Consider the following 72,089-nt stretch of genomic DNA (forward strand, 5'->3'; position numbering starts at 1 on the left):
AAAAAATCAAAACGGATCTTACAGCGATAAAAGCTCTCCAGTTTATTTTGTTTCTGTTTTGTCACTGTGTCAGATCAGTTGCAGGTTTAGTCATTCCTGATTTACGGAGTGATGTTATCGCATTGTTCAGTAGTGCCCAGACAAGCAATGTTAAGCCAGTAGAAGTATAATCTCCCCATGTGCATCCAGAGTTTATTTCCTCTCCAATTTGGCCCGTCACACTGTCACCTGATTTACTTAAATTTAATATTTCTAAAACAGCCATAAATTAGAACTCATTAACTATGAGAAGTAACGAGAATCTGTATAAGAGAAAATAGAACGAGCACCAAATGATGATTCCAAAAACTTTCTATCCTGTTTATTCCCACAAACTCAAATTTCCAAGGATTAAAAAAAGGTTTATCATTTAATAAAAATATATTGCATAATAAAAGAAAAGAACTTGCATTCCTATAGCGCCTTTCACCAGACGTCCCAAAGCGCTTTACAGCCAAATTAAACACTTTTGAAGTGTGGTCACTGTTGTAATGTAGGAAACATGGCAGCCAATTTGCGCACAGCAAGCTCCGACAAACAGCAATGTGACAATGACCAGAGCATCTGTTTTTGTGATGTTGGTTGAAGGATAAATATTGGGCAGGACACATGATTTTATTTTAATCATTCACCGGATGTGGACGTCGCTGGCAAGGCCGGCATTTATTGGCCATCCTGAATTGCCCTTGAGAAGGTGGTGGTGAGCCGCCTTCTTGAACCGCTGCAGTGACTACACTTCAAAAGTACTTCATTGGCTGTAAAGTGCTTTGGGACGTCCAGATGTTGTGAGAGGGGCTAAATAAACACAACTTCTTGCTTTCTCTTATACTAAAAATGGGGGGAGGGTTTGAAGTTCTGCAGAGTTCTCCCAAACCCGCCCCGTAACTCCGGCGGAAAGCCTGAAAGAAGCGGCATGGATTTGCGCCATTTCTCGGGCACTTCTGCCGATCTTCTGCCGAAGTTAAATCAGGAGATCAGAATAGTCCTCCCCCGCTCTCCTGCAGAAATTCCAGCTGGGGAATCTCCTGTTACCATGGAACACAATCCCAGGATTTTAAATACGTCACAGGAGGTCAATCTTCAGAATACTGACCTCATGTGCTGTGAAGTTTGATTGACAAAGGGTTGGCAGTTTGATTTTTACAGGAACCAATTCTTGTGCAGCCCATCTGCTGCTGAAACCATCACCCATACCTCTAGACGTGACTGCTCCAACGCTCTCCTGGCCAGCATCCCATTTTCCAACCTCCATAAACTTGAGTTCATCCAAAACTCTGCTGCCCGTATCCTAACTCGCACCAAGCCTCGTTCACCCATCACTCCTGTGCTCGCTGACCTACATTGGCCTCCGGTCCAGCAGTGCCTCAATTTTAAAATTCTCATTCTTGTCTTCAAATCTGTCCGTGGCCTCGCCCTTCCCTGTCTCTAAGTTCCTCCAGCCTCACAACCCTTTGAGATCTGCGCTCCTCCAATTCTGACCTGTTGAGCATCCCTGATTATAAATCGCTCCACCATTGGCGGCCGTGCTTGTCTAATCTACTGGAATTTTTTGAGGATGTAACTGGTAAAATAGATAAGGGAGAACCAGTGGATGTGGTGTATTTGGACTTTCAGAAGGCTTTCGATAAGGTCCCGCATAAGAGATTAGCATGTAAAGTTAAGGCACATGGTATTGGGGGCAAGGTACTGACTTGGATAGAGAACTGGTTGGCAGACAGAAAGCAAAGAGTTGGAATAAACGGGTCTTTTTCCGAGTGGCAGGCAGTGACTAGTGGGGTACCGCAGGGATCGGTCCTTGGACCCCAATTATTCACAATATATATTAATGATCTAGACAAGGGAACTAGATGTAATATCTCCAAATTTGCAGACGACACAAAGCTGGGTGGGCATGTGTGCTGTGAGGAGGATGCCGAGAAACTCCAGGATGATTTGGACAGGTTGGGTGATTGGGCAGATGCATGGCAGATGCAATATAATGTGGATAAATGCAAGGTTATCCACTTTGGTAGCAAAAACAGGAAGGCAGATTATTATCTGAATGGCAATAGATTGGGAGAAGGGGAAGTGCAACGAGACCTGGGTGTCCTTGTGCACCAGTCGCTGAAGGTAAGCATGCAGGTGCAGCAGGCGGTTAAGAAGGCAAATGGTATGTTGGCCTTCGTAGCGAGAGGGTTTGAGTACAGGAGCAAGGATGTCTTGCTGCAGTTGTACAGGGCCTTGGTGAGACCACACCTTGAGTATTGTGTGCAGTTTTGGTTGCCTTATCTGAGGAAGGATGTTCTTGCCATGGAGGGAGTGCAGCGAAGATTCACCAGGCTGATACCTGGGATGGCAGGAATGACGTATGAGGAGAGATTGGGCTTGTACTCGCTGGAGTTTAGAAGAATGAGAGGGGATCTCATTGAAACTTATAAAATTCTGACAGGACTGGACAGACTAGATGCAGGAAGAATGTTCCCGATGGTCGGGGAGTCCAGAACCAGGAGTCACAGTCTAAGGATAAGGGGTAAGCCATTTAGGACAGAGATGAGGAGGAATTTCTTCACCCAGTGAGTGGTGAACCTGTGGAATTCTCTACCACAGAAGGCAGTAGAGGCCAATTCATTAAATATATTGAAGAAGGAGTTGGATATATTTCTTAAGGCTAAAGGGATCAAGGGGTATGGGGAGAAAGCGGGGACAGGGTACTGAGTTTGGATGATCAGCCATGATCGCATTGAATGGTGGAGCAGGCTCGAGGGGCCGAATGGCCTACTCCTGCTCCTATCTTCTATGTTTCTATGTGCCTTCAGCTGCCTGGGCCTGAGCTCTGGAATTCCCTCCCTAAACCTCTCCGCCTCTTTCCTCCTTTGATGCTCCTTAAAACCTCTTTGACCAAGTTTTTGGTCACCTGCACTAATATCTCCTTATGTGGTTCGGTGTCAAATTTTGTTTGATAATCGCTCCTGTGAAGCACCTTGGGACGTTTTACGTTAAAGGCGCTTTAGAAATACAAGTTGTTGTTGTGACGAAAGGTCATTGACCTGAAACCTTGACTCTGTTTCTCTCTCCGCAGATGCTGCCTGACCTGCTGAGTGTTTTCAAGCATTATCGGTCTTTATTTCAGATTCCCAGAATCTGCAGTATTTTGCTTTTGTCTGTGTGTTGGGATTGTGTCCCCCAGTCTGATTGCAGATTACTGCACCAATTATATTTGGGGAAGAGGAGGGTGGGAGGGAGGGAATAGGGGGAGAATAAAAATCACATTTAAATAAGGATCTGTTGTAAATCTGTAGAAAAACAGGAGCTTCGGACTGCAATCCGAACGCCACTCATGTTCTGAGTACTCCCTCGCTCAGGGCTGGAATAAGCAGCTCATGTATTGACTTCCTTGCCTGCCAGAACAGAGACTCAGCCTGCCTTTCTCTAAAGGACAGATAAAGGGATGTTCCAGTCAGATGAATGTTAACGATAACGGTGAGCGGAGATAACAATGAGGCGGATGAGAATGGACAACCTGCTACCAGCAGCCTCAAGCCCAATGCCAGTGAGTGACATGGTACACTGACTGCCAATGACCAGCTCATAAAGCAGGTTTGTTTGCTCTCAGGCATCTGCGCACCTCTTGTGTGGTTTTTATTTTAATTTTTAAAAGTAAATATCCTTTATTATTTCACATGTTGTGCAACATCAGGGACTGGGACAGGAAGATTCCAACTGCAGCCTCTCCCTTTCAGCTCCAGGGTAGCGTGAATGAACTGGTGATGACCGTATCTCCTTGACCGACTGTGGGCCTGGCTCTCTAGTGTTCCTGACAAAGCATTGGGTTTATTTGCTTTCTCCACTATTGTCTCTCAAAAGGTAACCATTTTAAAGAGCTCCCCAAGTACTCGCCTTCTCTCCATTTTTTGTTTTTCTCCATTCAACGATTCAACGGGTGCATTGTAATATAAAGTGATCGCACCAACTCTCAGGATAATGATTGGCACCAATCACCTCACCAAACTAACAGGGTAAGTGTCGCTAGCTCGAGTCATTGGGTCTTTCTGCACCATCAGTCCAGTCACCACACTTTCCCATCTCCTTCTGCACATTTTAATTCAGGAGCTGTTCGTGGTACTTGTGTGTGTAGAGCAGGAGAGGGCTCTCTCTTCACAATGCTGGGGCTGCACGGGACAAGCTCGGTTAGAGTGGGACAGGCGCAGGCTGGGATTGGGCAGACCAGGCGCAGGCTGGGATTGGGCGGGACGAAGGTGGGCTGGGATTGGGCGGGATGATCGCGGGCTGGGATTGGACAGGACGGGAAGGCGTGGGCTGGGATTGGACGGACCAGGCGCGGGCTGGGATCGGGCGGGATGGGCATGGGCTGGAATTGGACGGGATGGGCTGGGGAATCAATGGGACAAGTGCGGACTGGGATTGGGCGCGACAATCGCGGGCTGGGATTGGGCGGGACGGGCGCGGGCTGGGATTGGGCGGGACGGGCGCGGGCTGGGATTGGGCAGGATGGGCCCGGGCTGGGATTGGGCGGGACGGGCCCGGGCTGGGATTGGGCGGGACGGGCCCGGGCTGGGATTGGGCGGGACGGGCCCGGGCTGGGATTGGGCGGGACGGGCCCGGGCTGGGATTGGGTGCGACAATCGCGGGCTGGGATTGGGCGGGACGGGCATGGGCTGGGATTGGGCGGGACGGGCCCGGGATTGGGCGAGATGGGCGCGGGCTGGAATTGGACAGGATGGGTTGGGGAATCAATGGGACAAGTGCGGACTGGGATTGGGCGCGACAATCGCGGGCTGGGATTGGGCGGGACGGGCGTGGGCTGGGATTGGGCGGGACGGGCCCGGGATTGGGCGAGACGGGCGCGGGCTGGAATTGGACGGGATGGGCTGGGGAATCAATGGGACAAGTGCGGACTGGGATTGGGTGCGACAATCGCGGGCTGGGATTGGGCGAGACGGGCGCGGGCTGGGATTGGGCGGGATGGGCCCGGGCTGGGATTGCGGGACGGGCCTGGGCTGGGATTGGGCGGGACGGGCCCGGGCTGCGATTGGGCGGGACGTGCGCAGGCTGGGGGAGTGCAGAAAAGGGGACAATGCCCTAATGCACACCCCCTAACATGTATCCAGAGTACTGAAGCAGAAATCGCATCTTATCCTGCTAGGAGTTTGCCAAATGAACAGCAACAGCTCCCGGCCTCAGCTCCCTCTAGTGAATATAAATATCATGACATGATCATCGTCATCAATAATAGTGGGATCTGCGATCTGTCAGTTCTTCTTTATGCCAGACCAGGTGTCTTGAACACTTGAATTAGTGCCAAATGTGATGGAATACTCTCCACTTGCCTGGCTGAGTGCAGCTCCAACAACACTCAAATCCTAAGATGTTTTATAAGTATATTAAGGGCAAGAGGATAACCAGGGAAAGGGTAGGGCCCATTAGGGACCAAAGTGGCAATCTGTGTGTAGAGCCAGAGGATGTAGGCGGGGTTTTAAATGAATTTTTTGCATCTGTGTTCACTATGGAGAAAGACGATGCAGACATAGAAATCGGGCAAGGGGACTGTGACATACTTGAACATATTAGCATCGAGAGGGAGGAGGTGCTAGCGGTTTTAGCGGGCCAAAAAGTGGATAAATCCCCAGGCCCGGATGAGATGTATCCCAGGCTGCTGTGGGAGGCAAGGGAGGAGATTGCAGGGGCTCTGACACTAATTTTCAGAACCTCTCTGGCCACAGGGGATGTACCAGAGGACTGGAGAACAGCTAACGTAGTACCATTATTCAAGAAGGGTAGCAGGGATAAACCAGGGAATTACAGGCCAGTGAGTCTAACATCTGTGGTGGGGAAATTATTGGAAAAAATTCTGAGGGACAAAATTAATCTCCACTTGGAGAGGCAAGGATTAACCGGGGATAGTCAGCATGGCTTTGTCAAGGGTAAATCATGTCTAACAAATCTGATCGAATTTTTCGAGGGGGTGACTAGTGGGGTGGATGAGGGAAATGCTGTGGATGTGGTTTACATGGGCTTCAGTAAAGCTTTTGACAAAGTCCCGCATAGGAGACTGGTCAAGAAGGTAAGAGCCCATGGGATCCAGGGTGCCTTGGCGCGTTGGATCCTAAACTGGCTGAGTGGCAGGAGGCAGAGGGTGATGGTCGAAGGTTGCTTTTGTGACTGGAAGCCTGTGTCCAGTGGGGTACCTCAGGGATCGGTGCTGGGTCCCTTATTGTTTGTGATCTACATAAATGATTTGGATGAGAATGTAAAAGGTATGATCAGTAAGTTCGCAGATGACACGAAAATTGGTGGGGTGGTAAATTGCGAGGAGGAAAGCCTCCGGCTACAGGACGATATAAACGGGTTGGTCAGATGGGCGGAAAAGTGGCAAATGGAATTTAACCCTGAAAAGTGCGAGGTGATGCATTTTGGACGGACAAATAAGGCAAGGGAATACACAATGAGTGGTAGGACCCTAGGAAGTACAGAGGGTCAGAGGGACCTTGGTGTACATGTACATAGATCCCTGAAGGCAGCGGAGCAGGTAGATAAGGTGGTTAAAAAGGCATATGGGATACTTGCCTTCATTAGCCGAGGCATAGAATATAAGAGCAGGGAGGTTATGATGGAGCTGTACAAAACGCTGGTGAGGCCACAGCTGGAGTACTGTGTGCAGTTCTGGTCGCCTCACTATAGGAAGGATGTGATTGCTTTGGAGAGGGTGCAGAGAAGATTCACCAGGATGTTACCTGGGATGGAGCGCCTCAGCTATGAAGAGAGGCTGGACAGGCTGGAGTTGTTTTCCTTGGAGCAGAGAAGGCTGAGGGGGGACCTGATTGAGGTGTACAAAATAATGAGGGGCATAGATAGGGTAGATAAAGAGGAACTTTTCCCCTTAGTGGGGGGGTCAATAACAAGGGGGCATAGATTCAGGGTAAGGGGCAGGAGATTTAGAGGGGATTTGAGGAGGAACTTTTTCACCCAGAGGGTGGTTGGAATGTGGAACTCAATGCCTGAAAGGGTGGTGGAGGCAGGAACCCTCACAACATTCAAGAAGCATTTGGATGAGCACTTGAAATGCCATTGCATACAAGGCTATGGACCAAATGCTGGAAAATGGGATTAGACTGGACAGGGATGGATGGGCGGCGCAGACACGATGGGCCGAAGGGCCTCTTTCTGTGCTGTAAAACTCTATGACTCTATGAACACTCAAGAAGCTCGACACCATCCAAGACAAAGCAGCCCGCTTGATTGGCACCCCATCCACCACCTTAAACATTCACTCCCTCCTCCACCGGCGCACCGTGGCTGCAGTGTGTACCAGCTACAAGATACACTGCAGCAACTCGCCAAGGCTTCTTCAACAGCATCTTGCCTTTAGCTCCTGGTGGATTTACAATCGCCCAACTCCACAGAGCAATTAAACATTTAAAAATTAATCAACACCCGGACCCTTGTGGATGAACAAGTCACGTTTCAAGACTTCAGTGATCAGAGCTCATAAACTCCATATGGCACACACCCATAGCCCATGGCCCTCTCTCAAAGCATTTGCACAACAATGTAGGAATGGCCGTTACTTACTGATGAAAGGAGTCAGCAGCTTGCAGGAAGCATCTACATGAGGTCGAGTGTGAGGGCCAGATGCAGTATAGATGCGCTGTGTAAATCCTGTGTATGGTTTACAGATGTATTTGTGAAGATGTGGAGTTGAAATCTGTTGGTCCATCCCGTTCTGCAGTCACTGTGCAACTGGTTTGAACCAGTTCTGTTTGGTTAAGTAGCTAAGCAAGACATGTGGATTACCTATATACCAACTAGACAGCATGTAACGACCCCAGAAGTTTAAAGCAACATCGCCAATCAACTGGGATTGCACTTTGTGATAAGCTTCTGTACAACACAAGGCAATCCTCCTCCGACCCCTTTAGGCAATCAAAACTAGTGCAGGAGATCTCATCAACATAACTTGTGTCAGCTGTGGCTCAGTAGGTAGCACTTTCCCCTCTGAGTCAGAAGGTTGTGGGTTCATAGTCCCACTCCAGAGACTCGAGCACAAAAATCTAGGTGCTGTTGGAGTGCTGCACTGTCGGAGGTGCCGTCTTTCGGATGAGACGTTAAACCGAGGCCGTGTCTACCCCCTCAGGTGGACATAAAATATCCCATGGCGCTATTTCGAAGAAGAGCAGGGGAGTTCTCCCTGGGGCCAATATTTATCCCTCAAACAACATCACTGAAACAGATTATCTGGCCATGATCACATTGCTGTTTGTGTGCTTGCTGTGTGCAAATTGCAGCCACGTTTCCCACATTATAATAGTGACTACACTTCAAAAAGTACTTCATTAGCTATAAAGCACTTATGGATGTCCTGAGGTCGTGAAAGGCGCTATAGAAATGCGAGTGTTGATTTTTCTTTCTAATTTATATTACAGGAGGATACCTACCCCTTGGACGAGGTGATCTCCGCCCCAGTCAGAAACAGGTCCAGCTCTCGCTTGAAGGGACTCAGCAAATCAACGTTCACCACACGAGTCAGCAGCCTGTACCACAGGTCCACCATTGTCTGAGAAAAGATCTGCCCAACATCCAACCTAGTTCTTCTCTTGCATAATGTAAGCTTGACCCCTGGTCCTCCCTAACCATTTTTGTTGAAATAATTGGTCCACACAAACACAATCTAGCTCCTTCATTATTTTATAATGGTGTGGAGATGCCGGAGTTGGACTGGGGTGGACAAATGTAAAAAGTCACACAACACCAGGTTATAGTCCAACAGCTTTATTTGAAATCACAAGCTTTCGGAGCACTGCTCCTTCTTCAGGTGAAGTGGAGAAATGCATAAAGACACAGCTTATATAGTCAGAGAATCATGTCAGATGTTTACAGGTAACCTTTCCAACTGCCATTTATCACACCTCGGCAGAGAGATAATCACAGCAGTCAAAGGTGTGAATGGTGTCCAAACAGGTCAGTCAGGGAAACATTACATCAAAGAACAATGAGGTGGGGTCACAAGGGGTCAAATATTGCAGACGCTGGGGTCTGTATGAAAAACAAAAAAAGACAAAAAACATTTTTTTTGGCTGGAAATCACAGCAGGTCCGGCCGCATCTGTGTAGAGAGAACAAGCCAATGTCGACTCGAGTCTGGATGACCCTGCATCAGGTGGGGTTACATGTAGCGTGACATGAACCCAAGATCTCAGTTGAGGCCGTCCTCATGGGTGCGGAACTTAGCTATCAGTTTCTGCTCGACGAGACCATGCAGACACTGCGACAACGGATGAACGGACACCGCGCAGCAATCACCAGGCAGGAGTGTTCCCTCCCAGTCGGGGAACACTTCAGCAGTCAAGGACATTCAGCCTCCGATCTTCGGGTAAGCATTCTCCAAGGTGGCCTTCGAGACACACGACAACGCAAAATCGTCGAGCAGAAACTGATAGCTAAGTTCCGCACCCATGCAGTTTAAAGCAACATCGCCAATCAACTGGGATTGCACTTTGTGATAAGCTTCTGTGCAAAGCACAGTACAACACAAGGCAACCCTCCTCCCACCCCTTTAGGCAATCAAAACTAGTCCAGGAGATCACATCAGCATAACCTGTGTCAGCCATTGCTCAGTAGGTAGCACTCGCGCCTCTCTTAGTCAGAAGAATATTGGCCCAGGATGCCAGGGATGACTCCCCTGTTCTTCCTTAAAACAGTGCCATGGGATCTTTTACATCCACCTGGGAGAACAGACGGGGCCTCTGTTTAACGTCTCATCCAAAAGATGGCACCTCCGACAGTGCAGCACTCCCACAGCACCTAGATTTTTGTGCTCAAGTCTCTGGAGTGGGACTGTGAAATCCCAACAAGGACAAAATGGTATGTTAAAAATAGTGAATTGTTCTGTGAATACACCCTGTTCGCTTCATCTATAGCTTCACAGCATTGGTCATGGACCTTTGGAGATCGATGCACTTAAACACCCAGATCACTTTCTTTCACCACTGGCTTTAATTCTTTTCCCTGCAGGGTGTATGTATATTTAGCATTTGACCTGTCCACATGCATAACACTATACTTTTCTGAGTTTAACATCATTTGCCAAACATGGGCCCAATCCCCCAGCACATCTCAATCTGCCCACGTGCATAACCTGCCTATGATGTCCCATTTAGTCTAATCCCACACTCCTGCTACCTCCAGATAGCCTTTAATGTTACATAGGAAGAAATACAGGAATAGAAGGAGGCCATTCAGCCCCTCGAGCCTGTTCCACTATTCTATTAGATCGTGGCTGATCTGTATCTTAACTCCATCTATCTGCCTTGGTTCCATATCCCTTAATAACCTGCGCTAACAAAAATCGATCAATCTCAGTTTTGAAATTTTCAATTGAGCCCCCAGCCTCAACAGCTGTTTGGGGGAGAGTTTTCCAGAATTTCCACTACCCTTTGTGTGAAGAAGTGCTTCCTGACATCACCCCTGAACGGCCTGGCTCTAATTTTAAGGTTCTGCCCCCTTGTTCTGGACTCCCCCCACCAGAGGAAATAGTTTCTCTCTGTTTACCCTGTCAAATCCTGTAATCATCTTAAGCAACCTAATACTCTTCTGAAAGAATTGATGGACGATAAATGAATAATGCAGACACAGTGAAAGGTAAGAAAATATTGTAAGATGGGTGGGGGTCGGGATGGGAGGGCGAATGACTCCATCAGATCAGACTAAGCCAAGAGACTGCATCGCCAACGCAGTTGTTTCCAAAACCCTCCATGGCCTCACCCCTCCCTATCTCTGTAACTTCCTCTAGCCCTACATCTCTGCGCTCCTCCAACTCTGGCCTCTTGTGCATTCCCGATTTTAATCGTTCCACCATTGGCGGCCGTGTCTTCAGCTGCCTGGGTCCCGAGCGCAGGATTTCCCTCCCTAAACCTCTCCGCCTCACTCTTCTCCTTTAAGACGCTCCTTAAAACCGACCTCTGTGACCATGTTTTTGGTCACCTGCCCTAATATCTGCTTAAGTGACTCGGTGTCAAATTTTGACTGATAAAGACTCCTGTGCAGCGCCTTGGTACATTTTACTGCATTAGAGGCGCTGTATAAATGCAAGTTGTTGTTGTTGCTGCCTGTTGACCTGGCTTGATCCCAGCATCTGTAGGCCACGTACGTGTAGAGAATTTGTAAACTAACTGGCTTGTTTATGTTTTCTAACACCATCTGCTGTGCAAGCATCTCTTGTGTAGGAAGACCTTTCTTTAATTACACGGAGTTTATCAGTTGCTCCACAGGTGATATTAGATTGGACAATTCCATGCATGCTCAGCTCATTATCTGTCCGCGATATAATCTCGTTTTTATTTTGGATGGTTCACTATCTTGTGATACTAGTGTTCCAAATGTGAAATGCTGGGCAGATTACCCTTATAAAGTTACAGCTTGCATCAACAGATGGCTCTCCCGTATAGTTTATCTTAGATCACAATGTACTCTATTGTATAAAGTAATGCTACTCTACTCCTCCAGCTCCCCGATTAAGTGGAGAAATGACAAGTCTGGTCGGAAGCTACCACAGGATGTCACGGAGGCCGTTTGGGTCGCACTTGACCCACAGAACGCTCATCAGCGAGGGAGGTGGGCAAAGCGGGACCTCGTGTGATTATAGAGTGAGTCCGAGTGCCCGATGTGTTCCGCATTCAAGCCCAGGTCTTCACTCAAGGCAGGTCTCAACTTAAGGACAGGTCTTAACTCAAACTTAAGAATTAAGCCCAAGGTCTTAATTCAAGGGCAGGTCTTAATTCAAGGGCAGGTCTGCAGGTCTTAATTCAAGGGCAGGTCTTAACTCAAGGACAGGTCTTCACTCAAGGACAGGTCTTAACTCAAACTTAAGAATTAAGCCCAAGGTCTTAACTCAAGGACAGGTCTTAATTCAAGGGCAGGTCTTAACTCAAGCTTAGGAATTAAGTCCAAGGTCTTACCTCAAGGGCAGGTCTTAACTCAAGCACAATTGTTAATTAAGCCCAGGTCTTCACTCAAGGGCAGGTCTTCACTCAAGGGCAGGTCTTCACTCAAGCTTAGGAATTAAGTCCAAGATCTTACCTCAAGGGCAGGTCTTAACTCAAGCACAATTGTTAATTAAGCCCAGGTCTTAACTTAATCCCAGTTCTTAACTTAAGGGCAGGTCTTAACTCAAGGACAGGTCCTGACTCAAGTCCCGCATGTGAAATTCTTGAGCTACTTCCTAGGGAAGAGCAGCTGAGGTGGTTTCCCATTGCCTTCCTCACGGTTTCTATCAGCAGAGGACCTTCTCCTAGGTGGGCTGCAGCCGAGGCTAAAGAGCATTTACAGTGACTCCTGCACCCATCAGACCCCCCACTGGTGTCAGCCCAGTGTTCAGAGCAGGTACTGTGGTCTCCGCTCACCAGGGCTGTCTGGAGCAGGGGCCTGAACCAAACCCAGTGTCCCTCCATCCAGACATGAGTCCCCCGCTGGATGACAATGCAGTATTTAGAGACTAGATTCTGGTCTCCTGGGTATTCCTATGCTAATTCAAGGGTATTGGAGATGAATTATGGACATAAGGCAGGAGTAGCTTCATTTTTTTTCCAGGAGGAGGTGGCAGCAGAACTGGGGGAAGCACCTCAGCTTCTAAACCAGTCATGGAAATTCAACCTCTTCAATTTACCCTCTTCAAACCTTTCTCAACCATGAAGCAAGAATTTGAGAATGCATCAGTCGATTGACTGTTAAAATGGGGCTGAGTCCTTCGGCATCAAAGAGAAGAAGTTGTAAATTGACGGGAATTTCCTCTGGGATTCTCCCGCTTATGAGGAAACAGGGTCGGAATGGCAATGGAGCGGGAGAAGTGGATGAGGAAATTCCAGTTGGATGACTAAAGAAAGAAAGAGAGATTTGCATTTATATAGCGCCTTTCATGACCACTGGACGTCTCAAGGTGCTTTACAGCCAAGTCATCCTCGGTTCCGAGGGATGCCTAAGAAGGAGGACAGCCAATTAAGTATTTTTGAAGTGTAGTCACTGTTGTAATGTGGGAAACGCGGCAGTCAATTTGAGCCAACAGCAAACTCCCACAAACAGCAATGTGATAATGACCAGATAATCTGTTTTTTAGTGACGTTGGTTGAGGGATAAATATTGGCCCCAGGACACCGGGGAGAACTCCCCTGCTCTTCTTCAAAATAGTGCCATGGGATCTTTTACGTCCACCCAAGAGAGGGCAGACGGATCCTTGGTTTAACGACTCATCCGAAAGACGGCACCTCCAACAGTGCAGCACTCCCTCAGCACTGCACTGGGAGTGTCAGCCTAGCTTTATGTGCTCAAGTCTCTGGAGTGGGACTTGAACCCACAACCTTCTGACTCCGAGGCAAGGGTGCTACCCACTGAGCCACAGCTGATGGGACCTCAGTTTAATCAGCACCTTCAAAGTGCTGTGTTCCCTCCGCACATCACTGGGAGTGTCAGCGTAGATATTGTGTTCTAGTCTCTGAAGTGGGACTTGAACCCTCGACCTCATAACTCAGAGTCGAGAGTGTTACCCAATGAGCCACGGCCGACACAGGGAGCAGAAGCCCACATCATACCACTAACGTAACATTTCCACGTTTGACTATTCCAACGCACTCCTGACCAGCCTACCACGTTCTACCCGTCGTAAACTTGAGGTCATCCAAAACTCGGCTGCCCATGTCCTAACTCGTACCAAGTCCCGTTCACCCATCACCCCTGTGCTCGCTGACCTACATTGGCTCCCAGTTAAGCAACGCCTCGATTTCAAAATTCTCATCCTTGTTTTCAAATCTCTCCATGGCCTCCTCGCCCCCCTCCCTATCTCCGTAACCTCCTCCAGCCCCACAACTCTCCGAGATATCTGTGCTCCTCCAATTCTTGAGAACCCCTGATTTTAATCGCTCCAGCATTGGCGGCCGTGCCTTCAGCTGCCAAGGCCCGAAGCTCTGGAATTCCCTCCCTAAACACCTCCGCCTCGTTTTCCTCCTTTAAAACCTACCTCTTTGACCAAGCTTTTGCTCATCTGCCCCAATATCTCCTTATATGGCTCGGTGTCAAATTTTGTTCCTAATGCTCCTGGTGAACCTGTGGGATTCTCTACCACAGAAGGCTGTGGAGGCCAAGTCACTGAATATATTTAAGAAGGAGATAGATTTCTAGATACAAGGGGTATGGGGAGAGAGCGGGAATATGGTATTGAGATAGAGGATCAGCCATGACCATATTGAATGGCGGAGCAGGCTCGAAGGGCCAGATGGCCGACTCCTGCTCCGATTTTTCTGTGAAGCACATTGGGACAGTTTATTACGTTAAAGGTGCTGTATAAATGCAAGTTGTTGTTGTTGTTGTCATCGGGCATCGACTTGAGCGCAAGTGCGAGTCGCGTAGACTATCTGCCAGAGTGTCTATCGTGTAAAGGCAGACCTTCACGCTTGACATTTTCTGATGAGCCCAAAACAAACGAGATTACATGTATCCCTGCATTGCATAAACAGAGCAGCGCATTAAGAGCGAGGGCAACGCGGCTTGATTGCATGCGGGAAGCTTACAGAGCTTACTGATAAGCCTGCCCCCTCTTCAAAAAAAAATATAGGCAGACTCCGCAAATAGGCCGCACAAAAAGCAGACAGTCGCAGGCCGAGAACCTGAAGTCTTGCTTCATCTCAGCTGCTAGAATTCTGGGGCCCCTCAAGTGATCCTTGTTTGCACATTGCTGCTCGCTATCAAGCATCTCAAATCTCTTTTAACGTTTAACAGACGGAGATATTCCAGAAATACAGAGCAACCCTTTGTTTCTCTCGAACCTGGTAATCTTATCTCAGCCAAGTAGCAACTGTATTTATTTCGGGGGGGGCTGTAGGTTAAAAAAAAATAAAAGATAAATCTTTCTCTGCTGACAAACAGAATCAGATTAAGGTGCAACATGAAGGGATCAGTTCACTTCTCGCTGTTCTGTGCTGGGCAAGTCCAGAACTTGCCTTTCTTTAGAATAGGATGCTTTGGAAAAAAAAAAGGAATCATGTCTTCATGGCCTTGTGAGTGAGACACTGCCTGGTGAACACGGAGGTGCACAGGCCAGGATAGTCCCAGGTCTGGTGACCTAGTTTGGGAGCGGCCCCTACTGGAAGGTGGCTGTGTGTGCGGATGTTGGAGGTGGAGTGATACCGCCACTCATTGCGTACAGTTTTGGTCTCCTTATTTAAGGAAGGATATACTTGCATTGGAGGCAGTTCAGAGACGATTCACTCGGTTGATTCCTGAGATGAGGGGGTTGATTTATGAAGAAAAGTTGAGCAGCTTGGGCCTATACTCATTGGAATTTAGAAGAATGAGAGGGGATCTTATTGAAACATATAAGATACTGAGGGGGCTCGACAAGGTAGATGCAAAGAGGATGTTTCCCCTCGTGGGGAAATCTAGAACTTGGAAGCATAGTTTCAGAATAAAGGTTCACCCTTTTAGAACTGAGACGAGGAGGAATTTCTTGTCTGAGGGTCATAAATCTGTGGAATTCTCTGCCCCAGAGCCGTGGAGGCTGGGTCATTAAATACATTTAAGTTGGAGATAGACAGACTTTTGCAAGATAAGGGAGTGAAGGGTTATGGGGAGCGGGCTGGGAAATGGCTATGATCTTATTAAATGGCGGAGCAGGCTCGAGGGGCCAAGTGGCCTATTCCTGCTCCTATTTCTTATGTTCTTATGTTCACCGTGGAGGCCCCCTCACCAAGAATGACCACTTGGGTGAAATACTGAAGAGCCTGCCCATGCCCGAGGAGCCATCTGCCAGGAGGACCCAGCCAGCCCCCTTAAAGGAAGAGAATGCCGAGACAGAAATCTTGACCTCTTCATCAAAGGTTTACAGGGTTTCTAGTGTTCGTCGGCAGCTGTCAACGCAGTGTAACCAACTTTTTCCCATATTTGAGCCCAGGTCAAAACATCCTCTCCCGCCACCACCGGCGCACCGTGGCTGCAGTGTGCACTATCCACAGGATGTGGTGGAGCAACTCGCCAAGGCTTCGCCGACAGCACCTCCCAAACCCACGACCTCCACCACCTAGAAGGACAAGGGCAGCAGGCGCATGGGAACACCACCACATCCAAGTTCCCCTCCAAGTCACACACCATCCTGACTTGGAAATATATCGGCCATTCCTTCATCGTTGCTGGGTCAAAATCCTGGAACTCCCTCCCTAACAGCACTGTGGGAGCACCTTCACCACACGGGACTGCAGCGGTTCAAGGTGGCGGCTCACCACCACCTTCACAAGGGCAACTAAATTCTCACCTTGCTTGTGATGCCCATGTCCCAAGAATGAATTAAAAAAGTCAGCCAGTAATTCCAGGTCAGGTTAAGCACAGGTCAGATATTGAAAACAGCCCTGCATTGCTCAGCAGTGTAATCTCAGACAGTGCTCCTTCCACTGCACCAGTGTGAGATAACATTTGTCTCAGTTTGAAATGGATCCTGACCCAGCTTTTTTTGATTCATTCACCATAGGTGGGCATCATTAGCAAGACTGGCATTTATTGCCCATCCCTAATCGCCCTTGAGGAGGTGGTGGTGGTGAGCTGCCTTCTTGAACCGCTGCAGTCCATACGGTGAAGGTGCTCCCGCAGCGCTGTTAAGTCAAAATCCTGTACCTTCACCACAACCTAATGACGATGAAGGAACGGCCAATATACTTCCAAGTCAGGTTGCTGAGAGGCTTGGAGGCGAACTTGGAGGTGGTGGTGCTCCCATGCGCCTGCTGCCCTTGTAGGTAATAGGGATCGCGGGTTTGGGAGATGCTGTCGGAGCTCTTAAATCCATTATATTCTGGCATGAGGCACTCCCATCTCAGTGCCACCTCTCATAAATAGTCACAAGACATTGAAAATAAATCAAAACATAATTTTCTACCCATTACAATTCATGTGGAAGTATGACCACACATACCAAGTGCGATGCCCAGTCTGTTCAGTGAGCCAATCTGAGCCAGCACAGCAATAGCAAATAGAGTTGGCCTCAGTGCCTTCGGATGAGGGAAGTGGAAAATCAGCCAGGGTTCCCTCACCTCGCCACTATGGGGCGACCTACTGAAGCAGCCACATTTCAAACTTCCAAACCCACAACCTCTACCACCTAGAAGGGCAAGGGCAGCAGGCGCATGGGAACACCACCATTGGATCTGGGTGGGATATTAAAGGGTACGGGGAGTGTGCGGGAGAGTTGGATTAGACTGGGTAGGATATTAAAGGGTATGGGGAGTGAGTAGGAGAGTGGGATTAGACTGGGTGGGATATTAAAGGGTATGGGGAATGAGCAGGAGAGTGGGATTAGACTGGGTGGGATATTAAAGCGTATGGGGAGTGAGCAGGAGAGTGGGATTTGACTGGTGGGATATTAAAGGGTATGGGGAGTGAGCAGGAGAGTGGCATTAGACTGGGTGGGATATTAAAGGGTATGGGGAGTGAGCAGGATTAGACTGGGTGGGATATTAAAGCGTATGGGGAGTGAGCAGGAGAGTGGGATTAGACCGGGTGGGATATTAAAGGGTCTGGGGAGCGAGCAGGAGAGTGGGGTTAGACTGGGTGGGATATTAAAGGGTATGGGGAGCGAGCAGGAGAGTGGGATTAGACTGGGTGGGATATTAAAGGGTACGGGGAGCGAGCAGGGGTCTCTGGAATGGGCTATGGGATATTAAAGGGTATGGGGAGCGAGCAGGGGTCTCTGGAGTGGGCTATGAACCAATGATCTTCTAACTTAAGAGGCATGAAAGCTACTAGCTGAGCCAAGACTGACACTAGCGAGAGGGAGAATGGACACAAAAATGGAAAGGTGCAAAATTTCATTAGAAAAATGAAGACAGGCTGAAACGGTGATTAATAAAATTTCAAGATAGAATACAAAGGACAGAGAGAAAAAGTGGTTCACCACTGGGTAAAGTCAACCTGCAGGGAGACTTATTTCACCAGTGGACCAGTCTCCTCTGTAGCATTGAGTTAGTGTCACGTCATTCTAGGCGGGTAACAACATGATGCATTTAAATAGCGCCTTTAAATGTAGTCAAACGTCCCACGGTGCTTCCCAGGAGTGTTATCAAACAAAATTTGACACCGAGCCACATGGAGATATTGGGGCAGGTGACCAAAAGCTTGGTCAAAGAGGTAGGTTTTAAACAGCGTCGTAAAGGAAGAGAGGCAGCGAGGCGGAGAGGTTTAGGGCGGGAATTCCAGAGCTCAGGGCCTCGGCAGCTGAAGGCACGGCCAATGGTGAAGTGATTAAAATCAGGGATGCTCAAGAGGCCAGAATTGGAGGAGCGCAGAGATCTCGGAGGGCTGAAGGAGATTACAGAGATAAGGAGGGGGCGAGGCCATGGAGGGATTTGAAAACAAGGATGAGAATTTTAAAATGGTAAATGGAGCTGAGGTATGGATCAGCCATGATCTAACTGAATGGCAGAGCAGGCTCGGGAGGGCTGAATAGGCTCCTCCTGCTCCCATATCTATTCCTGTACCCATTGCATCCTCTACAAGGAAACCCCAGAACAACACAAAGATCTCCAGCGTGTATGTGTGTGCGTTTTTTAAAATTTAAGGACAGCAGTGGATTCTGCTCTTCTTCCACAGTGAATTCCAACCAGTCCCTTGGCTCGAACAGCAAACTGGACTATGAATCAAATCAAACAGTGGGGTGGAAAATCAATCTGAATTATTTAGACAAATAGTTATCCAGTTAAGTGAGTCACAGAATATTAAAATACTCAGGACTTTCTCCTCAAAAGCATTGGGATATTTTAAGTTATTTCTTTATTATTCTGCTCTACCAACCCTGTACGACGTCTAATTGGCCAGTTGCTGCACAGTTTCAGAGTTTCACAGTATTTACAGCACAGAAACAGGCCATTCGGCCCAACTGCTCTACACAAGCTAACATTATATGTGTCAGCTGTGGCTCAGTGGGCAGCACTCTCACCTGAGTCAGAAGGTTGTGGGTTCATAGTCCCACTCCAGAGACTTGAACACAAAATCTCGGCTGACGCGGGAGTGCTGCACTGTTGGAGGTGCTGTCTTTCGGATGAGACGCTAAACCGAGGCCCCGTCTGCTCGCTCAGGTGGATGTAAAAAGATCCCATGGCCACTATTTCCAAGAGGAAAAGTTCTCCCCGGTGTCCTGGTCAATATTTATCCCTCGATCAACTTCACTTATCTGGTCATTATCACATTGCTGTTTGTGGGACCTTGCTGTGCGCAAATTGGCTGCTGCGTTTCCCACATTACAACAGTGACTGCACTTCATTGTCTGTCAAGTGCTGTGGGACATCTTGCAATTGTGAAAGGCACTATAGAAATCAAAGTCTTTTTTTCTCCCACCCGCTCTTCATTTAAGTCGATCGACAATCTATTAATTTCACTCTCATGTGATTATCTAGCTTCCCCTTAAATGCATCAATTAAGATGTTTTGATTAAATGAGAGGCCGTAGACTTGGAGCCTGGCTGTGTAGGGTAACAGGCGGCTCGCGCATGAATTGAAGGCTCGGAGTTCCTGTCCGGCATAGGTGGCATGGCAAGGAACCGTCTTTGAGTGCTAGGTGAAACGGGAGATTTAATTACCAGATAATGGCTCGTCCCCCAAAGCAGGATCGCAAGGAGGAGCTGGAACTCACAGCGGATATAGGACTGGATAGGACGGCTGCAGAACTACCTCCCAGAGCTCAGTAAAGGGAACTGTTCACCCACCCTGCAGCGGAATTGGCAGAATCTTGTGCACAGAGATCGTATCAGGAGATGGTATCGGTCAGCTGGAACATGGTAAACTTCTGGGCAGGTAATAAGACAAATTTATACAGTGCTTTACCACACTAATATGCCATTCACACAATATATTACTTTTTGAAGTGTAGCAAGTATTGTTGCAAAGAAGGGAACCTTCTATTCGTGAATGTTGCAGCACCAAAATAGTGGAGTTTAATTTTTATTCTCTGCCCCAAGTACCGCACACATTTGGTTCTGAACCAGAGATGTGGCACGCATTCCGCCAAGGCAATGGCGAGGGGCAAAGGGGAAGCAGTGATCCTGGGTTAGAGAGAGGAACAGTATCTCTCCCACTTCCTATCCACGGCCCCTGATACAACTTGCATTTCTATAAAGTCTTTCACAAACCCAATGTCCCAAAGCGCTTGGCAGCCTTTTGAAGAGCAGTAACTGTTGTAATGTAGGAAACGCAGCAACCAATTTGTGCACAGCAAGCTCCTGCAAACAGCAATGAGCAGATAATCTGTAGCTTTTTTTGTAAAGTGATGTTGATTGAGAGATAATATTGGCCCAGGACACAGTGGAGAACTCTCCTACGAAATAGTTCCACCCCAGGGGGCCTTGGTTTAACGTCTCACCCGAAAGACGGCACCTCCACCAGTGCAGCACTCCCTCAGCACCGCACCAGGAGTGTCAGCCTAGATTTGTGTGCTCAAGTCTCTGGAGTGGGACTTGAACCTGCAATCCAGGTCAGCTGTAGCTCAATGGGTAGTGGTAGAAGGTTGTGGGTTCAAGTCCCACTCCAGGGACTTGAGCACATAAATCTAGACTAACACTCCGGTGCAGTGCTGAGGGAGCGCTGCACTGTCAGAGGTGCCGTCTTTCGGATGAGATGTTAAACCGAGGCCCCGTCTGCCCTCTCAGGCGGATGCAAAAGATCCCACGGCACTATTTCGAATGAAGAGCAGGGGAGTTCTCCCCGGTGTCCTGGCCAATATTTATTCCTCAATCAACATCATAAGAACAGATTACCTGGTCATTACCACATTGCTGTTTGTGGGAGCTTGCTGTGCGCAAACTAGCTGCCGCGTATCCCACATTACAACAGTGACTTCACTTCAAAAAGTACTTCATTTCTAAAGCGCCTCGAGACGTCCAGTGGTTGTGAAAGGCTCTATATAAATGCAAGTCTTTCTTTTCCTTCCGACTCGAGTGTGTCCACTGAGCCACGGTTGGTTACTACACTTCAAAAGTACTTCATTGCCTGTGATGTGCAGAGGTGGTGAAAGGCGCCACATAAATGCAAGTTTCCCCCCCCCACCCTTACCCAATAAAAATCTGTATCAGTGTTAAAAGTTGGAATTGACCCAGCATAAAGGAAGAGCAGAGTGGAAACCCAAAGGCACCACCTTCTGGACACTGCCTCAAACAACACATCGACCCTGTGCATTGCAGCACAGTCCCTCCACTGAATGGCACGCCGATCTGTAGCCTTCCCCTGCTGGTCCTGCAACAACTCACACCTGAACACAACTTCCTCCGCTTCTCAATTCTATCCCTCTGGAATAAGAAATAAACCCCAGTTTGCTTTCTCCAGTTCAGACGCAGGGTCACAGACCCGAAACGTTAACGCGGTTTCTCTCTCCACTGATGCTGCCCTGGCTTGCAGAGTGTTTCCTGCATTTTCTGTTGTTATTTCAGATTTCCAGCATCGGCAGTATTTTGCTAATGCTTTCTTTTTGAGGAGAGATTGGGTCGACTAGGCCTGTATTCACTAGAGAGTTTAGAAGAATGAGGGGGGTCTCATTGAAACGTATAAAATTCTTGACAGGGCTAGACAGACTGGATGTTTGCCCAGGCTGGGTGGGGTCTAGAACGGGGGGGGGGGGGGGGGGGTGTCACAGTCTCAGGCTACAGGGTAGGACATTTAGGACCGAGATGAGGAGAAATTTCTTCACTCAGAGGGTGGTGAACTTGTGGAATTCTCTACCACAGAAGGCTGTGGAGGAATAGTCACTGAATATATTTAAGTAGCAGCTAGATCGGTGGCATAGTGGTTAGCACTGTTGCCTCACAGCGCCAGGGACCCGGGTTCGAATCCGGCCTCGGGTGACTGTCTGTGTGGAGTTTGCACATTCTCCCCGTGTTTGCGTGGGTTTCCTCCGGGTGCTCCGGTTTCCTCCCACAGTCCAAAGATGTGCGGGTTAGGTTGATTGGCTATGATAAAAAATTGACCCTTAGTGCTAGGGGGATTAAATACGTGGGGTTACAGGGATAGGGTGGGATATGTGTTGGTGTAGGGATTACGGGGATCGGGTGGGATATGTGTCGGTGCAGGCTCGATGGGCCGAAGTGGCCTCTATCTGCAGTGTAGGGTTTCTGTGAATCTGTGAATCTTCTGTGAATCTCTAGACACAAAAGGCGAAGGGGTATGGGGAGAGAGCGGGAATATGGTCTGGAGATAGAGGATCAGCCATGATCATATTGAATGGCGGAGCAAGCTCGAAGGGCCGACTCCTGCTCCTATTTTTCTAAGATTTTTGCCCTGTTCTTGTGTGTCACACGGAGCGGGGGGGGGGGGGGGGGGTGGGGGGGGTTCATTCATTGTCTTCAGTCTCAAGCTAGCTTACTTGCAAAGCTCATGGAGACACGCCAATACTTTCCTGCAAATACAGTCACAAGTGACAGCAAGGGACTGGCTTTGGAGACCTGCAGAAGCTCGCTGGGAGAGACCTCAGTCCTTAAAATCAGGTCCCTCCCCACCGACACCTTTGAAATACTTTCGGAAGCAACTCTTCCAAATTGGTTTGAAATAAACTCAAGTGGCAAAAGCTTTCAAACACCATATTGCAGTGTTAACACACTCGGCGTAAGAGGCCAGTTTAAAATTAACTTTTTAATTTAGCATTTTAAAAAAATACATGTTATTTGGTTTCAAAGAATCTTTGGAATTTGACGGACACACACCGATCGCCACGCCTCAATATAAAGCAATTCTCCAGTAAGACACTGATTTTTTTTTTTACAAAACAGTGGAAAACTATTATTTTCTTAATAAAAGCACAAGTACAGTGCATGGAAGAATGCAGCAGCAGCGAGACGTGGCAGTCTGATCGATGTCCAGCGAGTACCCGGCCGGAATCTCAACGCGCTTTGCGGCGTCAGGTAGCGAGCAGGTTCCTCAGAAGCTGACCAGCTGCTTCTGGTCAACCGGAGTCCGGCGATAACTTCACCCCCCCACCCCGCGAATTACAGGCCCTTTGCCCCACCTCCCTCCTCCTCCTCCTCCCCCCACCCGGCCTGACATTCTAGGCTTGAAGAGTTGCGCAAAATCAGGCCCAGCAAAATCCTATTCCTTTTCTCACATACAAAAAAAAAGTTGCCATGCGTTGCTGGTTGGGTTCATCTGATGGGTGCAGGGCGAGTGCCAGGGCTTGCACCCAATGCGCCAGCTGCACCAGGAACCCGATGCCAGAAGCCCTGGTGGCCACTCTCAGCAAACACGTCAACCGCACATTTGGAAGTTTCCGCAGGTTTGGTGGGGCGCGGGTGGCACAGGATACACCCCTCAGGGCCACTGCAAAAAGAACACGAAAGTCACCATCTCTCTTCCTCCCTGACCCCTCAACGAGTGAAAGACCAGGGTGAGGGTGAAGGGGTGGGAAAGGCGAGATGGGGGCTGGAATTCTCACGGTGGCCTTTGGCGCCGATTAAAATTCACTGAAAACTTTGGAAACGAACACCTCTGTATTGCACGAGAGCATCAGGAGAAAAACATAAATCAGTTTTTAGAAAGAAAAATACTGTCAAGACTTTTAACCTCCCGATTTAAAAATTGACATTTTTTGGACATCTCTCAGAACGAGGGGGCCTGCTGCCCAAAGAGACTAAAAAGACAGACAGATCAGGAGAGCGAGAGCACACGCAAGCAAGGGACTGAGTAAGAAAGCGAGATAAAAGAGCCAGAGACACACAATTTGGCTGAACATGCATTTAACATTCAGCGTTGTTTTAGTTCCATCGGCCTCACAAATGGGGGAAATTCCAAAAAAAACACCGAAACCTTTTCAAACTGTGCGCATTTCAGGATCCAGTGACATTCACATCTTCAAAAATCAATAAAAAGTTTAAAAAACATTCAAGCCCCTACGCTTCCTCCTATGCACGTACCTTGTAGTGATGGCAGATTTTTTTTAAGCATGCAGAGAAATTCCCTTCAGTCCTTCTCAATACATGCAGCCTAAAAACCCCAAATCTGGTAAAATCTCTCACTCTGGAGTAGTTAAAATATATCTCTAAAATATTATAAATAGTTTTTCTTGTTGCAAATTACCTGCCCTTTTACCCTCCCCCTCTTCCAATCGACATGGAGTAGGGTTCCACAGATACCCTCCAACATCAAGTATCAGCAGCAGCAGGCTATTTGGCCATGGGCACCACCAAGCCCATTCCTGTCCTCGCCTGATGTCCGCCCCTCCCCTCCACACACACACACTCTCCAGTATGGGTTACTGGACAGGGTTCAGGAGCCAAGACCCCTTTGTTATTTCGTTCTCCCACCTCCCCACCGCGCTCTTCAGTTAATGCCCACGGAAGATCTTTCCCACCCCCCGATTGGCGCCATGGAACATGAGCCAACTCCTGCACAGATTGCAAGCAACGGTCTCTCTCTCTCTCTCTCTGCTGGGCTCAGCCAAGCGTTGCCTTCACCTGACCAGCCACCTCATGGGCTGGGGTGGCGGGGTTTGTAAGACGATTGCAAACTAAATTTCAACTTGTATTGAAAGGCCTTTCTCCAGAGGACAGCACATCCCTCAAATGAGAGAGAGTGTGTGTGTGTGTGTGTGTGTGTGTGTGTGTGTGTGTGTGTGTGTGTGTGTGTGTGTGTGGGGACTAGGACAGATCAGTTTACCTGTGCCCACTTCATTCGAACACCCCTCCCCCACCCCCACCCCTCCAAAAACTCAAGTGTTCCAACCTTATTGGGGGTTTTAAATAAGGCCCCGGCAATTCAGATTCTGAAGCCAGCTCCAACTTCCCTGGTTCGAGAGAGGATTTATTAAAACGGATATTCCGATTAATCATCGAGCACTGCAACACAGATGGGGGTCAGCGGGAGTCGGCCGTTGTCCACGTTACCCCAACATTCGGGCATGGGCCGAGTTTGGAGTCCGGATTGGGCCTAAAATCAGCACCTCTTCCACGTCTATAGATTATTCGTAACTTGACTTGCGTATTAAAATTGCCCTCTAAAATATAAGGGGGGGGGGGGGGCTCTCGTACAAGCTTTCGGGGGGGTTCCCCCACAGCAACCATCAAAATTAACTGTGGCTTGCACACCGAGTATTATGGTAACTTGCACACCAAGTATTACGGTAACTTCCTAGTTCACCTCTGAAAACTGCAGGAGTGTCTCGTTCAAATGCTATACCGCATTTAGACTAAAGGGGGCGACCCTCAGGACGAGGGCACCAGGTTCCGTTGCTGCCTCTTTGTCATGAAGTACTTGAAGAACTCATAGACCGACCATGAAATGGCAGTGGAGGGCATCTGGTAAATGACCCGGGCCTGCACGCCCTTGAAGTAGGCTGGGAGGCCGCCGATTTTGTAGACGGTCCTGAAGGCGTTGGCCAGCCCGGAGAGGTGCCCGTTGCTGGTCTTCAGCGTGCCCACCGCCAGGCTCTCCTGCGTGTTCAGCAGCGTCTTGCACACGTCCAGCGGGGTGGTGGCCGCGGCGGCCACGGCTCCCGCCAGGGCCCCCGAGACCACGTGCGACGAGGGGTTGTACTGCCGCAGGGGGTTGAGCTGCTCCTGCATGACCTCGTAGGTTATGAAGTGGATGGCCTGGAAGGGCACGTTCATGGACAGCTGCGTGGTGTAGCTGCGGTAGAAGGCACTGCTCCCTTCCACTTGCCGTACGACCCGTATACAGTCCAGGACGCCCTTGTACGGAGACTTGAACATCTGCATCCGTTGCTTGATGGCTGTGCGTGTGGGAAAGGGCGAGAGAAACACAAGGCGGGGGTGAGATACGACCACCGTTCAATGCTCATCAACCAATGCCCAAAGAAAAACTAGAAGACCTGTCCCCCTCGCCACAGGCACGGGACACCTTGACCACCCCACCCCAATGGTCTTTGCTTAGGTGGGAGTTTAGACAGCCTGCAAGGTCCCCCCCACCCCCAATTCAGAGGTGGGATGAAGGGAGGACCTTCGCAGGCAGGTTCCTCAACCTGTCGGGGTCCGAGAGTCAGCCCAACGTCAATGGCTGAGCACGTCCCACCCAGCAGGTATCACTCCAGGAGCAGGAAGCGTTGCAGGAGTTGGGCCTTCTCTCCCCCCCGGCACACCACAACCCCCTCCCCATCCAGGCCTTCCCCAAGGCCTAATTGGTCACGCTGCCCCTCGGGCCGAGATTAGTTTGCAGTACCTGGACTGCAGACGTCCATGGTTCAGTGCTTTTACCCAGTCAGTCACCAGAGGGAGCTCATGCTTTCGCTTGACCCCTCACCCCACTAAAGAAAGTACATCCTCACTGCACTGATCAATGAATTCACCTGGCCCGTATTCTCTGAGGACCAAGACCTTGAGAATTGGTGCTAATTAGTAGACCCCCCCCCCGTGTGACATGGAACGCTAACTGACCTTTAACCCCACCACCCCCCCGCCCAGGTGTCATTACCTTCAGCTGGTGTCATCACAGCGTCATGCAGCAGTGTCGCCATACTTCCCGCCACACCTGTGGAACAAAGGGCATCATCAGCAAGTATGGACCGCACGTTGCAAAAAAACCTCTCGGGAGCTCTGGCCACAACCCACTCGCTGCCTTGGTGGCTTCCCCACCAATCCCCCCTCCCCAACACAGTTAACGGAGGGCAGGCAGGCCACTAATTCACCATTCTAACTCTGTCCACAAGACGACAGTCTGATCTCATCCGTGATCCACCCGACACCTGAATGACCCCTGACAACGTGGCCTAGGTCTGTCCTCTCAGCAGCCGAGGACATCCAGCTCGTTCAGGTCAATTCACCAACCCCCCCCCAGGCTGCCTATAAAGCCCTCCAAGAACGAGGGCCCCAATCCATTTTTTTTTTTCTAAACAAGCTTCCTATTATCAGTAGAGAAGCCATGAAAAGCTTTCACGTCACAGCCGGACCCCACCCTGAGCTGTCCCATTAGTCGTGCTACCTTCTACATTGGGACGGAGTCATAATTTGTTCCACACACCCCACCACCCCCCTCAGGGGCACCTTCTTGGATGGTGTCTCGCCATTTAGGCAGGCACTGCGGCCAGAATATAGGAGCTACTGAAAATAAATGTTACTTCATTTGGTCTTTCTCCACCTGCCTCCACCTCTCTTTGCTCCAATGCTCGGGGTACGATGGTCTTAGCTGGACCAGTCAGCAGATTCCAGTGCTCTCTATTGGTTAGCTGGGTGCTACAGATGGTTCAACTCCAGCGATACCCTAGTCCACACCTGGGAGTCCCTCAGCCTGGGCTCTGCCAACCAAAGATTGCGTAGAATGGGCCTATATTCTATGGAGTTGAAAAGAATGAGAGGTGATCTCATTGAAACGTATAAATTTCTTAAGAGGGCTTGGCAGGGTAGATGCTGAGAGGCTGTTTCCCCTGGCTGGAGAGTCTAGAACCAAGGGGCATAGTCTCAGAATAAGGGGACAGCCATTTGGAACAGAGATGAGGAGAAATTTCTTTACTGAGGGTTGTGAATCTTTGGAATTCTCTGCCCGAAAGGGCTGTGGATGCTCAGTCAATGAATATATTCAAGACAGAGATCGATAGATTCTTGGGCACTCATGGAATCAAGGGTTATGGGGATCGGGCAGGAAAGTGGAGTTGATGTAGACGTTCAGCCATGATCTTATTGAATAGCGGGGCAGGCTCAAGGAGCGGTATGGCCCACCCCTGCTCCTATTTATGTTCTAACCCGTGCCAAAGCTCTATGGATTTAGTTAGGTGCACGCTCGACCCCTGTCGGCCAAACAAAAACACAACCGAGATGGTTGGTTTGGAGACGCTGTAAAAGCACGATGCCCGTGACGGGTACTTTGTTAACCAAGAAGGTCCTCAGAGAAGGTCAACGGCCACCAGAGACTGCTGCAGTGCCATGGTGAGCCAAGTGTCGTGTATCCGGTCTCCTCGGAGGCCGACCATGGCTCCCAAGTGCGGTCCCACCACTTCGCCCGGGGAGGGCGCGGAAAGGATTTGGGAGCAACAGCGCAATTGCTCACCCCCCTCGCGTCACACGAGAGCCGCTGGTCTGTTCAGTCCCTGCAGTTGGGGGAAATCAATGCCAGGCAGGCAGGGTGCACAATTACCACCCAACTGTGTCCGCCCGTGGCTCAGTGGGTAGCACCTTCACTTCTAAGTCAAAAGGTGTGGTTTCGAGTAGCCACTCCAGACACAAGAGACCAAGAAACACTGGAAAAACTCAGCAGGCCAGGCAGCATCGGTGAAGAGAGAAACAGAGTTAATGTTTCAGGTCGATGTCGTCAAAATGAAAAGGTCATCGACCTGAAACGTTAACTGTTTCTCTCTCCACGGATGCTGCCTGGCCTGTTGAGTTTTTCCAGCGTTTCCGGTTGTTATTTTGAATTTCCAGCATCCGCAGTATTTTGCTATCTCAAGATCTAGGCTGACACTCCCAGTGCAGTACTGAGGGAGTGCTGCACTGTGTCATCTTTCGGATGAGACGTTTAAACCGAGGCCCCATCTGCACTCTCAGGTGGATGTAAAAGATCCCACGGCATAAGAGGAGCAGGGGAGTTATCCCCAGTGTCCTGGCCAAAAGTTCTCCCTCAAGCAACATCACAAAAACAGATATGGTCATTACCACATTGCTGTTTGTGGGACCTTGCTGTGCACACATTGGCTGCCGCATTTCTTACATTACAACAGTGACTGCACTCCAAAAGTACATCATTGGCTATAAAGCGCTTTGCGACTTCCTTGAGGTCGTAATAGGCACTATAGAAATGCAAGTATTTTATTTATTTCTTTAACATGGACTGCTGCAGTCTACAAAGCTTTCATCCAGGAAGCAGGTCCATCAAGGCAAAGCACATGGAATCATCAAAGGATGGATTGACCATTAGCTTGGTACGATGGAACCTGAAGATCTCAAGAGAACAAGGGACCACCCCACCCCCCCAATTCTGCAAATAAGTCGTGGAAACCACTGCCTAAGTTTCAAGTCCATGAACAACTTTTCCACAGCCATTCAAAATGAACATAACGAGCGTCTCTGTTTTCAAATTTTCTGCTTGAGAGTCAGGACCACCTCCTGGGATAATTCTTAGAATCACAGAATGATACAGCACAGAAGGCAGCCATTCGGCCCTTCATGCCGACGTTCAGCCATGATCTTATTGAATGACGGAATAGGCTCGAGAAAGAGCTCTCCAATTTGACCCACTTCTCCCCCCCTGCTCTTACCCCATAGCCCTGCAAATTTTCCCTTTAAGTATTTGTCCAATTCCCCTCTTGAAAGTTACTGTTGAATCCGCTTCCACCGCCCTTTCAGGCAAGTGTCTCTGGAGGTCCCAATATCTGAGCACTTCACCGTAGCTTCTCCTGTTCCAAGCAGAAGCCCATCAAGCTTAAAACAGATCCCTCGACATGCCCAGAAAAGCAGCAGAGAAGGTGCATGCCCAACAAGTATTTATATAGCGCCTTTAACATAGGGAAAGGTCCCAAGGCACTTTACAGGAGTGTTATAAGACAAAACATTGACACCGAGCCACATAAGGAAGATATTAGGGCAGATGACCAAAAGCTTGGTCAAAGTGGTAGGTTTGGAGGTGCGTCTTAAAAGAAGGAAAGAGGGGTAGAGAGGGCGTCCCAAAGCTTAGGGCCCAGGCAGCTGAAGGCACGGCCACCGATAGTGGAGTGATTATAATCACGGAATCGAAATATTTATAGGTGGACTGGAACAAGTTATTGTGTTGCTTGAACTTGTAAGATTGGGGAGGGGGAAAATTCAACGTCATTCACTGAGTACCAAGTCAGAAACCACTTCCAGACAGTCTGTTGGCCATCACTTCACCTGCGCTGAGGAACCACTCCGCCCACTGACGTCACATCCTCCCTGCTGGTGCGGAGCTCAGGTCTCTGTGGAATCGTGCCAGAACAGCCCAGGATGGCGCCGGCTTCACATCTTCCCTGAAAGGTGCTGTAGCTCAGTCTGGGCAGGTCAGATCATCTGTCCCAACCTCAAGTGTGCTCAAACAGAACAGAACGGAACTGGTGAAGTCCAACCAACAATCTATTCAAAAGATCCAATTATAGACACGATGGCTCTCAGTACATATTCTTGTTCTCCTGAAGGCCCAATTCTCCACGTCTGTAAGGCACCATCAGCCCTGTAGTCCCCGACACAATGGGTGTTCTTCCACATGGCAGGCGAGCAGCAGGGGGAGCTGTCATAACTGAGCCTGACCTGGTCTGGACCCGATATCCACACAGACACACTTTGCAGGAGTCAGGGGACAGTGGGCAGCACTTCTCGCCTGAGTCAGAAGGTTGTGGGTTCAAGTCCCACTCCAGAGAGTTGAGCACCAAAACCTAGGCTGACACTCCCTGTGCAGTACTGAGGGACTGCTGCACTGTCGGAGGTGCCGTCTTTCAGAGGAGATATTAAAACCTGCTCTCAGGTGGACGTAAAAGATCCCACTGCACTATTTCGAAGAGGAGCAGGGGAGTTCTCCCCAGTGTCCTAGCCAATACTTATCCCTCAATCAGCTCGTCATTATCACTTCACTGTTTGTGGGAGCTTGCTGTGCGCAAACTGGCTGCTGCGTTACCTACATTACAACAGTGACTACACTTTAAAAAGTACTTCGTTGGCTGTAAAGCGCTTTGGGACGTCCGGAGGTTGTGAAAGATGCTATAAAAAAATCCAAGTCTTTCTTTCAGTGATCAGGAGCGGCAACCCTGGCCGATCACTGGGGCTCCAGAGGAGCTCAGCTGACAGCACAGAGCAAGGAGCTTCCTGCCCTGTACAGTCCAGAACCACACTGGGTGACACACACACACACACACACCAAGGAGGGCAGTGCCAGATGACGACGGCAGCTTCATAACTGACAGCCCGAACCCAGTCTAACAGATTGGTGCAATGATCAGCGACCTTGTTGAAAAAATTAACAAGGAGCTCTGCTTAATTGCATATTATTTACAACACCGAAACAGGCCATTCGGCCCAACTGGTCCGTGCCGGTGTTTATGCTCCACACGAGCCTCCTCCCACCCCTCTTCATTGCACCCTCTCGGCATATTCTTCGATTCCTTTCTCCCCCACATACCTATCTAGCTTCTCCTTCAATACGATTCACCGCCCTGTGGTAGCGAGTTCCACATTCTCCCGCCAAAGAAGTTTCTTATATAATAAATCTAATAAGGAATTTTAGAAGAGATTGGCGTGCAAAGTTAAAGCACATGGGATTGGGGGCAAGGTACTGACTTGGATAGAGAACTGGTTGGCAGGCAGGAAGCAAAGAGTTGGAATAAACGGGTCTTTTTCCGAGTGGCAGGCAGTGACTAGTGGGGTACCGCAAGGACCGGTGCTAGGACCCCAGCTAATCACAATATATATTAATGATCTAGACGAGGGAACTAGATGTAATATCTCCAAATTTGCAGATGACACAAAGCTGGGTGGGCGTGTGCGCTGTGAGGAGGATGCAGAGAAACTCCAGTATGATTTGGACAGGTTGGGTGATCATACTGCATTTGCCATGCATCTGCCCAATGTGGATAAATGCAAGATTATCCACTTCAGTGGCAAAAACAGGAAGACAGATTATCTGAACAGCAATAGATTGGGAAAAGGGGAAGTGCAACGAGACCTGGGTGTCCTTGTGCACCAGTCGCTGAAGGTAAGCATGCAGGTGCAGCAGGCGGTTAAGGCGGCAAATAGTATGTTGGCCTTCATAGAGAGAGGATTCGAGTACAGGAGCAAGGATGTCTTGCTGCAGTTGTACAGGGCCTTGGTGAGACCACACCTTGAGTATTGTGTGCAGTTTTGGTCACCTTATCTGAGGAAGGATGTTCTTGCCATGGAGGGAGTGCAGCGAAGATTCACCAGACTGATACCTGGGATGGCAGGAATGATGTATGAGAGGAGATTGGGTCGATTGGGCTTATATTCACTAGAGTTTAGAAGAATGAGAGGGGATCTCATTGAAACTTATAAAATTCTAACAGGACTAGCCAGACTAGATGTTCCCGATGGCCGGGGATTCCAGAACCAGGGGTCACAGTCTAAGGATAAGCCATTTAGGACTGAGATGAGGAGGAATTTCTTCACCCAGAGTGGTGAGCCTGTGGAATTCTCTACCACACAAGGCAGTTGAGGCCAATTCATTAAATATATTCAAGAAGGAGTTAGATATATTTCTTAAGGCTAAAGGGATCAAGGGATATGGGGAGAAGGCAGGGACAGGGTACTGAATTTGGATGATCAGCCATGATCTCATTAAATGGCGGAGCAGGCTCGAGGGGCCGAATGGCTGACTCCTGCTCCTATCTTCTATGTTTCTATTAACGACTCATTTATGACCTCCAGTTTTGGACTCCGCCACAAGTTAGAAAATCTTCTCTACATCTACTCCATCAAACTCTTAATTTTAAAAAACCTCTATTATAATCTATTATTACAAAGTTACAAAGCATTTCCAGCACAGAAACAGGCCAATTGGCCAAACAGGTCCTGCCGGTGTTCATGCTCCACATGAGCCTCTTCCCACCCCTCTTCATCTAAGCCCATCAACAGATCCTTCTAAAATTATATTGTGAAAGGGAAAGGCTTCCACCAGAAACATCTTTACTGAACTGCCCGGTTAAGGAAATTAAAACCCTAACAGGGAACATAATCAACATACACTGGGGATAAAACAGAACATCTTGGTTTAAGAGTAGCACCAAGGACGTGGGAGGAGATGCTGAGCCAGAGTGAGGGAGATCGAATTCCAGTTGCAAGGATAACCTGGGGAACAGGGGTGGGGCAGGGGGGAAAGAGGGGAAGGGAAAGGGGGTTTGGGGAAAGTCTCCTCGAACCTGGATTCCAGTGGGATCCTAGTGTCTCTTGTTGCAGGAGACCCAAGTGGAGTGCGTTTGGACCGTCCTGGAGGACACTGACATGCTGCACAACACACGTTTGGTACGAACTGGCACCGTCACTTTGACCAGCCTAAAGATGATTGGCGTGGGAGATGAAAATAAGGACATATTGATGCAATAAGACATTCTACTGTAGGTGGGCTTGAAGCACATTGTTGGGATAGAGTATTATTGTTCTGCTTTGCATCAACAACTTGCATTTAGATAGCGCCTTTAACGTAGTAAAACGTCCCAACCGGCTTCACACGGGCATAAATCAAACAAATTTGACACCAAGCCACATAAAGGGGCAGGTTTTAAGAAGTCCCTGAACCTTGGTACACTGGGTGCCCGAAAAGCAATTCACACATAGAACCAATATCCCTAACCTTGAGCACCTTCTTCTTACACCCCCTCCAAAGCCTAAAGTCCAGCAATTACTGCATTGGTTTAACACCCGAGCGTCCTCGGCTATTTTCATTGGCCTGTGAATTAACACCTCCGTTAAAACGACAGACGGAGACAATGTCAAAACCGTGTGAAGCGTGTTTGGTCACTGGCATCAGCAACAATCAACCCTCGGCGGATCGAATCGAAGAACGTGACCGGGAAGCGTCTGCACAAACTGGGGCGCTACCACGGAGCCGAGCTTGGAGCTGGCACTCTCGCTTCAGAGTCAGGTCGTGGGTTCAAGTCCCAGCCCCGAGACTCGAGCACAGAATTTACCCCGGCACTCCCAGTGCAGTACTGAGGGAGCGCTGTCTTTCAGTTAAGACCGCCTTGCCCCCTCAGGTGGATGTAAAAGATTCCACGGCGCTATTTCAAAAGAAAAGCAGAGGCACTCTCCCCACCCCCCCTTCCCCGCCCACACTAGTGTCCTGGCCAATATTTATCCTTCAACCAACATCACTTAAAAAGAGATCAGGAGATGATTAAGTTTTTATTATTCAATCTCGGGATGTGGGTGTCGCTAGCAAGGTCGGCATTTATTGCCTTGACAACAGAGTGGCTTGCTTGGCCACTTCAGAGGTCAGTTCAGAGTCACCCAGGTTGATGGGGAAATGCGAGTCACATACAAGCCCAGACTGGGCAAGGACAGCAGGTTTCCTTCCCTAAAGAAAAACATTCGAGAACCAGTTGGGTTTTTTTTTATAAAAACGGCAATCCGACAGCTTCATGGTCACTTACTGACGCCAGCTTCTTCAAAACCAAATTTCAAAATTCTCAAACCCGGGATTTGAACTTGCATCCTCTGGATTACTTTCCCAGTAACCTAACCCGTACATGACCTCATCTCCTCGCTGTTCACGGAAGCTTGCTACTGCATTACAACAGTGACTACAACACAGAAGTACTTCATTGGCTGTAAAGCGGTTTGGGATGTCCCGAGATCGTGACAGACGCTATATAAATGCACGCGCTCTCTTTCTCGACCAATAGGACAATTGTAACGTTAAAGTGTAATTCAGCGTCGGAGCCACAACACGGAGCAAAGCCAAAAACAGAACAAGCACATTCACTCGATCAATGTTACGGCTTATTAACTCTATCCTCGCCTACCTGACCAGCCTCCCTTCATCTTCCTGCTCATCACTAAAGCTGACTCCTCTTTCCCCAAAACGCCACTGCACAGGAACCGGCTTAAACAAAATAAAAATCAGGGATAAGACCCACATGGTCGTCACGAAGCGCACCAAACGGCACAAGCCTTGGCTGGTAAAATGGGTGGGACCATGCTGAAGGATCGACACAAACATTGCCACGTGACTTCAGCAAACCTACTGGCTTCCTCCTGTGGGTTTCCTGCGAGGGTTGAACCTTGGCACATCGCGGTGTAGCAACAAGGAGCTTACCAAGTGCCAACATGCTGGGAGTTCCCTTTTCCCATCGGCAGGGTGCTCAGGAGGCTGCATCGCGTAGGTGTGGAGTCCTCGAAGTGGACGCCCCCTCCTCCCATGCCCAGTTCAATGGGTGGTTGCCCCTTTCATTTGCCGTGAATATTAAACTGCGAGGAGAAAGTTTATAATGGCAATCGGCGTCCACATTCAACCCTTGACTCCTTCCAGTAACAGCAAGGGGCGCGCACCCCACAGTCACTTGGAACGAGGTCAGAACTGACCAAACAGACCCCCCGTTGGACTCTGCACCCTTTAGATGCTAGCCAGGAGCAGCCACCTAGATCCAGTCCGTGGAGGCCATCTCTGGGCCTTCCAAGACCTGGCCGCTGGGTACGTTCTCAAATGCAGCACCTTCAAGAAATCCAGGCTTTTGTTTAAGAATCAGCGGGGGAAGAGGACAGTAGCCTGAACATAAGAGCAATGCCATTAAAAAAAGAGATAAACACAAACCTAAAAGCTAAGAGCTGATCAGGTCACTTTAAACTTTTGCCGAACTCAATGAAACCATTCAGTAACAGCACACACATTTTGATCCAACAGACAAGCATGCAACAGACAACTACTTTGGAAAAGCTTACAGTGTGGCTGGCTGATATAAGTGCAAGAGGCGAGCCAGGGTTGGAGCGGAATGTTAGAGAACAGAATTCACCGGACTTAATTGTCAAATACCGTTTGCTAAGTGACTATTGCCACCGTGATTGATGGCATCACTTAAAGTCCTTTTCATTTTCTCATAGCAGGCAAAATACAAGGCGTGAGCGGGCCCCGCACCAACCACCATCGCATTCAGGCCTCGCAAAGGCCTCCAGAAGCCTTCTGTGTGCATAATCTTCTGAAGAGCGTCAAATACATTCTTGTACTGTGCCTTGGGATCAGGCTGCAAATTCTGCATGCGTGTCTGTGTAGGGAACAAAAAACGACATGAGAATGTAACTCGCGGGATAATTCCCTCAAAAAAGACGACTTGCATTTCTATATAGTGCCTTTCACAACCTCGGGACGTCCCAAAGCGCTTTACAGCCAATTAAATACTTTTCAAAGTGGAGTCACTGTTGTATTGTAGGAAACGCGACAGCCAACTTTGTGCACAGCAAGCTCCCACAAACAATTACCAGTTCCGACAAAGGGTCGTCGACCTGAAACGTTAACTCTTTCTCTCTCCTCAGATGCTGCCTGACCTGCTGAGTATCTCCAGCAGGTTCGGCCTTTATTACAATGACCAGGTGATCTGTCTTAGTGATGTTGGTTCGAAGGATAAGCATCGGCCAGAGTGCCATGGATCTTTAGCGGCCACACCCCCTGCCCTAAAAATGGATGAGTCAATTGTCTTATCGAGGGCCCCAACCATTAACTGCACAGTAGCCCCTGCCGATTTGTTAAACTCAATTCCGAGAACACCAGTCACCCACTGTAGATAATACCGAGCCTCGGTGGGTCCACAGATGTCTTTATCACAGACCTTCCGAAGATAAGCACACAGCCATCAGCTCCTCTGCAAACAAAACGGCCCGCCCTTATCGGACAAGCTTCAGGGACTAGCTGGCAACTGGTCAAGTGTGTTCAACATATTCCTCACTGATAATCGGACATGTCAGCATCTGTACGTCTGCACAAACACGATGGAGAAAGGGCATCAATACGCTGCTTGGGCCAGCAGCAAATATTCGTCCTGCTCCCCCAATGCAACAAGTGCTCAAGCACTACATTGCCCGGCCCAACCGAGGACAGAACAAGTCATTTTATTTAGAATATTACATGGAATATACAGCACAGAAACAGGGCATTCGGTCCAACCAGTCCACACTGGCATTTATGCTCCACTCGAGCCCCCTCCCAACTTTCTCATCTAACTATCAGCATAACCTTCTATTCCCTTATGCACTTACCTTGTTTCCCCTTAAATGCATCTATACTATTCGCCTCAACCACTCCCTGTGGTAGCGAGTTCCACATTCTCACCACTCTCTGGGTAAAGAAGTTTCTCCTGAATTCCCTATTGGATTTCTTTGTGACTATCTTATATTGATGGCCTCTAGTTATGCTCTTCCCCACAAGTGAAAACGCTCTGTGTCGGTGTCCACTCTATCAAAACCTTTCATAAATTTAAAGAGCTCTATTAGGTCACCCTTCAGCCTTTAAAAGAGACGGTTTGCATACTGTTAATGGGCTGAATGCATTTCAGATGGCAGGGCAGGCAATAGAAGCAAATTATGTTAATGCATTTAAAAGCAAAGCAGGTGTATTTCTTTTTAAAAAGAATATTTTTGGATACAGTATATGAGCAATTTGAAACATGACATGTGGAAGTCTCGGAACCGGTGGCTTTGGACCCATGGCTCCCAAACGTCTCCAGCACTGGGGGTTTTCCTCGCCTCATGTCTGGGTCTGTTGTAGACTGATTGAGAGATTGATCAAGCCAGGCAGCATCCGTGGAGAGAGAAACAGAGTTAATGTTTCAGGTCTGGGACCCTTCACCAGAACTGGAAAAAGCTGGAGATGTAACAGATATTAAGCAGGCGCAGAGACGGGGTGGAGGGGGTTAGGAGGGGAGGAAGGAATTGAAAGAACATCCTGTACTTTTGTAAGAGGCAGGAAAGATAAAATGTTGCAAATGGGAGTGGCAAAAATCATACTGCATGAAAAATGGGGGCAGGGATAATTATCTGAAATTGTTGAACTCAATGTTGAGTCCGGCAGACTGTAAAGTGCCCAATCGAAAGATGAGGTGCTGTTACTCGAGCTTACGTTGAGCTTCATTGGAACAATGTAATAGGCCGAGGACAGAGAGATCAGAGTGGGAGCGAAGCGGTGAATTAAAAAAAGTGACAGGCAACCGGAAGCTCAGGGTCACCCTTACGGACTGAACAGAGGTGTTCCGCAAAGCGGTCGCCCAATCTGTGTTTGGTCTCCCCGATGTAGAGGAGACCGCATCGTGAGCAGCGAATACAGTATATTAAATTGCAAGAAGTAAAACACCCCTTCCAGGTGAAACAACGATTTACTTGTACTTCTTGCAATCTAGTATACTGTATTCGCTGCTCACGATGTGGTCTCCTCTACTTTGGGGAGACCAAACGCAGATTGGGCGACCGCTTTGCGGAACACCTCCGTTCAGTCCGTAAGGGTGACCCCGAGCTTCCGGTCGCCTGTCACTTTAATTCACAGCTTCACTCCCACTCTGATCTCTCCGTCCTCGGCCTATTACACTGTTCCAATGAAGCTCAACGTAAGCTCGAGGAACAGCACCTCATCTTTCGATTAAGCACTTTACATTGAGTTCAACAATTTCAGATAATTATCCCTGCCCCCATTTTTCATGCAGCATGATTTTTGCCACTCCCATTTGCAACATTTTATTTTTCCTGCCTCTTACAAAAGTACAGGATATTCTTTCAATTCCTTCCTCCCCTCCTAACCCCCTCCACCCCGTCTCTGCACCTGTTTAATATCTGTTACATCTCCAGCTTTTTCCAGTTCTGATGAAGGGTCCCAGACCTGAAACATTAACTCTGTTTCTCTCTCCACGGATGCTGCCTGGCCTGCTGAGTATTTCCAGCATTTTCTGTTATTTCAGATTTCCAGCATCCGCAGTATTTTGCTATTATGATAGTGATTGATCGCTGTGATTAGTCAACAACTCCATGGTCCTTGTTATTATGTGACTTCCAGGATAGTAGGAGGCAAATTTCAATGGACCTTGGTCTTTTTTTCATTCAACAATTCCTACATTCTTAAATCTCTCAATCCCATTGACCATGAACTGAAAAACCAACACACAATTCAGTGCTCCCCCCTTTTCATAGACACAAATATAGCAGCATTATCAAACCCTCATTCTGCAGAGACAGGAGGGCAGACCCAGCCCAGCTTAGCTAGACAACAGGCCCTATTTGCTTTACCTCCACCCAGAGGCTTTTTTTTTTTGGAGACAGCTCGGTGAGATTTGCATGAATCATTGCCATCATGTTCTGCTTCTAGGTTCAACATCTGCGGCAACACACCAGCCCGGATTAAGAGCTCCCGGCAATCAACAATGAGTTGCAACGGCGTCCCATCAGGACGCTAGCTGCTTGGGGGGGGTGGGTGGTGGGAGAAGAGGGGAGAAGAGATCTGGCTGCACTTTGTACTCTTTGCACTCCGGGCCAGCCTCCCACCCATCTTCCACCCTACCATCGCTGAGGGTAAGCATGCAGGTGCAGCAGGCAGTTAAGGCGGCAAATAGTATGTTGGCCGCCATAGCAAGAGGATTCGAGTACAGGAGCAAGGATGTCTTGCTGCAGTTGTACAGGGCCTTGGTGAGACCACACCTGGAGTATTGTGTGCAGTTTTGGTCACCTTATCTGAGGAAGGATGTTCTTGACATGGAGGGAGTGCAGCAAAGATTCACCAGGCTGATACCTGGGATGGCAGGAATGACGTACGAGGAGAGATTAGGTCGATTGGGCTTATATTCGCTGGAGTTTAAAAGAATGAGAGTGGATCTCATTGAAACTTATAAAATTCTAACAGGACTAGACAGACTAGATGCAGGAAGGATGTTCCCGATGGCGGGGGAGTCCAGAACCAGGGGTCACAGCCTAAAGATAAGGGGTAAGCCATTTAGGACTGAAATGAGGAGGAATTTCTTCACCCAGAGAGTGGTGAACCTGTGGAATTCTCTGCCACACAGGGCAGTTGAGGCCAATTCATTAAATATATTCAAGAAGGAGTTAGATATATTTCTTGAGGCTAAAGGGATCAAGGGATATGGGGAGAAAGCAGGGACAGGGTACTGAATTTGGATGATCAGCCATGATCTCATTAAATGGCGGAGCGGGCTCGAGGGGCCGAATGGCCTGCTCCTATCTTCTATGTTTCTATGAGCTTGAGCTATCCAAAACTCTGCTGCCTGTATCCTGACCTGCACCAGGTCCAGTTCACCCATCACCCCTGTGCTCACTGACCTACATTGGCTCCTGGTTGAACAATGCCATGATTTTAAAATTCTCACCCTTGTTTTCAAAACCCTCCATGGCCTTGCCCTATCTCTGTAATGTCCTCCAGCCCTACAACCCTCCAAGATCACTGCACTCCAATTCTGACTTCTTGCGCATCCCCGATTTTAATCCTTCCATCATTGGCGGCCGTGCCTTCAGCTGCCGGCCCCCAAGCTCTCGATTTCCCTCCCTCAATCTCTCCAGCTCTCTCCCTCTCTCTCCTCCTTTAAGAGGCTCCTTAAAACCTTCCTCTTCGACTAAGCTTTTGGTCATCTGCCCTAATAGCGCCTTATGTGGCTCGGTGTCAAATGTTGTCTGATAACACTCTAGTAAAGCCAGCTGGCACGATGCCCTGCAGGAAAGAGACCAGCACCACGGCAGGGCATCCAAGCCTGAAAAGTTTACACAGCAGAGAGATGCTGGATGGCCCCTTTATATTTGGAGGAAAAAGTCAACTTTCAACATTCCCTCCCTGGCAACTCTTTCACCCGATGGCTGTTGCATCCCAGAATCCCAGCAAACTTCCCAGAATCCCAGCAAACTTCCCATTCAAACAGCAGCAAACATTCACTCCAGCCAGTAAATACATCTTAAAATAGAAGGTTTATTATTGACGTCACAACTACCACTGGGGTTTTGGTGGGGGGGGGGGGGGGGGGGGGGAGGAGGGGTGGAGAATATAATTGGTTTCACCGTGAACGCTGAACCCAAGATGATTCAGGCTGTGTGTTATATACATTCCCAGCCTTCCATGTTTACCATGATTACACAGACGTGGGCACACACACATTTATCAAACCAGGATGTTCTCATCGTATTTGGGGAATTCACAGAAGCCCAACATGCAGAACCCGATCATGAAAACACGAGACACACACACACGCAATGAATTCTTCACACGTGATGAATTCTGCACAATCATTCTCCAGGACATGGTGCCAATTTCAGTTTGGTTAACAGACTGCTGCATGGTCACAACATGCTTCACTGAACAGCACAACCCCCCCACCCTGAGCCGGACAGCAGACACAGCCAGCTTTCACCCAATCCACACCGCCAATGACACAGCAGTTGGAGATGGTGGGTGATTGAGAGAAGGGGAAATGGGGGGGGGGGGGTGCCAACTGTTCACCTTGCACCGAGTTGTGGTTCAGTGTGTGGTAGCACTCTTGATCCAGAGTCAGAAGGTTGTGGGTTCAAGTCCCACTCCAGAGACGAGAGCACAAAAATCTAGGCCGACACTCCCAGTGCGGTGCTGAGGGAGTGCTGCACCGTCAGAGGTGCCGTCTTTCGGATGAGACGTTAAACTGAGGCCCCGTCTTCCCTCTCAGGTGGACGTAAAAGATCCCAGGGCACTATTTCGAAGAAGAGCAGGGGAGTTCTCCCCGGTGTCCTGGGGCCAACATTTATCGCTCAACCAACGTCACTAAAAACAGATTATCTGGTCATGATCACATTGCTGTTTGTGGGAGCTTGCTGTGTAAATTGGCTGCTGCGTTTCCTACATTGCAAACAGTGACTCCAATTCAAAAGTACTACATTGGCTTTGGGATGTCCTGAGGTCGTGAATGTTCTGAGTCAGAGGTCAGAGTTCTACTAACTGAGCCAAGTTGATTGTAGTTTCGAATTTCAGTTCTTTGTTCAAGGTTAATGGGCAATTGGTTGGGACCGCCACAGTCCAGTCTGCATCTTGACCTGATAATCATCTCAACCTCGTCAAGCACCACCTCAAGATCCTGTCACTAAAGGCTGCGAATTCGGTTTCTGAACATAATCTCGTCAAGTCACACCCGATCACCAAACTTCCAACTAATCAGCCCGTTAAGATAATCTACAAAACACACAAGTAGTCATCAGTTGTTTTGGGAGAGGGTGGTTGGGGTTGGGGGGGGGGGGGGGGGGGAGAAAAAAGAGATGCGCTCAGAAGTCGTCCATGGCTAGCTCCACCAAAGACCCAGCCCGGGCACGACGGGCCAAATGGCCTCCTTCTGTGCTGTCTCAGTCTATGATGTGACGGATGGACACAGCAAGGTGGCAGCTGGTTACTGCAGTGCGAGGGAGAAGTCACTACTTCAGGGGAAGCAATCTGACCCCTTGCACACTTGGTTTATTTTTGGGCCTCTTGGGACTGTATCTGGTCACGTGACGGCACATCAGTGCTTTCGGCACCTTAGCCAGCAAGGTCTGCGTTTGATTCTCTGTCAAATTCAGAGGGAGAGCGGCAGCACGGTGGAAGACAATGAACGCACGCAGCAGTACCCCTCATTTCCTTGGTCGATATTAACTGACCGAGGGCTTTAGGACTCAGTTTCAACTGAGCTGCAAAGTGAATGAGATCAATTGGGACTTTGCAACACTGGACTCTGAATCAGTCAGTTGACGATATCGTACAGGATTCAGTGAGTCACCAGTTACAGTAACCACAAGCATTCTCTGTTCCAACCCTGAACACAGTCCCATTGCACAATTCTGTTGGATTCTGAAAGGATGAAGGAACCATCCTAGAAATTAGCGACCCATGGGTGTCCTGGTCAATATAGCAGAATGGCCATTAAAAACAAACTAACGTTCAAAGTGGACTCTGCACGATACTGTCAAGAATGAAAGATGTCATTTATTTAAGACTAGGAATCAGTGCTATTTCTAGAGGACATTCATTTTTAAATCAACTTGCATTTATATACAGGAAACTTTGGTTTATCCGGAGGTTGTATGTCCAGAATACTCGATCTAACAGCAAAAATCAGGAGCCATTTTCTGTAAGTTTTTTTAGATCTCCTTTTTTTTTCCCCCCCAAGTCAGCCACTGCAAGGTCTGTAGCTATAGCAACAGCTTCAGCTACAGACGCTTGCAGCTGCAGCCGACTCTTTAGAAGCTGTTGCTAAGCAACAGTGTTTGTTGTCAGATACAGAGATGAAAACCTCCGTATGCTTCAACATTAACTTTGTATGTCCGGCAGTTTTGATAGATCGGCAACACGCCGGTCCCGTCGGTGCCGGATATAACAAAGTTTCCTGTAGCGCCTCTGGCGTACTAAAATGTCCCAAGGCGCTGCACAGGTGCATTATCACACAAAATTTGACACGAGCCCATCAGGAGGTACAAGGACATCTCAGGACAGGTGACCAAAAGCTTGGTCAAAGAGGTAGGTTTGAAGGAGCGTCAAAGGAGAGCACGGTTTAGGGAGGGAATTACAGAGCTTGGGGCCTAGGTGGCTGAAGGCATCGTCGCCAATGGTGGAGCGATTCAAATGGGGAAACGAGGCCAGAATTGGAGGATCGGAGAGATCTCCGAGGGCTGCAGGAGGTTCGAGAGTTAGGGAGGGGCGAGGTCACGGAGCAAGAATGAGAATTTTAAAAATCGAAAAAAACAAAAGCACTTAGGTGCATAAGGACATTTAGACCAAGCACATTGAAAAGCCCAAAGTATCTCCAGTCTTTGCTCAGGACTCCAGCCTCAACCGAAATCCCAGCTACTGAAAAACAGGCAGACAGTCCCGACACACGCGGGATGGTCAATCAGTTTGTTGGGCGTCGGGCAGTTATGCTGAGGGAGCGAGAAATCTCACCAAAACTAATACACGCGCCGGTTGTGGCGTGATATCATTCACGGAGCGTTCTATAGGTCTAGTGCTTATAGGCGAGTAAGTGGGGGTTATTAAAGTGACAAGACCACAAGACTCGAGTAAGCTCATTGTTTTAGTGTACAAGGAAGACACTTGCATTTATATAGCACCTTTCATGACCTCGGACGTCCCAATACGCTTCACAACGAAGTGCTTTTGAAGTGGTCACTATTGCAATTGTAAACTTTTTTACGCAGCGAGTGGTTAGGGTCTGGAATGCACTGCCTGAAAGGGTGGTGGAGGCAGATTCAATCGTGGCTTTCAAAAGGGAGTTGGATAAGTACCTGAAGGAAAAACAATTGCAGTACTACGGGGAAAGGGCAGGGGAGTGGGACTAGCCGACGTGCTCTTGCAGAGAGCCGGCACGGGCTCGACGGGCCGAATGGCCTCCTTCTGTGCTGTAATGATTCTAATTTAGGAAACGCAGCAGCCAAAGTACGCACAGAAAGATCCCACAAACAGCAATGTGATAACGGCCAGATAATCTGTTTTAGTGATGTTGATTGAGGGATAAATATTGGCCAGGATAACAGAGATAGCTCTTCGAAATAGTGCCACGGGATATTCTGTGTCCACCCGAGGGGGCAGACGGGGCCTCGGTTTAACGTTGCATCCGAAAGACGGCACCTCCGACAGTGCGGCACTCCCTCAGTACTGCACTGGGAGTATCAGCCTAGAGTTTTTCGTGTTCAAGTCTCTGGAGTGGGACTTGAACCCACAACCTTCTGACTCAGAGGCAAGGGTGTTACCCACTGAGCCACAGCTGAGAAAACTGACAGAACTGCAATATATTTCCAAGTCAGGATGATGCGTGATTTGGAGGGGAACTTGATAGTGTTGCCATGTGCCTGGTGCTCTTGTCCTTCTAGGTGGTCGGTCACGGGTTAGGAGAGTTGCTGCAGTGCATCTTGCACACGGTACGCCGGTGGTGGAGGCAGTGAATGTTTAAGGTGGTGGATGGGGTGCCAATAAGCAGGCTGCTTGGTTATGGATTGTGTTGAGCTTCGAGTGTTGTTGGAGCTGCACTCATCCAGGCTGGTGTATGGAGAACCAGCAGAGCACGGCAAGTGCAAGACATGGGATGAGGGCACTGGCCAGAGAACTCTGGACCCACCAAAGCTTGTGTAGAGCGGAGACGGCGAGGCTGGCCAGATGGACGACAAGCTTCGAGTGGACGACACGGACAGGTTTGGCAGCTTCAGCAGAAGGGGAGAGACAGCGGCTCAGGTAGAGAAGGCTGAGGAGGTAGAAGGCTGTGGTTTCGATAGGGAGGCTCGGTGGATTAAGGGGAGGATCAGTTAAGTCGGGGACGCCAGGGTTGCACACCTGCCGAGATAGCAGCCAGCGAGATTGATCAGCCCTAGCTGAAGTCCGATTGCAAACACTTCATGACTATATTTCCAGAGTCATAGGCAAGTTTAGCCAAGGCAACCATGGAAAGTGTGAAACCAGGAGCACTTTCTGAATGCAAAACGTCAGAACAATGCTAGTGTCCCTAGACGGGTGCATAGATTCCGGGAATTACATAAATGCCGCATGTAAATTGCATAAACATTCCTGCTGAGAAATCAGGAGTTATTCAGTACGGGAATCTTTAACAGAATTGATAACTGCTTCCTGTCTGTATACAACACAACTTTCATTCATCTACCATCCACTATATCAGGAAAACTTCCCAATGTGCTTCGACGCCGCATAAAGGAAAAAGAACTGCATTTATATAGCGCCTTTCACAACCTCAGGCCGTCCCAAAGTGCTTTACAGCCAATGAAGTACTTTTTGAAGTGTAGTCACTGTTGTAATGTAGGAAACGCGGCAGCCAATTTACACACAGCAAGCGCCCACAAACAACAATGGGATAATGACCAGATAATCTGTTTTTGTGATGTTGACTGAGGGATAAATATTGGCCCCAGGACACTGGGGAGAACTCCCCCTGCTCTAAAAGAATGTACACCAATTCAAGGAGAAAATATACAGAAGGCTGACCAATGCTTAGTTGTACTTTCACTGGTTGAAAGGAGACGTGACACTGCAGTGTAACTGACGGGTATATTTGCATAGTCTACCCATGCAGAGAAAGGGCCCAAACACAGACACGCAACACCCACAGCCTGCTCTTTACAATAGGATGCAAGAGGTGATGCTCCCCCAGAGTGCAATCCCCATATATGCAAGAATGCACTCCTACCCCAGGGTATAACCCACAGGTAAAGGTGCATGTTGCCCCACAATAACATCTAGCATTCATAGAGCGTCTTTAACGAACAAAATTTGACACCGAGCTACATAAGGAGAAATTAGAGCAGGTGACCAAAAGCTTGGTCAAAGAGGGAGGTTTTAAGAAGCGTCTTAAATGAGCAAAGAGAGGGGGGGAGAGGTTTAAGCGAGGGAATTCCAAAGCTTAGGGCCTTGGTAGCTGAAGGCACGGCCGCCAACAGTGGAGCGATTAAAATCGGGGATGCTCAAGAGGGCAGAATTAGAGAAGTGCTGGAAGAGATTACAGAGATAGGAAGACAGAGCAGTCCCAGTGTTTGTTATATGTAGCATGCACACCTATCCTAGGGTGTAACCCACAGGTAAAGGTGCATATTACCCTACAGAGCAGTCCCAGTGCTTGTTATATGTAGAATGCACACCTATCCTAGGGTATAACCCATAGATAAAGGTGCATATTACCCTAGAGAGCAGTCCCAGTGATATTACATATAGAATGCATTCCTACCTCAGGGTATAACCCACAGGTAAAGGCACATATTACCCGAGAGATCAGCCCCAGCACAGTTATACAGGATGCACTGCTATCCTAGGGTGTAACCCCAAGCAAAGGTGTATATTACCTTAGAGGACAGTCCCAGTGCTGCTTTATATAGAATGCACTCCTATTCCACAGTGTAAACCTCAAATAAAGGTGCAAATACCCTCCAGTGTTGTTATATAGAATGCACTCCTATCGTAGGGTATAACCCACAGATAAAGCTGCAAATTACCCTCAAGAGCAGTCACAGTGCTGTTGCATGGAATGCATGCCCTGTTCCTGGGACTAGGGGCAGGGTCACTGGCAAGGCTTGGAAGCTAAGCAGAGCCAGGCCTGGTTAGTACCTGGAGGGGTGACCATCAGGGAAGACCAGGTGCAGAAGGTCACGGAAGGAGCCCCGAGGAGGGGCGGTTGGTGAGAAGGTCACAGAAGGAGCCCCGGGAGGAGCGGCTGGTGAGCAGGCCCGGGCGTTGGGCTGAAGATTGTCGGACAGGAGGAATGGTGGAAATGGAATGGCAGCGCGCACCGGCTTTGCTTCTCCCAGTCATGGGAGCTTGCAAGATCACATTTCGTTGTTCATGTACTTGTGCAATGACAATAAAGATGAATTATTATTATTGCAAGGTATAACCCACAGGTAAAGGTGCAGGTTACCCTCCAGTGCTGTTATACAGGATACACTCCTACCACAGGGTATAATCCCCAGGTTACATTACAGGTGCCTATGACCCAAGAGAACAGTCCCATGTTACATATAGAATGCACACCTATCCTAGGGCATATCCAAAGGTATAAAGGTGCAAATTACCCCAAAGAGCTGTCCCAGTGCTGTTATATATAGAATGCAAGGTATAACCCACAGTTAAATATGCTTGCTCACCCTGCAGTGTTATATAGAATGCACTCCAATCCTAGGGCATATGCGAAGGTATAAAAGTGAAAATTACCCCAGAGAGCAGTCACATTGCTGCTATATAGAATGCACTCCTATTGCAAGGCATAACCCACAGGTAAAGGTGCTCGTTACCCTCCATTGCTGTTATACAGGATGCACACCTACCACAGGGTATAATCCCCAGGTTATATTACAGGTGCATATGACCCAAGAGAACAGTCCCATGTTATATATAGAATGCACTCCTATCCGAGGGTACAACCTGGGGTATAAAGGTGCAAATTACCCTAGAGAGCAGTCACCATGCTGTTATATAAAAGAGAGCATCCCATGTTATGTATAGCATGCACTCCTGTTGAAAGGAATAACCCACATGTAAAAGGACTAGACAGACTAGATGCAGGAAGGATGTTCCCGATGGCCAGGGAGTCCAGAACCAGGGGTCACAGTCTAAGGATAAGGGGTAAGCCATTTAGGACAGAGATGAGAAGGAATTTCTTCACCCAGAGAGTGGTGAACCTGTGGAATTCTCTACGACAGAAGGCAGTAGAGGCCAATTCATTAAATATATTCAAGAAGGAGTTAGATACATTTCTTAAGGCTAAAGGGATCAAGGGATATGGGGAGAAGGCAGGGACAGGGTACTGAATTTGGATGATCAGCCATGATCTCATTGAATGGCGGAGCAGACTTGAGGGGCCGAATGGCCTACTCCTGCTCCTATCTTCTATGTTTCTAAAGGTGCACTAGAAAGCAGTCCCAGTGCTGTTATATATAGAATGCACACCTATTGCAAGGTATAACCCACAGGTAAAGGTGCACATTACCCTACAGTACTGTTATATATAGAGAGCAGTCCCAGTGCTATTATATTTAGAATGCACACCTATTGCAAGTTATAACCCACAGGTAAAGGTGCATGCTCACCCTGCAGTACTGTTATATATAGAGAGAGCAATCCCAGTGCTGTTATATATAGAATGCACACCTATTGCAAGGTATAACCCACAGGTAAAGGTGCACATTACCCTACAGTACTGTTATATATAGAGAGCAGTCCCAGTGCTATTATATATAGAATGCACTCCTATCCTAGGGCATACCCTAAGATATAAAAGGTGCAAATTCCCGCAGAGAACAGTCCCAGTGCTGTTATATATAGAGAGCAGTCCTATTGCAAGGTATAACCCACAGGTAAAGGTGCACATTACCCTGCAGCGCTGCTCTACATGGAGAAGAGTCCCATGTACAAGATGCATTTAGGATTAACCCTAGCCCTTCCCCCAGGTGTAAGCGGTGCCCGGTGCCCGCCGCCTCACTCACCTTGACCGAGTCGATGGGGAACATCAGCGAGTGCTCCAGGATGCCGGCCACCGAGCCCGCCATCATGTGCGTCCTGAGGGAGACGCTGGCGGGCAGCGCCTCGTACAGCTCGCCCGGCGCCTCGGCGGTGGCCGCCGTCGTCTCCCCCGGCCCGGCGGCCGGCGCTTGGTCCCGGGGCTCCATGAGGAGAGGGCGCTCGGAGCCCAGATCCATAGCGGAGCCGAGCGCAGCCCCGCTCCCCGGCTTATAGCCTCAGCCCCGCCCCCACAACTGACGCACGCCGGCGCCGCGGCGTCACAGACGTGCCCCTCCCTTCGGCAACCGCCTGATTGACAAGCCCTCCGCGCCAATCAGCTCCCGCGACGTCGGGGTGGGCCGACCAATCAGCGACGGAGCAGGGGGCGGGGCGGGACGCCTCGGCTGTCAATCAAACGCTTCGCCTGGGCCCCACGAGGGCAGGCGCGCCAATCGGGGTAAGGGGGAATGCGATTGGTTGCCGCGTCTGTCAATCAATCATCGATTCCCACCCTCCTGCAGCGCTGGCCAATGGCAGTTCAGGCCACATTGTTGCATTTCACGGTGACTCGACTGATTGAAGCATGTTCAGGGGATGCCCCGAGTTCGACAGACGCGCACCAGCCACCTACAAATAAATGGGTCAAATCACTTTGCAACTCATCAGCGCTTTACAAAAAAAAATTGCATATTAACCTAGACAGAGACAGGCTGGTGGAATGGACGGACACGTGGCAGATCAAATTTAACGCAGAAAAGTGCAAAGTGATGCATTTTGGTAGAAAGAATGAGGAGAGGAAATTTAAACTAAATGGTACAATCCTAAAAGGGGGGGTGGGTGCATGAACAGAGAGACCTGGGGGTATATGTGCACAAATCGTTGAAGGTGGCAGGGCAGGTTGAGAAAGTGGTTAAAAAAGCTTACGGGATCCCAGGCTTCATGAATAGAGGCATAGAGTACAAAAGCGAGGAAATTATGATGGACCTTTATAAAACACTGGCTCGGCCTCAACTGGAACATTGTGTCCAATTCTGGGCACCGCACTTTAGGAAGGATGCAGAAAAGATTTACGAGAATGATTCCAGGGATGAGAGACTTCAGTTGCGTGGATAGACTGCGGAAGCTGGGGTTGTTCTCCTTCGAGCACAGAAGATTGAGTGGAGATTTGATAGAGGTGTTCAAAATCATGAGCGGTCGAGACAGAGTAGAGAGAGAGACTTCCCATTGGCACAAGAGTCAAGAACCGGAGGACCCAGATTTAAGGTGATTGGTGAGAAGAACCAAAGGCGAGATGAGGAAAAACTTTTTTACTCGGCGAGTGGTTAGGATCTGGAATGCACTGCCTGAAAGGGTGGTGGAGACAGACTCAATCGTGGTTTCAAAAGGGAATTGGATAAACATCTGAAGGAAAAAAATTTGCAGAGCTACAGGGAAAGGGCGGGGGAGTGGGACTAGCTGAAGTGCTCTTGCAGAGAGCCGGCACGGGCTGGACGGGCCGAATGGTCTTCTTCCGTGCTGTAACCATTCTATGATTCTAACCTAGAGAGCAATCCCATGTTACACACAGAATGCACTCCTATCTGAGGGCATATCCTAAGCTACAAGGCTGCATATTACCCGAGAGAGCAGTCACAGTTTAGCTTTATATAGAATGCACTCCTATCCTGGGGCATAACCCCCAGGTAAAGGTGCCTATTACCCTAGAAACCAATCCATGTTATATAGAATGACCTCAGGACGTCCCAAAGCGCTTCACAGCCAATGAAGTACTTTTTGAAGTGTAGTCACTGTTGTAATGTAGGAAACGCTGCAGCCAATTTGCACACAGCAAGCTCCCACAAACAGCAGTGTGATAATGACTGGATAATGTGTTTTTGTGATGTTGATTGAGGGATAACTATTGGCAAGGACACCGGGGAGAACTCCCCTGCTCTTCTGGGATCTTTTACGTCCACCTGAGACAGCAGACAGGGCGTCGGTTTAACATCTCATCTGAAAGACGGCACCGCCAACAGTGCAATACACCCTCAGTACTGGCACTGGACTGTCAGCCTCGATTTTTGCGCTCAAGTCTTTGGAGTGGGACTGGAACCCACAGCCTTCTGACTCAGAGAGTGCTACCCACTCAGCCACGGGAGGCACAAAAAGAGATGCATTTGCACTTAAACTTCTCCGAAAACATCAATCAACAAATTTACTGGTTTGGAAGTTGTTTGATAGAACTTTCTTCAAATACTTGAGAATTGGATTTTGGGGATCATTTTTTTTGGCTCCTTTCATTAATCCAGTAAAAATAAAAGTGTCTGAGTTAAATGCCAAAGGACAATGGGGACCAGCTGTATCTGTATGATTTAAAGCAGAATCTGTAAAGACAGTTCAACCCTCTGGGTGTAGCCCCTTGCACAAAACTGGAAAGTAAGATAAGTGAGCAGTCTAATACAACTGAAAAAAAACAAAAAAGGGGGCAGGGAGAGGGAGGCCGGGAATGGGAGAAGTGCCCAAACCGGTTGAGAGGTGAAAACTGCTGGGTAATGCATCTCAGTGAGTGAGGCAATTAAGGGGACAAAAGGCTTTGAATAGCTAAATAAAGGAAGTGACTCACCCCGTGCTTACTTCCCGGTTTAAAATTTTCATCCTTGCTTTCAAATCCCTCTATGGCCTCGCCCCTCCCTATCTCTGGAATCCCCTCTCTAAACCTCTCCACCTCTCTACCACTCTTTCCTCCTTTAAGACGCTCCTTTAAATCCTACCTCTTTGACCAAGCTTTTGGTCGCCTGTCCTAATATCTCCTTATGTGGCTCGGTGTCAAATTTTGTTTGATAATCGCTCCTGTGAGACACCTTGGGATGTTTTACGACTTTAAAGGTGTTATATTAATGCAAGTTGTAGTTGAAAAGACTAAATGCAAAAGAGAATGGGGAATGGTATATAACGAGCCACTTATTCGCTGTCACCCATTTTTTTGCCGTGTGATGAAAGTTAAAATTACCCCCACCTTGCAGAGATAACTAAGATTGTAAGACCTAAGGATAAGGGGTAAGCCATTTAGGACAGAAATGAGGAGGAATTTCTTCACCCAGAGAGTGGTGAACCTGTGGAATTCTCTACCACAGAAGGCAGTTGAGGCCAATTCATTAAATATATTCAAGAAGGAGTTGGATATATTTCTTAAGGCTAAAGGGATCAAGGGATATGGGGAGAAAGCAGGAACAGGGTACTGAATTTGGATGATCAGCCATGATCTCATTGAATGGCGGAGCAGGCTCGAGGGGCTGAATGGCCCACTCCTGCTTCTATCTTCTATGTTTCTAAGGGCTACGGGGTGTCTTTGAGAAAGGTGAATCATTCAGCTTGGAGAACAACGATAGAGAAATTGAGGTGGGAAGGGGAAGATGAGCAGGAGGATGGGGCAACTGAAGTGCTGAGCTGCAGAGAGCTCGGAGGACATTCGCAGAGAGAGAGGGTACATTGAGCAAAGCCGTCACCTCATCCGTGTTTGCTGTTCCTCTCATCCTACGTTATCATTTTAAATAAAAATGTTGATTGGGCCTCATCGCACGCCAGGCAACGCATTTCAAAGTGTCAAAAAATATTAGGGCAGAAATCCGTCCCGGGCGGTGGCGCAAAGCGAGCGGTAACGGATTGTCCGCCCGTTATACGCAGCACCTGATGTTCACCTCCGTTGACTGCAATGGAACCGCCACTTTGGGCCACCACCCAAGACGAATTTCTACAACGTATTTTTTTCAAAAGAATGGCTTACTGTTCTGCTGGGTCAAAATTTTACCAGGAATTAGTGGTTACCAAGAGTGGTTCGCAAGGCATACAGGATCTTGGGCTTCATAAATAGAGGTATTGAGTTCAGAAGTGGAGAAGTTATGCTGAACCTTTATAAAGCGCTAATTAGGCCACAACTGGAGTATTGTGTCCAGTTCTGGTCACCACACTTTAGGAAGGATGTGAAGGCCCTTGAGAGGGTGCAGAGGAGATTTACCAGAATGGTTCCGGGGATGGGGGATCTTCACTACAAGGACAGGAGAAGCTGGATTTGTTTTCATTAGATCAAAGGAGATTGAGGGGTGATTTGATAGAGGTGTACAAGATTATGACGGGTTTGGATAGGATAGACAGGGAAAGGCTGTTCCCACTAGTTGATGGTACAAGGACTAGGGGACAAAGATTTAAGGTTTTGGGCAAGAGATCCAGGGGGGAGGTGAGGAAAAACTTTTTTACGCAGCGAGTGGTGAGGACCTGGAACTCGCTGCTGACGGAAGCGGTGGAAGCGGAGACACTCAATGTTTTCAAGGGGAGACTGGATAGGCACTTGAGGGAAATAAACTTGCAGGGCTATGGGGATAGAGCGGGGGAATGAGGCTGACTGGATTGCTCTACAGAGAGTCTGCACGGACTCGATGGGCCGAATGGCCTCCTTCTATGCCGTTATGACTCGATGACTTCACAACATTCCCTTGCCAAACAACGATGAAAGCCACGACTGAGCTCAGGACCTATTTGGGCCACTTGCCCACATGGCGTATACTGGCCTTAAAGGGACAGGCCGGGTTAGCAACTAATCACCGGCAACCGTGCTCCCAATCTCGGACTACCAGTGGGCAATGCCACGGGAAAGCAGCAAGTGTTATCAAAGGCAAACTGTGAATGCTGGAAATAAAAACTAAACAAATGCAACTCCACGTGATGAAAAGCAGTGCTTCATCAGAACTGATTCAGAAATAGGTGCTGATGAAAAGTTGGAAGTGCTTACAAACTGCAAAGGGACAGTGCCGAGTACTGAACGTATTGTGTAAAAGAACAGATAACAAATGCTTTGAGGGTTTAACTGCATTTTCCTCCAGTTTCATTTCTTAAAAACATTATTAAGACAGAATGTCCAATTAAAATTGATTGGTTGAAAGCGTGAGGACGAAATAATTCAAGTGTGAGATGGGGTTACCGTTTTGATCTTGGGGTACGGACGTTGACCAGATCTAAGCTCGAGTCCCTTGTGACAGCAGGTGAATCTCAAGATAACGGCCCTGAAATTAGGATCGGGAGCTTGCCGCGCGTGCAAGCCCCCGATGTGCACTTACCCGGCGCGCTGACATTTCAATCCTGGCCCGCATTGCATTTCCTCTCACTGGCCCGCTTGAGGTCCTGCCACGCTGTGCGTGCGTGACCTAGCGGCGTACTTAATGCGATGAGCTGGCTGGGATCACGTGAGCACAGGGCAGCCAATGGGAGGTTGCAAAAGTTCATTCATGAGTTTGAGAGTAAGAGCTGTCAAACTCATGAAAACTCCTGGCCCCAAAACACTACTTAAACGTGAAAGAAAATTTAAAAAAACATTGCACTACTTAAATGAACCATAAATAACTGTAAAAAACTATTTTAACCAATAATTTTAAAATTTGAAAAAATTATTATATAAAAAATCGGGGCTAAAACTAAACTTACCTTACTGTAAATTCTTTAAAAATAATAAACCTGTGGAATTTTTTTTTATAAATTGTATTAATAGACCACTTACCTGTAAAACTAAGTACTTACGTGTGGTTTTTCAATGCGTAAAAACCAGAGGCCTTTACACATGCGCAACTCTCTAAAAATAAAGGAAATCCAAGTCGCACGCGCAGACTCCTGCGCGCACGCGTTCAGCCTCTTAACCCCTTGGGTCAGAGGAGAGGAAATGCCGGTTTTCCCCGCATGCGCTGTGCATGCTGAAAACCGGCAATTCCTCCGGGCACACGCATGAGTACCCTGTCCTTACTCACGCGTTGGGACAGGAATTACTGGGCCAACGTTGCAGACTTGTTATTGAGCTTGAAGCAACTCGGATGGTCGATGATGCCAACTGCAGCCTCGACACAAGGAAAAGTCATGCAAATAAGTTCCAGGAAGAGCTGGTGTGGGGAATCCCAGTGTCGCGGGTGTGGGAAAGGATGTCGCAATGCGATCACCGCAGAATAAATTTACTGGCCAACACACAAGAGGATTATGTTGCGATTATAAAGCAGAGTTACACATTAAGGAAACGCAGTGTATAGTCAGACCCAGTTTAAGTGTTTGTGCTAAGTGTTCAGCCCAGCGCCCCCTCGCCAAGCTGCTCTTTGCTTTATCTTTTAACAGCGTGTCTTTTTCTGTTCGATTCTCGCACCGGTCCTCCTCAACAAGGCACCTTGGGGTGTTTTGTTATGTCAAGCTCGCTGCACAAATGCCAGTCGCTGTCGTGGCAACCCCTGTTCGACAGGGAGAATTCGCATTTACATCGTTCCATTCCCGACCTCAGGACTTCCCAACGCGCTTTACAGCCAATGAAGTACCTCTGATGGGTGGCCACCGTTGTGATGTTGTCAAAGATGGAATGGTGAACTGTTACGCATTATGGCATCAAATGGACAACAACAACAACTTGTATTTATACAGCGCCTTTAACGTAGTAAAACGTCCCAAGTCGCTGCGCAGGAGCGTTAAAAGACCAAAAATAATGTGACACCGAGCCACATAAGCAGAAATTAGGGCAGGCGATCAAAAGCTTAGTCAAAGAGGTAGGTTTTAAGGAGCGTCTTAACATAGAACCATAGAAACATAGAAGATAGGAGCAGGAGTCGGCCATTCGGCCCCTCGGGCCTGCTCCGCCATTCAGTGAGATCATGGCTGATCATCCAAATTCAGTACCCTGTCCCTGCTTTCTCCCCATATCCCTTGATCCCTTTAGCCTCAAGAAATATATCTAACTCCTTCTTGAATATATTTAATGAATTGGCCTCAACTGCCTTTTGTGGTAGAGAATTCCACAGGTTCACCACTCTCTGGGTGAAGAAATTCCTCCTCATCTCTGTTCTAAATGGCTTACCCCTTATCCTTAGACTGTGACCCCTGGTTCTGGACTCCCCCGCCATCAGGAACATCCTTCCTGCATCTAGTCTGTCTAGTCCTGTTAGAATTTTATAAGTTTCAATGAGATCCCCACTCATTCTTCTAAACTCCAGCGAGTATAAGCCCAATCGACCCAATCTCTCTTCATACATCATTCCTGCCATCCCAGGTATCAGTCTGGTGAATCTTCGCTGCACTCCCTCCAAGGCAAGAACATCCTTCCTCAGGTAAGGCTAACCAAATCTGCACACAATACTCAAGGTATGGTCTCACCAAGGCCCTGTACAACTGCAGCAAGGCATCCTTGTTCCTATACTTGAACACTCTCGCTACGAAGGCCAACATGCCATTTGCCTTCTTAACCGCCTGCTGCACCTGCATGCTTACCTTCAGCGACTGGTGCACAAGGACACCCAGGTCTCGTTGCACTTCCCCTTCTCCCAATCTATTGCCGTTCAGATAATAATCTGTCTTCCTGTTTTTGCCACCAAAGTGGATAACCTCGCATTTATCCACATTATACTGTATCTGCCATGCATCTGCCCAATCACCCAACCTGTCCAAATCATACTGGAGTTTCTCGACATCCTCCTCACAGCACGCACGCCCACCCAGCTTTGTGTCGTCTGCAAACTTGGAGATATTACATCTAGTTCCCTCGTCTAGATCATTGATATATATTGTGAATAGCTGGGGTCCTAGGACTGATCCCTGCGGTACCCCACTAGTCACTGCCTGCCACTCGGAAAAAGACCCGTTTATTCCAACTCTTTGCTTCCTGTCTGCCAACCAGTTCTCTGTCCAAGTCAGTACCTTGCCCCCAATCCCATGTGCCTTAATTTTGCACGCTAATCTGTTATGCGGGACCTTATCGAAAGCCTTCTGTAAGTCCAAATACACCACATCCACTGGTTCTCCCTTATCTATTCTATCAGTTACACTCTCAAAAAAATCCAGTAGATTAGTCAAGCATGATTTACCTTTTGTAAATCCATGTTGACTTTGTCCAATCCTGTCACTGTTTTCCAAGTGCTCTGCTATTACATCTTTTATAATGGACTCTAGCATTTTCCCCACTACCGATGTCAGGCTTACCGGTCTATAATTCCCTGTTTTCTCTCTACCACCTTTTTTGAATAGTGGGGTAACATTTGCTACCCTCCAATCCATGGGAACTGTTCCAGAGTCTATAGAATTTTGGAAGATGGCCAGCAATGCATCTACTATTTCTAGGGCCACTTCCTTAAGTACCCTAGGATGTAGATTATCAGGCCCTGAGGATTTATCAGCCTCCAATCCCGTCAATTTCCCTAACACCATTTCCCTACAAATACTGATTTCTTTCAGTTCCTCCCTCTCATTAGACCCTATGTTCCCCGACATCTCTGGGAGGTTATTTGTGTCCTCCTTTGTGAAGACAGAACCAAAGTATGTATTTAATTGGTCTGCCATTTCTTAAAGGAGGAAAGAGAGGTAGAGAGGCAGAGAGGTTTAGGGAGGGAATTCCAGAGCTTAGGGCCCAGGCAACAGAAGGCACGGCCGCCAATGGTGGAGCGATTATAATCAGGGATGCTCAAGCGGGCAGATTTAGAGGAGCGCAGATATCTAAGGGGGTTGAGGGGCTGAAGGAGATTACAGAGATAGGGAGGGGCGAGGCCATGGAGGGATTTGAAAACAAGGATGAGAATTTTGAAATCGAGGCGTTGCTTAACCGAGAGCCAATGTAGGTCAGCGAGCACAGGGGTGATGGGCGAACGGGACTTGGTGCGAGTTAGGACACGGGCAGCCGAGTTTTGGATGACCTCAAGTTTATGTAGGGTAGAACATGTGAGGCCGGCCAGGAGTACGTTGGAATAGTCGAGTCTAGAGGTAACAAAGGCATGGATGAGGGTTTCAGCAGTGGATGAGCTGAGGCAAGGGCGGAGACGGGCAATGTTACAGAGGTGGAAATAGGCGGTCTTAGTTATGCTGCGGATATGTGGTCGGAAACTTATTTCAGGGTTAAATATGCAAACAGTGTAGTTCAGCCTCAGACAGATGTTAGGGAGAGGGATGGAGTCGGTGGCTTCGGTCTTCCCAATATTTAATTGGAGAAAATATCTGCTCATCCAGAACTGGATGTCGAACAAGCAGTCTGACAATTTAGAGACCGTGGAGGGGTCGAGAGAAGAGGTGGTGAGGTAGAGCTGGGTGTCGTCAGCGTACACGTGGAAACTGACGCTGTGTTTTCGGATGATGTCGCCAAGGGGCAACATGTAGATGAGAAATAGGAGGGGGGCCAAGGATAGATCCTTGGGGGACACCAGAGGTAATGATCCGGGAGTGGGAAGAGAAGCCATTGCAGGTGATTCTCTGGCTACGATTAGATAGATAAGAATGGAACCAGGCGAATGCAGTCCCACCCAGCTGGACAACGGTGGAGAGGCGTTGGAGAAGGATGGAGTGGCCAACCGTGTCAAAGGCTGCAGACAAGTCAAGAAGGACGAGGAGGGATAGTTTACCTTTGTCACAGTCACAAAGGATGTGATTTGTGACTTTGATGAGAGCTGTTTCGGTACTGTGGCAAGGGCGGAAACCAGATTGGAGGGATTCAAACATGGAATTGCGGGAAAGATGGGCACGGATTTGGGAGGCGACAACATGATCAAGGACTTTGGAGAGGAAAGGGAGGTTGGAGATGCGGGGGGGTCGGGGGGGGTGTAGTTTGCAAGGACGGTGGGATCAAGGGTTGTTTTTATTGAGGAAAGGGGTGATGATGGCAGATTTGAGGGAGAGGGGGACAGTACCTGAGGAGAGAGAACCGTTAACAATGACAGCTAACATAGAAACATAGAACATAGAAAAATAGGAGCAGGAGTAGGCCATTCGGCCCTTCGAGCCTGCTCCGCCATTCAATATGATCATGGCTGATCCTCTATCTCAATACCATATTCCCGCTCTCTCCCCATACCCCTTGATGCCTTTTGTGTCTAGAAATCTATCTATCTCCTTCTTAAATATATTCAGTGACTTGGCCTCCACAGCCTTCTGTGGTGGAGAATTCCACAGGTTCACCACCCTCTGAGTGAAGACATTTCTCCTCATCTCAGTCCTAAATGTCCTACCCCGTATCCTGAGACTGTGACCCCTCGATCTAGACCCCCCAGCCAGGGGAAACATCCTCCCTGCATCCAGTCTGTCTAGCCCCGTCAGAATTTTATACATGGAAGGCCTTATCTGCATCATTTGCAAAAGAACCATGCATCCACAGTGGAGAGTACTTGTCCGATAGCAAAATACTGCAGATGCTGGAAATCCGAAATAACAACAGAAAACACTGGAAAAACTCAGCAGGCCAGGCAACAGGTTAACGGTTCTCTCTCTTCAGGTACTGTCCCCCTCGCCCTCAAATCTGCCGTCATCACCCCTTTCCTCAAAAAAACAACCCTTGATCCCACCATCCTTGCAATCTACCCCCCCTCCCCCATCTCCAACCTCCCTTTCCTCTCCAAAGTCCTTGATCGTGTTGTCGCCTCCCAAATCCGTCGACCTGAAACGTTGACTCTGTTTCTCTCTCCACGGAGAGTACTTGTCGGTATCTCATCTGGATCACACATTAAACACAAGTTGTCGTAGTTATTGAACTTTATATCTGGCACCTGAGGCTCCCTAGAATGCACCTGTGCAACCCACAAGGAGATATAATTGGATGACCCTCTGTCACCTCTGGCCTCTGACCTCTTTCTCTTATCACCAGCTGATATGCCTTTGTCTATTTAATCAACACTGCAGGCATTGTGTGCATAAAGTGCCTCACCCCGCCCCTTTGCCTTAGTCTCTCAATAAAAAAATAATTCTGGTTAAATAAAAAACAAGAGGCTTGGCTGCACACTTCAGTTCAATTCTCAATTCAATTGAATTCAATTTTATTTGCCATATTTAACTAGTACAATGGAATGCTTACTCCCCGTCGGGACACGTCAGCTATTCTTACAGCGCCGTGTTCAGAAAGTCAATTCAATGGCATCCAGTGACAGTGGGAGCACGATGTCCCTCAGCCGCTCCGCCCTCCTCGTCACCGCGGCCTCCTCCTCACTGTTGCCGGCTCCACGTGTGGTGGCCTGCTTCTCCCGCTCACGATCCGTCCTCTGGCCACCATGCCCGGCTCCCCTCCTCCCAGTCGGACTGTGAGCTTCCCGCCAAGGAGCTGCCGGCCGACGTGCTGTAGCGGGTCGTCGTGGCTGCTGCTGCTGCTCGTTGCGCTGCGCTGCCTCCGCCCGACTCGCCGAACACATCATTGGGATGTAAATGCTCCGGTCGCCGCGGCCTCCTCCTCACCGTCGCCGGCTCCACGGTCCGACGGCCCGGGGCCTGCTTCTCCCGCTCACGGTCTGGCCTCTGGCCGCCATGCTCGGCTCCCCTCCTCCCAGTCGGAATGCCTTCCCGCCGAGGAGCTGCCGGCCGACGTGCTCTAGCAGGTCGTCGTGGCTGCTGCTGCTGCTCGTTGCGCTGCGCTGCCTCCGCCCGACTCGCTGAACACTTCGCTCCGGTTGCGGGAGCGAGCGGCGAGAGCGGGCCGCCCAAAGCAGGGAGCGCGCGCTTAGCACCGGACCGTCTCGGCCGCCTCTTGGTCAGAAGCTTTCAGCCCAAGAATGAGGCATGAAGACCTATGGGTATAGTTTTTGATTATGCAGTTCCAGTCCGCACCCTTCACCCGTTCGTGCTGTATTCTTCGGGGGCTCCTTTTTATTGCAGGTCTTTCAACTAAATGGGTTAAAGCTTGAGTTAACCATGGCTCAGTTGGTAGCACTCTCGCCCGAGTCAGAAGGTTGTGGTTTTGAAATACCACTCCGGTGACTCAAGCACAAAAATCTAGGTTGACACTTCAGCGCAGTACTGAGGGAACACCGCACTGTCGAGGAGATGATAAATTAAGGCCCCGTCTGCCCTCTCGGGTGGGCGCCAATGATCCCACGGCACTATTTCGAAGAGGAGCAGGAGAGTTCTCCCCGGTGTCCTGGGCCAATATTTATCCCTCAACCAACATCACGAAAAACAGATTATCTGGTCAGTATCATTGCTGTTTGTGGGAGCTTGCTGTGCGCAACTTGGCTGCCCTGTTTCCTACATTACTACAGTGACAACACTTCAAAAAGCATTTCATTGGCTGTAAAGTGCTTTGGGAAGTCCTGAGGTTGTGAAAGGTGCCGACATGAATCAACTGAGCGGCCTACGGGTGGCGCTGTCCAGGGAGAGTATAAATACTCGGGCACGGGCCCAGCTTGTGCAGGACATTCTTAACAGGAACTAGTGAAGGACAGAACTAGATCGCCATGTTGTAAAACAGTTGATTAAAGCTTTGTTTAACGCTTAGACCAAGTGCCTAGTAGTTTTCTTACGTCAGGTGCTATAGAAATAGGGTCAAAATCCTGGAGCTACCTCCCTAACAGCACTGTGGGATGTACCTTCACCACACGGACTGCAGCGGTTCAAGAAGGCGGCTCATCACCACCTTCTCAAGGGCAACTAGGGATGGGCAATAAATGCTGGCCTTGCTCAGCGATGCCCATATCCCGTGAATGAATACAAAAAATGCAAGCCTTTCCTTAAGAACAATATACTTTGCAAAGATATCCCAGAATCTAGGCTGAGACTCCACTTCAGTAATGAAGGAGTGCTGCATCATCTGAGATGCCAGTTTTTGGATGAGACATTAAATTGCGTTGGTGTTTGCCTGTTCAGAGGGACTTGAACAGGCTCAAGGGGCTGAATGGCCTACTCCTGTTCCTCCACACACACCAGTTTAGAAGAGCAAGGACTTCTCCCTGGCTACTGACCAAAGTTCCTCCTTCTAGATTCCGAGGCAAGAGTCCGACCCAAATGAGCCACGGCTGCTCCTTAGCATCAAAGCGTGAAGCGAGTCTCACCGCCTGTTTTTCAAGGAAGTAGTTAGATCTCATTTCCTCCTTTCTCTGGGATCTTTGCTCAAATAGTGAGCCTTGATGTCACATACGGACATACGAATTAGGAGCAGGAGTCGGCCACTCGGCCCCTCCTCCGCCATTCAATATGATCATGGCTGATCTGATTACTCCACATTCCCGCCTACCCCCGATAACCTTTCACCCCCCTGTCACATTATCATTGGTTCTGCCAGACACAGCCCTTCCCTAGACATCAAACAACAACAACTTGTATTTATATAGCACCTTTAACGTAGTAAAACATCCCAAGGCGCTGTACAGGAGCGTCATCAAACAAAAATTTGACACCGAGCCACATAAGGAGATATTAGGACAGGTGACCAAAAGCTTGGTCAAAGAGGTAGGTTTTAAGGAGCGTCTTAAAGGAGGAGAGCGAGGCGGAGAGGTTTAGGCAGGGAATTCCAGAGCTTAGGGCCTTGGCAGCTGAAGGCACGGCCGTCAAAGGTCGAGCGATTATAATCAGGGCTGCTCAAGAGGGCAGAGTTAGAGGAGCGCAGATATCTCTGGGGGTTGTGGGGCTGGCGGAGGTTACAGAGATGGGGAGAGGGCGAGGCCATGGAGCAATTTGAAAACAAGGATGGAAATTTTAAAATCGAGGCGCTGCTTAACCGGGAGCCAATGTAGGTCAGCGAGCACAGGGGGGAATGGGCGAACGGGACTTGGTGCGAGTCAGAACACAGGCGGCAGAGTATTGGATGACCTTAAGTTTACGAAGGGTAGAACAGGGTGACACTGAATCTATGAGACACCTGCCCCATCTGAAGCTTATCCAATGGGTGTTGAGGTATTTCACCTGTGTGTCTGATAGTGTGCTATTGACCCTGGAAACCACTGCCAAGCAAAAAGACACACTGTTATATAACACTTCTATTTATGCTTTTATGCACTCTTGTGTTTTTTTCCTTGTTGCCTTCATGATGAAATCCTTAAAGTGATAAACTGTTTAGATTGCACTAATTTCGACAGCAATCACAGTTTTTGTCTAAACTTTTAAGTTAGTTTTGCAGTGCTATTTAAATTCAATTATCTTTATATGAAAGAAAGAACTTGCGGTTCACAACATCCAATTTACAGCCAATGAAGTACTTATTGAAGTGTAGTCACTGAAGTAATATAGGAAACATAGCAAGATCCCGTAAACAGCAATGTTTTAGATATACAAAAGCAATGTACGGTGCATGCTGGAAATCTGAAATAAAAACAGGAAAATGCTGGAAATACTCAGCAGGTCAGGCAGCATCGGTGGAGAGAGAAACAGAGTTAACGTTTCAGGTCGATGACCTTTCGTCAGAACTGGAACAGGTTAGAGCTGTAACAGATTTTAAGCAAGTTTAGGGGCCGGGAAAGGGGGAGGGGAGGAAAGAACAAAAGGGAAGGTCAGTGATAGGATAGAAAGCAGGAGAGATTAAGAGACATTGAGAGACATTAAGAGATATTCAAGGCGAGAGGAGGTGGTAATAGGACAGGTTAAGGAATAAAGGATGGCTCTCGATGGGGTGTGAATTGCGCCGGCAGAATGAAGGACAGCTGAAGAGAGGGAAGAAAAAAATAAAAAGTGTGGATAAAAAAAAGGAAAATATAGAATGTGATAGGGGCCGAGGTTATGATCTGAAATTGTTGAACTCTATGTTGAGTCCAGAAGGCTGTAAAGTGCCTAATCGAAAGATGAGGTGCTGTTCCTCGAGCTTACGCTGAGCTTCCGTGGAACAATGCAAGAGGCCGAGGACGGTGAGGTCCGAGTGGGAATGGAGCGGAGAATTAAAGTGACAGGCCACCGGGAGCTTGGGGTCCCCCTTACGGGCTGAACGAATAGTACCGTGGGATCTTATGACATAAATGCCACCCTGATCTCTTGCCGTCCACGTGTGTCTACTGTCCAGATCAGGCGAGGCTGGCTGAGCAAGGAGCAGGGATCAAACCAGTGACCTTATGGTCTGAACAGTCTAGCGCCACACACACGGAGCCAGCAGGGGAACTCCATATACAAGGACTCTGAATTATGCCAAGTCTCCTCTGTGCCTACAGCAAGGTCTGCGGACTAGTAAGTCACTCAGGGCAGGGCCCTTCAGCTGAACAGAAGAGGCGGATTTACATTGCTGGCTCGTACAGCTAGTTGTTTCTCAGTTGGGCACTCCTGCTGACTCAGCACTTTGTGTTTTGCTTATCGGAGCAGTTCCACCTCCAGCAGGTGCCTCCAGTGTTGCCATGGTCTGTCTGGCTGGGAAACGATTATTAAATATCAACAATGACCATCACAGATAATGGGTTACACTCGCCCATCCTCCCTGCAACCTTAAAGCATGCTGGAAACCCGCTTGAGCACAGAGTGGAAATCCTTGTTCCTGCGAACAAGGAAAGAAATAAACACTTACATTTATACTGCACCTTTCAGGACCCGAGGAGGTCCCAAATCGCTTTACAGCCAATTTTTCAAAGTGTTGTCACTGTTGTAATGTAGGAAAAGTGGCAGCCAATTTGTGCACAGCAAGCTCCCATAAACCAGATAATTTGCATTTTAGTGATGTTGGTTAGGGATAAATATTGGCCAGGGCACACTCCCCTGCTCTTCCTCAAATAGTGGCCGTAGGATCTTTTACGTCCACCTGAGAGGGCAGACTGGGGCCTCGGCTTAACATCTCATCCGAAAGACGGCACCTCCAACAGTGCGGCACTCCCTCAGCACTGCACTGGGAGCGTCAGCCTAGATTTTTATGCTCAAAGTCTCTGGAGTGGGACTTGAACCCTCAACCTTCTCACTCGGAGGCAAGAGTGCCGCCCACTGAGCCACGGCCGACAGATGTTAACTCATTTACTTTACGTACCTCACTCCTGCTCCAAAGTGGTGGTGACAGGAATGTCACGCGACTGCGTTAAACTTTTGACATGAATCAATCATTCATGAAAGAAAGACTTGTGAAATAATACTGAGCGGCCTGCGGGTGGCGCTGTCCAGGGAGAGTATAAATACTCGGGCACGGGCCCAGGCCCAGATTGCGCAGGACATTCTTAACAGGAACTAGTGCAGGACACAACTAGACCTCCATGTTGTAAAACAATTGATTAAAGCTTTGTTTAACGCTTAGACCAAGTGCCTCGTAGTTTTCTTACGTCAACGTTTGCCATTATTCCTGCCACGGGTCGCTCCTACTTCTCTGTTCCTGATCTTGGTGAGGGATTGAGACCCTGTCAATAAAACAGCCTTGGCTGTTTCACCGGCTCAGTGAGGCAGACACGGCAGATCAGAAAGCTGTCCTGGGAGAAGATTAAACGGTGACCGTAGGGAAGTAACTGGCTCAGATCAGGTAGAAAAGCCTGAATATTACTCTGCAACAGAAGGGGCAGGTTAACAGGGCCAGGAGTCATAAATATAAACTGGAGACAAGAGTAAAAGAAAAAAAAGAAAGACTTGCATTTCTATAGCGCCTTTCACGACCACTGGACGTCTCAAAGCGCTTTACAGCCAATGAAATACTTTTTGAAGTGTAGTCACTGCTGTAATGTAGGAAACACGGCAGCCAATTTGCGCACAGCAAGCTCCCACAAACAGCAATGAGGTAATTGACGTAAGAAAACTACTAGGCACTTGGTCTAAGCGTTAAACAAAGCTTTAATCAACTGCTTTACAACATGGAGGTCTAGTTGTGTCCTTCACTAGTTCCTGTTAAGAATTTCCTGCACAAGCTGGGCCCGTGCCCGAGTAGTTATACTCTCCCTGGACAGCGCCACCCGCAGGCTGCTCAGTATTATTTCATAAGTCTTTCTTTGATGAATGACTGATTCATGTCAGTAATGACCAGATCATCTGTTTTTGTTGCGTTGGTTCAGGGATAAATATTGGCCCCAGGACACATTTAAATCGGATACGAGAAGAATTTCTTCACCCAAAGGCTGCTGAATGACTGGCAGCAGAGTAGAAATGGAGAAATAAGGAATTTAAACCTTTATTTAAGGGAGAGGTAGTGTAAAAGAAAGAAAGAGCTTGTATTTATACCGCGCCTTTAATGTAGTAAAACGTCCCAAGGCGCTTCACGGGGAGCGTAATCACACAAAATTAGACACCGAGCCATAAAAGGAGATATTAGGGCAGGCTTGGTCAAAGACAGGCCCAGTATAAAGGCGGAGTGTCTCCTTTTCCGTCTGAATTTCTAGCTAGGCCAGTGCAGTTTAAATGCAAGTCTTTAAGCTGCAGTCTGAAAAAGGATCTCCATTGTCTCAGAGCACGAGTGTAAAATAACACCCGACACTGTTGGGAGGAAAGAGAAGCACAACTCACCTCAGGGCCTCGTTTACTGTCAACAATCAGATCCAGACTGTCTAGTTTGTAATTCTGATTTAAGACGTTCTAATGTGGGCAAAGTTGGCCACTGTGAGGAGGGACAAAGCCTCACTGTCTCTGATTACCGCAACTATTAAGGGAGTGTCAAGACACATGCGAATTCTAAAAGGTTTTTTTTTAATTAATCAGGCCTGACCTGATAAACAGGGACGGGTCTGCAATCCACACCATCGACTTGCTGTTAGCCTCGGCTCAGTGAGCCGCACTCTCACCTCTGCTCGTAGCCCCACACCAGCGCATAATCTAATCTGACACTCCCAGCGCAGTGCTGAGGAAGCGCTGCGCTGTCGGAGGTGCCATCTTTCGGATGAGACGTTAAACCGAGGCCCCGTCTGCTCTCTCAGGTGGACGTCAAAGATCCCATGGCACTATTTCGAAGAAGAGCAGGGGGAAGTTCTCCCCAGTGTCCTGTGCCAATATTTATCCCTCAACCAACATCGCTAAAACAGATCAACTGGTCATTTACCTCACTGGCGGAAAACTGTTCAACCTGCGTCGCCTCCAGTCCAGATCCATGGTCGTCCCATCCTCTGTCATCGAATTACACTCGGAGTCTGCGCACACTCGGAGGTCGAACTCCAAACCATCGTCAACACCTTCACCGAAGCGTATGAGAGCATGGGCCTTACACTAAACATCCGTAAGACAAAGTCCTCTACCAACCGTTCCCGCCACACAGTACTGCCCCCCCGGATTATCAAAATCCACGACAAGGCCTTGGACGATGTGGACCACTTTCTGTTGTGTATGTACCTTTAAGAGAAGAACTGATTCTATACTGCAGTACTGGCAGTGACCACCCCTGTATATAAAGCCATAGCAGGCTTCTGTACTTCAGTCTTAAGTTACCCTCTGTTCAGTAAATACCTGTTATTATTGTTCTCCTGCAGTCCGTGTATTATTTATACTCGGACGCTACATTGGCGACGAACAGGTTCGAACTCACCTGCAGTACTGCATCACCTCACGGGGATCTTTCCCTGAGAAGAAGCTTCTTGGAGGTCGAAGTCAGAACAACAGGATCCATCGGAGTTCGGAGAGTTGCAGGAGAGGCTGTGGAGAGCCGGGCTTGGCTCCCCAGTCAAGGTGTTCCAGCAAATCGTGCTGGTAGCAGATAGTGCGCTGACCCTTCCGGACTGCGGCGGGCTCGAGCTCGATCAAGCGGCTCTGCAAAGGGGTCGTGCAGCGTCGTCGGGAGGAAAAGAGAGAGAGAGAGTGTAGTGTATGTACTTTGAAGAAGGAACTATATTCTGCAGCCCCTGTATACTGCAGTACCAGTAGTGACCACCCCTGTATATAAGCCTGTGTAGTAACTTTGTATAGTAGTTCCAGTTTTGTCTCCACTCAGTAAACACCTGTTATAACCAACTCCTGCAGTCCGTGTCTCAATTACACACGGACGTAACACTGGCGACGAACAGATCCGAACTTACCTACAGTTCTGCACCACCTCATGGGGATCCATCCCTGAAGCGAAGTTGTTAGAGGTCGAGGCCAGAAGGAAGAAAAGAAAAAAAACCCAAACAGACAGAAGAAACGGGTGTCGACCATGGGCAACCGCCTCTGATTCATCGGATTCGAAGATTTGCAGGAGAGGCTGTCGAGAGCGGGGCTTGGTTATCCTGTCTATGGTGTTCCAGCTAATCGGGCTGGTGGCAGGTAGTACACTGATCCTTCCTGGGCTGCGGCGGGCTAGAGCTCGATCGGGTGGCTTTTCAACGGGGCCGAGCAGCGTTGTCGGGAAGAGGAGAGGGTGGAGCACACAGGGCGCAGCCGGTGCTACGAAGCCGGGCAGCGTACGGACCCGAAAAGAGGGAGGAAAGTGTCCCGTAGGGTTTGCTCTGACGACGGGAACAGTAATTAAAATAAAATAAATTAGAACCGCAGAAAGCCGCGAGGAGCTGCAGTTTGCCACGGGGACCGCGGAGAGCGGCGTTAGCAGCAGCGCGGGGGGGAAGTGCACGAAGACCATAGGGCGTCGCCATCAAGGCATAAAAACGCCAGCAACAGTGCTAGCAGCAGCGGAGAAGACAGAAAGCGCGGGAGGCGCCATCTTAATCCAGCGGGGAAGAAGGCAAAGCGTGGGAGGCGCCATTTTGTTCAATCGGGGAAGAAGGCAAAGCGCGGGAGGCACCATCTTAGATCTCCAAGATGCCGAAGACTGGCAATATCACTGCCTTTGATAATGCAATAGAAGACTGGACCACGTATGTGGAAAGAGTCGAAGTATATTGCAAGGCAAATGAAGTAGCCGATGAGAAAAAGGCATCGGTACTACTAAACTTAATGGGCGCAAGAACGTACGGCCTATTGCGGAACCTGATCACTCCAGCCAAACCGATGGCGAAGAGTTTTAACGAAATTGTTGATATCCTACAGGAACACCTAAATCCTACACCGCTGCTGATAGCAGAAAGATTTAAATTCCACAAGAGAAATCAGCATAAAGATGAGAGCAATGCTGATTACCTTACGGAACTACGCAAGCTATCAAAGCACTGCCAGTTCGGAGCAGGACTGGCAGATACCCTACGGGACAAATTTGTCTGTGGACTCCTGAGTGAAGGAACCCAGAAGAGGTTACTCTCAGAGAAAGAGCTGACGCTAGATAAGGCTTTCAGCGTGGCAGTATCGTACGAAGCAGCAGCAAGGGGAGCTGTGGAAATACAGCAAAAGCCTCTACATCCATGGGAGTGGCCCTCATCTCCATGGCAAAGGGTGCACATTGATTTTGCTGGTCCATTTATGGACTCGATGTTTTTAATTGCGGTGGATGCACATTCAAAGTGGCCAGAGGTAATAAAAATGTCCTCAACCACCACAGAAAAAACTATCACAGTCTTACGAACCATATTCGCCAGAAATGGGCTGCCTGAACAGATTTGCTCCGACAATGGACCACAGTTTGTGTCTGAAGAGTTCCAGAGGTTCTTAAAGAACAATGGTGTTAAGCATTACACATCCGCCCCATATCATCCAGCCACCAATGGATTGGCTGAGAGGTTCATTCAAACATTCAAGAAGGCTATCAAGGCAATGTGTAATGAAGACATACCCCTACAACACAAGGTGGATAACTTCTTGTTTGCCTACCGGAATGCGACACATGCGGTTACCAACCAAACTCCAGCCATGATGTTCTTCAATCGAAGACTACGATGCCGCTTGGATTTGGTCAAGCCAAACATCAGAAGAGATGTGGAGAACAGGCAGTTTCAGAATATGAATGAAAGGCCGACCAGGAGTTTTAAGATAGGTCAACCAGTTTTGGCCCGGGACTACCGCACAGAGAAATGGCAGCCAGGAACGATCTGCACATGGCAAGGACCTCTAATGTATACCGTGGACGTTGGAGAGAGCATTGTAAGACGCCATGCTGACCAGATTCTAGAGTCACTGGAAAACGTCAAATCCACACCACGATCCGATACACCTGGTGATGAAACCGAAGTACCAATTGCATCTACCTCAGAATCGGTGATATTGGAAGCAGACGAACCAAACAACGACGTTGATCCCGAATCAGCTTTGCCAGAAGAACCTGATACCCTAAAGAGGCGTTATCCAGACAGAATCAGGAAGCCTCCTCAAAGACTGAATTTATAATTGCTTAACTTCAGCTAATGTATATAGCAACTGTAATTGTAAATATGTTATTTAATTATTAATCGAATGTTATGTACTGTTTAGCTAAAAGGGGAGGAATTGTAGTGTATGTACTTTGAAGAAGGAACTATATTCTGCAGCCCCTGTATACTGCAGTACCAGTAGTGACCACCCCTGTATATAAGCCTGTGTAGTAACTTTGTATAGTAGTTCCAGTTTTGTCTCCACTCAGTAAACACCTGATATAACCAACTCCTGCAGTCCGTGTCTCAATTACACACGGACGTAACAGAGAGGGTGGAGCGCACAGGGCGCGGTCGGTGCTCAAGAACCGGGCAGCGTAGCGAAAATAAAACAAGGGGAAGGAAAAGTGAGACGCGCCGAAGCCGCGGGTCGCCGCCATTACCCTGCAGAACGCTAGGAGCAGCGTGGCAGCAAGGGGAAGAAGGAAAAGCGCAGGAGGCGCCATTTTATTCCATTGGGGAAGAAGGAAAAGCGCGGGAGGCACCATTTTAATCCATTGGTGAAGAAGAAAAAGCGCGGGAGGCGCCATTTTAAATCACCCAAGATGCCGAAAAGTGGCAGTATCACTGCTTTTGACAACGAGGTAGAAGACTGGACCACGTATGTGGAAAGAATTGAAGTGTACTGCAAGACAAATGAGGTGGCCGATGGAAAGAAGGCGTCGCTATTATTAAATTTGATGGGCGCGAGAACGTACGGCCTATTGCGGAATTTAATTACCCCAGCTAAACCAATGGAGAAAAGTTTTGAAGAGATTGTTAATATCTTACAGGAACACCTAAACCCTACACCGCTGCTGATACCAGAAAGATTCAAGTTCCATAAAAGAAACCAGCACAAAGATGAGAGCAATGCTGACTATCTTACGGAACTATGCAAGTTATCGAAGCACTGCCAGTTCGGAGCAGGACTGGCAGACACCTTACGGGATAAGTTTGTCTGCGGGCTCCAGAGTGAAGGAACCCAGAAACGACTACTTTCGGAAAAGGACCTGACGCTAGAACAGGCTTTCAGCGTGGCAGTATCCTACGAAGCAGCAGCACGGGGAGCTGCGGAAATACAACAGAAACCACAAGAATACAGCGCTAACGAAATGGCGTATGGAGCAGAAAAGTGCTATCGCTGCGGCAGAACAACCCATGATCAGAAGGACTGCTGGTTTAAGGACAAAGTATGCAGGCAATATGGGAAAATGGGACACATAGCAAGAGTCTGCAGGTCGGGAAAGAAAACCAACACTACAAGAACTACTAAGGAAAAGTACAAGAAAGTAAAGAAATTGACAGACAGTAGTTCGGAAGATCAGGAGAGTGATAAGGACTCCGGGAGCAGGAGACTAAGTTGTCTAAAGTTACACAACGTGATCGCAAAGGAGGATCACCGAACCATTTGGGTCACCCTCATGATAGCAGGGTCCCCAGTAAAGATGGAATTGGACACAGGATCAGCCCTAACTGTCATGAATTGACGAGACTATGAGCGGTTATTCTCACACATACCCTTGAAGGACACATCCATTGTATTGAAGACATACACGGGGCAAAAAGTCTACCCCAGAGGAAAAATAAGGGTACCAGTTGAATACAACGGCAAGGAAACACAGAAACTGTATCTATATATACTACCAGATGGAGGGCCACCATTATTGGGACGTGAATGGATCTGAAAAATACAATTGGCTTGGCATTCCATTCAGGCGCTAACTGTGACTGATAAAAAGGATGATGACGTCACACCTGGACGACTGTCAAAAATTCTAACTGACGTGAAAGAGGTGTTCCAACAAGGACTTGGGACTCTAAAAGGAGTAATGGCAATGATAAAAATCGGAGATAACGCAAACCCAAATTTTTTAAGGCCAGACCGGTACCTTACGCGATCCGCCCAGCCGTTGAAGCAGAGCTGGAGAGTCTGGAGCGTTCGGGTGTGCTGTCCAAGGTGGACTGGAGTGAGAGTGGGCCACGCCCATCGTTCCTGTAATGAAGAAATCATTGAGCAGCACGCCTGGAGAACCGAAGAAGGTTCGCATCTGTGGGGACTTCAAGGTAACTGTGAACCCAGTCCTGCACACAGTACAATATCCACTTCCACGGATAGAAGATATTTTCGCCTCACTATCTGGAGGGAAACGCTTTACAAAGATTGATCTGGCCCAAGCGTATCTACAAATGGAGGTGGAAGAAGCATCTAGGAAATACCTCATGATAAACACTCACAAAGGCCTTTACCAGTACAATCGACTGGTATTCGGGGTAGCATCAGCCCCAGCTATTTGGCAGAGGGCGATGGAACAAGTCCTGCAAGGGATCCCGGGGACCCAGTGTTATTTGGACGACATCCTGGTTACGGGCGAAAATGACAGTGAACACCTTGCCAACCTGGAGCAGGTGCTCACGAGATTACAGGAATATGGGCTACGAGCCAAACGCCCCAAATGCGAGTTCTTCAGGAGACAAATCTCGTATTGTGGCCACATGATTGATGAGGAAGGGTTGCATAAGTCGCCAGACAAGATTGAGGCTGTAGTCAAGGCTCCAGCACCGGAAAATGTGTCGCAACTGAGGTCATTCCTCGGGTTGGTGAACTACTACCATAAGTTCTTGCCGAATTTATCTACAATTCTGCACCCACTGAACGCCCTACTGCAAACTGGAGTAACATGGAAATGGAGTGACGAGTGTAAGCGTGCCTTTCAGAAATGTAAATGCCTAATCACTTCAAAAGAAGTATTGGCCCACTACAATCCAACACTACCGATTCGGTTAGCATGTGATGCGTCTCCCTACGGCATCGGAGCGGTGCTGTCACACAAATTCCTTGACGGTTCAGAGAGGCCAATAGCCTTTGCGTCGCGCTCGTTAACCTCAGCCGAGCGTAACTACGCCCAGATTGACAGGGA

General features: G+C 48.5%; 1 protein-coding gene across 1 annotated transcript; it reads right to left on the bottom strand.

Annotated features, from left to right (window-relative positions):
- Positions 1 to 23,059: 23,059 nt before the first annotated feature.
- Positions 23,060 to 48,641, bottom strand: LOC147097892 (mitoferrin-1-like). The gene is made up of 4 exons (XM_085970943.1): positions 48,370 to 48,641; positions 35,462 to 35,690; positions 26,459 to 26,515; positions 23,060 to 25,760 (listed from the first exon to the last, which is right to left on the bottom strand). Exons 1-4 carry the CDS (start codon positions 48,580 to 48,582, stop codon positions 25,234 to 25,236), a joined length of 1,026 nt encoding a protein of 341 aa, XP_085827069.1. The 5' UTR covers positions 48,583 to 48,641; the 3' UTR covers positions 23,060 to 25,233.
- Between the last annotated feature and the right edge of the window lie 23,448 nt (positions 48,642 to 72,089).

The sequence above is a fragment of the Somniosus microcephalus genome, chromosome 30, assembly GCF_052327205.1.
Source record: "Somniosus microcephalus isolate GS21.2 chromosome 30, FLI_Smic_1.0, whole genome shotgun sequence".
Taxonomy (NCBI): Eukaryota; Metazoa; Chordata; class Chondrichthyes; order Squaliformes; family Somniosidae; genus Somniosus; species Somniosus microcephalus.

Coding starts and splice junctions, on each gene's coding strand:
- LOC147097892 (XM_085970943.1), bottom strand. CDS start 48,582: ATGGATCTGGGCTCCGAGCGCCCTCTCCTCATGGAGCCCCGGGACCAA. Junction 26,516..35,461: donor CAATAGTCACTTAGCAAACG/GTATTTGACAAT, acceptor TTTGTTCCACAG/GTGTGGCGGGAAGTATGGCG. Junction 25,761..26,458: donor TGTGATGACACCAGCTGAAG/GTAATGACACCT, acceptor CCACACGCACAG/CCATCAAGCAACGGATGCAG.